Here is a 72,089-nt window from a genome sequence, read left to right as displayed (position 1 = left end):
TTACTGATTTCATGCCTCAGCTTGCCAGAACAAATTCACCTCTGGTGAGATCCAAAGCCCTTTATCTAGTAGTCAGCTGTTTAGGGAATACAAGCACCTAGTGTTGCAGGACTGTTTCATTAGGTACCCACAGCATGGATCTAGTTTTGGCAGGCAATGCCAGGCCTGTCATGCCACATCTTTTGCAAAATGCTGATTTCAAACTAAACCTCTGATTATTTAGTGTGTATTTCTGTGTCCATTCTTCTTTGAGAGTACTGAGTACTTGGGGACAACCAAGCAAACTTGTGACAATAGGGTTGAGTATCATTTCGCCTAAGCTCACAAGCCACCATCACAAGCTACAGGAAGCAAATAATTTTTCCACTGATGTTAAAACCACAGTAAATTCAATAAAGAGGTAGATAAAAAAAGCTTAAGCATATTTACCCAATATTATTGTATTGTTCTGTTCAGGGCAGAATGGCCTAAAACTCTGGATAACTGATAAACCACAATATTTAGGGCGCATTCAGTGGCTCCTGAGACACACCAAGGCCTCCCGAACAAGCCATAAGATCAGAGGGGAAACCATAGCTGCAGTTCTTAATATTTTCCTTGAAAGGGACATCCTGTCTACAGCTTTCAGCACAAAATGGCCAGCATAAATCTGGGGGTTCCCACCTGTCTTTAAAGGAGTACATTTTCACATACTTTACATCTATGTTAAGAAAGGGTGAATGTCTTGTGGGTGTTTTGGGCTCCTCATTTCAACAAAGACTGGCGAGGGTCCAACAAAGAGCTACAAGGATGATTAAGTGACTTGAATATCTCTTCTGTGAAGAAAGACTGAGAGAACTGGGATTGGTTAGTCTGGAGAAGAGAAGTCTCAGAGGGGATCTTATGAATGTCTATAAATATATGAGGGGTGGGTGTCAAGAAGAAGGGGACAAGTTTTTTTCAGTGGCACCTGGTAATAGGACAAGGAATAATGGATACAAGCTAGAACACATGAAATTCCACCTCAACATGGCAGGCACTGGAACAGGCAGCCCAGAGAGGCTGTGGAATCTCATTCTCTGGAGATTTTAAAAACTGACCTGGATTTTTTTCCTGTGTGGCCTGTCCTACTTGACCCTGCTTTGGCAGGGGTTTTGGACCCAATGATCTCTGGAGTTCCCTTCCCACTCCTAAGATTCTATGATTCTATAATGCAAAATATTATTCTTCTTTCTTTACTATACTTTGTTAGTAAGATTGTTTTATTGCTAGGAAATATTTAGTGAAAGCATTTGAAATTATTGTAATTAAGCTCATTGATTAAGAAGTATCCAAATCATACGGTAATTTAAATGGAAAGTCTGTTCTATGGACGAAATATTCACTGTTTTCTAAAACTTACCTAAATCCCAAAAGGGACAACTATGATTTGAACTATGCAGAGGTCTGTTACTGAGTAACCACATTAAACCATCATCTCTTCTGTGTACTAGCATTCATCAATCACAATCATTGTGTCACCACCAATCACCCTGCAAAAGGAATCATCCTGCTATTGTAACTGCAGATGATCAATATCTTCTGCTTTGAAGACAATTCTCATTGCAGCAATGCCTTTCATGCCTAACAGCAGGAGACTATTAGTATTACTGTATTTCTTAGAGAAAAAGGGAAAGGGAAAGGGATAGGGAAAGGAAAAGGAAAAGGAAAAGGAAAAGGAAAAGGAAAAGGAAAAGGAAAAGGAAAAGGAAAAGGAAAAGGAAAAGGAAAAGGAAAAGGAAAAGGAAAAGGAAAAGGAAAAGAGGAAAAGGATAAAAGAAAAAGGAAAAGGAATGGGAAAAGGAAAAGGAAAAGGAAAAGGAAAAGAAAAGGAAAAGGAAAAGGAAAAGGAAAAGGAAAGGAAAAGGAAAAGGAAAAGGAAAAGGAAAAGGAAAAGGAAAAGGAAAAGGAAAAGGAAAAGGAAAAGGAAAAGGAAAAGGAAAAGGAAAAGGAAAAAAGGAAAATGAAAAGGAAAAGGAAAAGGAAAAGGAAAAGGAAAAGGAAAAGGAAAAGGAAAAGGAAAAGGAAAAGGAAAAGAAAAGGAAAAGGAAAAGGAAAAGGAAAAGGAAAAAAGAGAAGTAAGAAAAAGAAAAAAGATAAAAAGAAAAAGAGAAAGAGAAAGAAAGAGAAAAAGAAAAAGAAAGAGAAAAAGAAAAAGAGAAAAAAGAAAGAGAAAGAGACAAAGAAAAAGAACAAGAACAAGAAAAAGAATGAGAAAAAGAAAAACAACAAGAAAAAGAACAAGGAAAAGGAAAAGGAAAAGGAAAAGGAAAAGGAAAAGGAAAAGGAAAAGGAAAAGGAAAAGGAAAAGGAAAAGGAAAAGGAAAAGGAAAAGGAAAAGGAAAAGGCAGAAAAAGAGGATTAGCACTATGAGATTGAAATAATTTATAGAAATGGAAGTGTAGAGAAGCTGCAGTTCTGAAAATCTGCAGCAAATGAAAAGTGCCCAAACTCTCCCTCCAAGAAATGAGATGGAGGCAATTCATCATTCCATTAGACAATTCACTTGATATATCTCCACTTACTTCCAAGATATAAGTGGATACAAAGCTCAGGGTAACTGTGAGATCTGAAGACAACTCTGGTTGACTTCAGTGGGAATTGCATTTTTGTATCTAAGGGGAGAAATCAGCTGCTCATATTTAAAATGCAGAATCTCAACATACTTAACGTTGCTCAGCATTTGCTTAAGAAACAGCATGTTTAGGAAAGAAACAGGGTTGTTCAGTTTGGCTTAAGGAACAGGATGCTGCAGCTTACATGGGGTATGTCCCAACAGTTTCAAAACCTAGGTGTTCATGTCAACAAGGATTTGTAAGCGCTGTGATGCAATTCAGATAGAAGGCTGAATTTCAGACCAGGAAGTGTTCCTGAATTTATGCCAGTTTAATTCCAGACAGATTTCTGAAAGAAATAACAAAGCATATTGAGAGAGTTAATGGATAAGGACTTGCTGCTTATTTGTTTTTATCTGGAGCAGTTTCCTAGGCTGACTTTCATGCCTTCATGCCCCTGTGTAAGGAAAGTCAACGCATACATAGTAATGAGCATCCTTCAGAGCCAAGGGATTTCATCTCACTCTGGAGACAGCTCTGTGTTGACTAGCAGAATTGTATTGAAATCAGTTGAGGAATGGTGAACTCATATCTCCCTCAGTTCAAAATACTGTCCCCCTTTGTCTTCAGGACAGGGAGGGGAGCAGAGAAGCAGAAGCACTGCAGACCCCTCTCAGGGTTTTACTAGGCCATGCATTTTTTGGCTTTGGAGGGATGGCAGGATGACTGCAGGTCACGCACAGAAGTGTGTGTAGGGGAGCAGTGCACAGCATCAGGGCGATCAGAACTTTTGACTGCATGCATTTGTGCATTTTATTCTCAGCAAATGCCAAGTCCATGGGCACCAGGAAAGCATCACTAGCTTTTATTTCCTGCTGAAATGTTTTTCTCACCATAATGTACAGTCAGTAGAATGACTCATTCATGTCAGTCTGGCTAGTGTCTGCTGGGCATTAACCGAAGCAAGTGTACCCTGTTTCATTTCAGACTTGCCAAGCAACTTTCTTTCATGCTACATTTTTTTTGCAAGAAAATCCAAACAGTGTTTTATAAGGAAAGCCTGTCTGTCCCATTTTAGCCTCTTGCATTTAGTCTCTTGACTCTCTTTAGCTCACTGCTGTCTCACAGAATCTTCTTTGGGCAGTAGTAGCATAGTTAAAAGCTCAAAGATTTATGACTTCAATTGTTTAGCTCACTGGCAATAATGCATCATGACAGAAGCAATTGTTGAAACAGGCAGCTATGATACCATTCTTTTATGAAAAACTGTAGTGGAGATAAGGAAGGCAAAAGAAGTCTCATGTGAATGTTATTATCCTCTGGAAATTATCCCAAAAAGATTTGCAGTTTCTCTATAGACTATGGCTAGAGTTCATTGATCCACAGACTATCATTCTGCATAGCAGATTAAAAACAGATGGACGCAGATCTGCTATTGGCTACAAAGCTCGAAAGAAAAGAGGAAGTACAGTGGGGACTGACCACAAATGAAAGCATGGAAGGGATTCTTCTTTCCACCTCCCCTCCTCTTTTTTTCCTCTTTCTTCTTCTATTCTTTAATTCCCTGTTTGGTTCCTCTGTAGTTATTATACGAAGCCCATTGTAGTTAAAACCCAAATAATATCAACATAGAGAAGGTATGCAAAGTACACTGAAGTAGATCAAAATTATACAAAGAATCCTAAAAATACACTGCAAAGTCTTTTATGTGGGGCCTTTGTTGGGTCCTTGTGCCTGAGCAGTGCATTGTCAGTGAAAAGAGTCTTTGTATAAATTGACTTGGACTGATGGTAATCCATTTGCTTTAGTGGCTTGGGTCAAGTGAAGAGTAGATATAAATTAAGTGCCCTCATAAAAGTGATAAATATATACTACAAGGTAAGACAAGACAGGGGATGAACTGTCATGACAAAATCCTTGTTTTCATTTAAGAGACTTGTTAATGCAGTAAGTACTGCCTGGCCTTATGCACAAATGCAACCTCACAGACCAAGATTTTCAGTCTTCTTTTTTACACAGCTTTTAAATTGCATTCCATTGTGAGTGATATTTTCCCTTGTCTCTACTGTGAATTAACTGACATGGTGAGCTGGTACTCCAGAATGTCTCAGGGAATAAAAATTCCAGAAAATTCCATTCCATGCTCATTGAAGCTTTTTATTTCAGCAATCCAATATGCTTTTATTTTACCCTAAACTGCACCATTCTAACAGCACAGAAGCCCCTCCACTTCAGATTGTAAATTCTGAGTTTCTAGGTACCATGTAAAGTATGTTATTTGGATTTTGTATTATAGTACCTCTCCTATGAGGCACCTCTCCTGTGAGGACAGACTGAAGGAGTTGGGGCTGTTCAGTCTGGAGAAGAGAAGGCTCCCAGGTGACCTCATTGTGGCCTTCCAGGATCTGAAGGGGGCTACAGGAAGGCTGGGGAGGGACTGCTCAGGATCTCAGGTAGTGATAGGACCAGGGGGAATGGAATGAAGCTGGAGGTGGGGAGATTCAGGCTGGAGGTGAGGAGGAAGTTCTTCCCCATGAGAGTGGTGAAGCCCTGGAATGGGTTGTCCAGGGAGGTGGTTGAGGCCCCATCCCTGGAGGTGTTTAAGCCCAGGCTGGCTGAGGCTGTGGCCAGGCTGATCTAGTGTGGGGTGTCCCTGCCCATGGCAGGGGGATTGGAACTAGATGATCCTTGTGGTCCCTTCCAACCCTGACTGATACTATGATACTATGAATATAATATTCAATGCATTTGGATAGGGCAGAAAGCTAACTCAATTAAAGAAGGAATAAAACTTGGGCTTACTTTTCTCATGATACATTTTCTCAAATTAATAGATCAAGTTCTGAAAATAATGAAACTGCATATTTATCAGCAACTTGTTCCAGAAAACTGCTCTCAGGCAGTGTTAATCTTAGCTAGCAAATCTCAAGACTAGTTAGTAAAATTCCCATACAGTTTGTTACTCAGTCTTAGTTCAGCTCCAACACCAGCACAGTTTGCAGCAGAAATCGACTTACTAGTAAAAAAACGTAATGTAATCAATAGTATTAGTGACAGTTTTATAATAATGCATTATTTGTATAGTCAATGTTATTGTTAACAGGATCCAGGGTAAATCACAGAATGGTTTCATTGGGAAAATATCTGTAAGATCATTAAGTCCAACCGTTCTTTAACTCTGCCAAGTCTGGGGCTAAACCATGTCCCTCAGTGCCACATCTCTGCCTCTCTGAAACACCTCCAGGGGTGGGGATTCCACCACCTCCCTGGGCAGCCTGTGCCAGTGGTTGAGAGTCCTTGCAGTAAAGAATTTTCTTCTAATGTCCAACCAAAACCTCTCCTCAGCCTCCTTTTCTCCAGACTAAACAACCCCGCATCTCTCAGCTGCTCCTCACCTCACCTGTTCTCCAGCCCTCTCACATAATTTGTTGTCCTTCACTGGACCTGCTCCTGGACAAATGACCAAAGTATTCAAGTGGCATTGTTGCTCTCCTCAGATTAACACCATTTTTATTTTTTATTTCATTCTTGGGAATAGTGTCCAAGCATAGCTGCATATGTTTCATAGAGTCATTGAATGGCTTGGGTTGGAAGGGACCTCCAAAGGTCATCCAGTCCAACACTCTCTGCAGTCAGCAGGTGCATCCCCAAGTAGATCAGGTTGCCCAGAGCCCTGTTGAGTCTCACCTTGAATATCTTCAGGGATGGGGCCTCAGCCACTTCCTTTGGCAACCTGTTCCAGTGTTCCACCACGCTCATGGTAAAGAACTTACTATCAATGAAGCAGAGCATTTGTGCAGGGCTGTTGTTCAAACAAATAGATGTGAAATATTGACCAAACCTCACATTTTCTCAATATCGTCTATCCAAAGATAGACAAAGATAGATAAATGGGGACACAGTCTCAAGCTGTGCCAGGGGAAGTTTAGGCTAGAGGTGAGGAGAAAGTTCTTCACTGAGAGAGTTGTTAGTCATTGGAATGGTCTGCTCAGGGAGGTGGTGGAGTCACCATCCCTGGAGGTGTTCAAGAGGAGATTGAACATGGCACTTGGTGCCATGGTCTAGTCAGGTCTGTGGTGACAGGTTGGACTTGATGATCCTTGAGGTCTCTTCCAACCTTGGCGATACTGTGATACTGTGAAATTATCTGAGTTTCCTCTTTGTCATAGTTCAAGATGAATAAACAAATAAAGAAATAAAACCTCAGCTCTGGTAATTTTCATAGAGCAACATTAAAGTATCCAAAGGTGTCACCCCTTCACAATTTGCCTGTATGGTCATCTGCTGGAATGGGTAACAACCTGGAAAGGTCACAGTGTAGAACTTTTGGTCAACACAGTTCCATCTTCTGCATTAAAATCTGGAGCTCGTAAGCAGCTAAACCATCAGATGCAGCTCAGACTAAGCCCTTGGAAGGATGCTAAGGATGCTCAGCCAAACAGCCACTGAGGCTTTTGACTCCCATCAATTAAACTTGATTTTCCCTAAAAGATTATAATTTAATCTGCATCATTTTTATTCACTACCAGCATGGAAGGATTTAATTCCCATTTCCATCAGGCTAGAGCAATAACTTTCTGTCAAAATGTTTTCCCACATGTTTTGGGATTGCCATGAAAGTTTTGCTGAGAGAATTCAGGAATTTTCATCCTTTTCATTAACAATAGGAAAAAAACCATCTAATTTTGTTTTCTTTTACTGGAGGACAAAACCCTACTTCACTTTCCTCTTTTACACATCAAATCAATGTAACATGTGGAATGTGAGGCTATTTTTCATCAAGACATTCTCTTTCCTCTTCCCAATCTACACTAAAAGAATTAAAATATAGACTACTTCTTTCTCTTCTTTTTTTCAGAATAAAATTTAAGAATTAATCAGCTCTGGCATACTTATCCTCTATTTAACCACCTCTGGTTTGCAGTGTGGCTGGGTAATGTCTGAATTCACCTTCCAGGCAGAGCAGAGAGTATCTCAGGCACATCAGCTTTTCTGAAGGGGTCAATCCACGAATCCAGCACATCTTTGATGAGATATTTTGATGACCAATGAACTATTCCTTAGCATCTCAGGGATCCTCTGCCTTTTCTGCCACTGCAAGGACCAACTCCCCTCAAACTGGAAGCTGGCCAACGTTGTTCCCATCCACAAGCAGGGCCGGTTGGATGAGCCAGAGAATTATAGGCCTGCCAGCCTGACCTCAGTGCCAGGCAAGATCATGGAACAGATCATCCTGAGTGCAATCACACAGCACTTACAGGATGGCCAAGGGATCAGGCCCAGCCAGCACGGATTTAGGAGGGGCAGGTCCTGCCTGACCAACCTGACCTCCTTCTATGATCAAGTAACTGCCTGGTGGATGTGGGGCAGGCTGTGGATGGAGTCTGCCTGGACTGCAGCAAGGCCTTTGACACCATCCCCCACAGCAAACTGCTGGCTAAGCTGTCAGCTTGTGGCTTGGACAGCAGCACTCTGAGCTGGGTTAGGAACTGGCTGGAGGCTGAGCCCAGAGAGTGGTGGTGAATGGTGCCACAGCCAGCTGGCAGCCAGGCACCAGTGGTGTGCCCCAGGGATCAGTGCTGGGCCCTGTGCTCTTTAACATCTTTATTGATGATCTGGATGAGGGCATTGAGTCCATCATCAGTAAATTTGCAGATGACACCAAGCTGGGGGCAGGAGTTGATCTGCTGGAGGGTAGAGAGGCTCTGCAGAGGGACCTCGACAGGCTGGACAGATGGGCAGAGGCCAAGGGCAGGAGATTTAACACATCCAAGTGCCAGGTTCTGCACATTGGCCACAACAACCCCATGCAGTGCTACAGGCTGGGGTCAGAGTGGCTGAGAGCAGCCAGTCAGAGAGGGACCTGGGGGTACTGGTTGATGGTAGGCTGAACATGAGCCTGCAGTGTGCCCAGGAGGCCAAGAGGGCCAATGGCATCCTGGCCTGCATCAGGAACAGTGTGGCCACCAGGAACAGGGAGGTCATTCTGCCCCTGTACACTGCACTTGGTTAGGCCACACCTCGAGTCCTGTGTCCAGTTCTGGGTCCCTCAGTTTAGGAAAGATGTTGACTTGCTGGAAGATGTCCAGAGAAGGGCAACGAAGTTGGTGAGGGGTTTGGAACACAGCCCTGTGAGGAGAGGCTGAGGGAGCTGGGGTTGCTTAGGCTGGAGGAGACTCAGGGGTGACCTTATTGCTCTCTACAACTACCTGAAGGGAGGTTGTAGACAGGCAGAGGTTGGTCTCTTCTCCCAGGCAACCAGCACCAGAACAAGAGGACACAGTCTCAGGCTGCACCAGGGGAGGTTTGGGTTGGATGTTAGGAAGAAGTTCTACACAGAGAGAGTGATTGCCCATTGGAATGGGCTGCCTGGGGAGGTGGTGGAGTCACCATCATTGGAGGTGTTCAGGAGGAGACTTGATGGGGTGCTTGGTGCCATGGTTTAGTTGATTAGGTGGTGCTGGATGATAGGTTGGACAGGATGATCTTGAAGGTCTCTTCCAATCTGGTCTATTCTATTATATTCTATTCTAACCCCACACTGGAGAAGAGCTCCTCCCCTGCCACTATTCCAGATGTGAGTCCACAAAACAAATTATTATTAGAATTATGCCAATTCCAAAAAGTGTTCCCTCTGTTGCCAACCATTCCCTAATTTCTCTCCCTTGTGGCTGAATTTTGATGTAAGCTATCCTAACTAAACTTTTTAAGAGCCCCTAGCAGACAGTATCTTTAATAGAGATATTAGTTTTGATATTCTAATCCAACATGTACTTTAGGGTTTGGGATACAAAAGGAGCCTACAAGACTGCCTCTTTTCTGGAGTATTTCTTAGCACAAGTGTATGTCAAGGTTGCTACTCAGAGGGCAGTATGTCAAGGTGTCATAACGTAGGCTCCTCCAGAAAGAGAGGAGTGCTTGGATACTTCGGAATGGTGGGCACTTGGAAGCGAGACAGGAAGTTTGCACAGAGAATGGTAATTCTGATGCATTCATTCTATTAAAAAAATAATAGAATTCCTTTTTTCATCCTCATAAACTAAAAGAAAGAGGTCTGCAAGTCTATCCATGCAAGCAAGAGGTCACCCACATTGCCTGGGCAGAGTTTGGAACATGGAGATTAACAATCACAGGATCACAGAAACACAGAATACATCTGGTTGGAAGAGACCTCCAAGATTATCCAGTCCAATCCTTGACCCAGCATTGAAGGGTTGACACTAAACCATGGCCCTAAGCATCAGCTCCACAGGCTGCTTAAACACCTCTAGGGATGGAAAGTCCAGCAGGTGCCCGGGGCAGACCATTCCAATGTTTGAGAACCCATTTGGTGAAGAAATATTTCCTAATATCCAATCTGAACCTCCCCTGGTGCAGCTTGGAACCATGTCCTCTGGTCCTGTCACTTGTCACCAAGGAGAAGATGCTGCCCACTCCTTGATGCATCCTCCCTTCAGGTAGTTGTGTAGAGCAACAAGGTCTCCCCTCAGCCTCCTCTTCTCCAGACTAAACGACCCCAACTCCCTTCTCATAGCCCAGGTGCTCCAGGCCCTTCACCAGCCTTGCTGCCCTTCTCTGGACAGGCTCCAACACCTCAATGTCCTTCCTGCAGTGAGGGGCCCAGAAACTGAACACAGCTCTCGAGTTGAAGGTGGAGGAGCTGAACAACAATGGAAGTCTTTCACTGAAGCAAATGTCAGCCAAATTCTCAATGCCTCTTTGATTAGCAAAACTGACTTTAGAGTGCTTCCTCAAGGTCCCATTTCCCTAGTTTTCTAAACTGGGGTTATTAACTCTTTGCATATTGCCTCTGTCACTGGTGCAAGAAGCAGCACTCTCACTGCCTGGCTGTGCTGCCTACAAGATGCAAAAAAAGTTCACAACTCTCAACAGCAGAAGCAAATTCTTTGTTATACATTCTCCTGTGCCATAACTTTCTCTTGTCTTCCTGCAAAGGAAAAACTGATCTTGTATCATGTCTAGCATAGTATTTTGGGGAGGGTTGTTTTTTCCTCCCTATTTCTATTTCTATAAGGGAAGGGAAGGGAAGGGAAGGGAAGGGAAGGGAAGGGAAGGGAAGGGAAGGGAAGGGAAGGGAAGGGAAGGGAAGGGAAGGGAAGGGAAGGGAAGGGAAGGGAAGGGAAGGGAAGGGAAGGGAAGGGAAGGGGAGGGGAGGGAAGGGGAGGGGAGAGGAGAGGAGAGGAGAGGAGAGGAGAGGAGAGGAGAGGAGAGGAGAGGAGAGGAGAGGAGAGGAGAGGAGAGGAGAGGAGAGGAGAGGAGAGGAGAGGAGAGGAGAGGAGAGGAGAGGAGAGGAGAGGAGAGGAGAGGAGAGGAGAGGAGAGGAGAGGAGGAGAGGAGAGGAGAGGAGAGGAGAGGAGAGGAGAGGAGAGGAGAGGAGAGGAGAGGAGAGGAGAGGAGAGGAGAGGAGAGGAGAGGAGAGGAGAGGAGAGAGAGGAGAGGAGAGGAGAGGAGAGGAGAGGAGAGGAGAGGAGAGGAGAGGAGAGGAGAGGAGAGGAGAGGAGAGGAGAGGAGAGGAGAGGAGAGGAGAGGAGAGGAGAGGAGAGGAGAGGAGAGGAGAGGAGAGGAGAGGAGAGGGAGAGGAGAGGAGAGGAGAGGAGAGGAGAGGAGAGGAGAGGAGAGGAGAGGAGAGGAGAGGAGAGGAGAGGAGAGGAGAGGAGAGGAGAGGAGAGGAGAGGAGAGGAGAGGAGAGGAGAGGAGAGGAGAGGAGAGGAGAGGAGAGGAGAGAGGAGAGGAGAATAGACCAGGTTGGAAGAGACCTTCAAGATCATTGTGTCCAACCTATAATCCAACACCACCCAATCAACTAAACCATGCAACCAAGAAAGCCTCTTTCATTGTCCAGACTCAAATCCTGAAGTGTATCTTCTGTGAGCAATGAATGTGAACAATGAACCAAAAACACCCTGCTGATAATATCTCTGCTGCATTCCCATACTTTTAAGGACAGCCATTATTTTTCTGTAATTTGCAACATCTTACATCCTGCAAAGCCAGGCCCCTGTTCAGCCAAGAGTGGCAAGGAAGGTTAACTTCCTTGTCTCCAGAGGTAGCTGCTGTCATTGATTACACTGTGGTATAAAGAAGGAAATGAGGAAGCCAGCTTAATTTGGGGGTTTTTGAATTCCCATCATAGAGTAGGGTCAAAGGGAAATGAATGCCTGATGAAAACAAGTGGAGACATTGGAATAATTATTCACAAAGACCAGAATGAAAAACTACAAAGGAAGTTGTGTGGTTTTGTGTGCTGTAGGTGATGAGGTCTAGGGAGGAGTGACATGGATTCAGACTACCTATTTTGATCTATAATACAGACACAGATGCTTAGAACCATATCTGCCTTCCAATAAAATTGATGGCAGAATTAATCTCCCTAGCCAGAGTCAGTAAATCACAGCTACATATACAGTTAATGGCCATGGCACCCTGTGAAATAGAAACTGACTGAGAAGGACTCCCCTGTCAGACTGCCCAGGGAGCTGCATAACCTTTGCTTCACTGCTCTGTTAAACATCTGTTGGGCACAAAAAGTCCATTTTGAGCACTACAGTAGCTGGCCAGAGGGTGTCTTGTTAGCACTAATCACTTGTGTGAGCAACTTCAAGGAAAAGTATTTGCACTGCAAAGTCTATCAGCAGAAACCAGTGCAAGGTAATCCACTGCAGCCTCTGCATGTAGATATAGGCCTGGATAGGGTTAATGAATTAATTCTTTCTGAAACTGAGACCAATGCTGGCAAAGCAGAGAGAGGTGTGTTCTGATGTGGGTTTTTTTTCCCTTTCTCTGTATTTCTGTAGCAGGCAGGCTGGCTGGGGACTGACCCGCAGTGACCATTGAATTGACACTTAAGCAATTACCCTCTTTGAGAGAACATAAAAAACCTCAACCTGGTGAATTTATCACATTTTTGTCTTTGCTGTATTGTAGGAGTAGCCAGGTGACAACACAAATTGAATAAAGAAAGAGTTCTCTGAAAGGGCTATAGAGGATAAAAGTATTTGAATAGTAGGGCATTTCTTTAAAGGCTTTTAGAAGAAGCTCTCTTTTGGCTTTAGGTTTATTTTGAAGCATAACATGACTGGTTTGGTTTATTTTGAAGCATAACACGGGCTGGTTTGCCCTTCTACCTTTCTACTGTCATTGGTTTTATCTGAAAATATTTTTCATCAGATAGGAGTGTCCCTGTACAACAGGGAAAGGAAACATTTTCACTCGCTCAATAAAAATCCAAAGGTTTCGCTGTGGAATGAGAAAGGGTCTGGTGACATTTTCTAGCAGCCAGCAAATCAGGCTGTCATGCATAGGGAAAAAGCCACTAAAATATCCCCAGCTAAAATATCACAAAATTATGTAGAGCTCGGTGCTGGGGAGCCATCTGCCATGTGAAAGCTCCACTCATCTCTCCAGGCGCTCAGCGCAGGCAGGTTTGCAGGACTGGACGCATAACTTGTCCCTTTTGGAAACTGTAGGTGTCGAAAAGAAGCCTTCCCCAAGAACACTTGAGTGGCAGGGACGGCCTGGGGAAAAAAAGGCTGTGAATCCAACTGGGCAAAAAAATCCCCAAACACCACACACCCTCCAAAGGAGCTTGTGTGCTGGCTGAAAATGCACAACTACAGGTATGGAAACGAGCTGCCCATGACAGTTCTGATGCTGCCATGTGCATGCATGGAAATCTGCCTGCTGACAGGGAGTTTTCATTTCTGAAACTGTGCAGATAGGGCTCCTGCTCTGACTGATCAGCTCTTTCAAACTTGAATAAATTCATAGAATCATAGAATTGTTAGGGTTGGAAGGGACCTCAAGGATCAGCCAGTTCCATCCCCCCGTGCCACAGGCAGGGACACCTCACACTACAGCAGGTTGCTTACAGCCACAGCCAACCTGGCTGCAAAAACCTCCAGGGATGAGGCTTCCACCACCTCCCTGGGCAACCTGTGCCAGTGTCTCACCACCCTCATGGGGAAGAATTTCTTCCTAACATCCAGTCTGACTCTACCCATTTCTAGTTCTGCTCCGTTCACCCCTGACACCCTAAAAAGTCCCTCCCCAGCTTTCTTGTAGCCCCCTTCAGATGCTGGAAGGCCACAGTAAGGTTTTCTTGGAGCCATCTCTTCTCCAGGCTGGACAGCCCCAACTCATCTCAGTCTGTCCTCAGGGGAGAGGTGCTCCAGCCCTCTGATCATCCTTGTGGCCCTTCCCTGGACACTTTCCAGCCCATATGGGAGAATTTTTGACATACACCACACATATATGGTGAGATGTGTGTGTGTATGCATTATTTTAGCATTGCCTTGTATTTTATGAGCAAATACCTGTTACGGATGGTTTGGTGGGGCTTACCTTGAGACAGGGAGACGAACGAACAGCCTTTCAGTGTCCTTCTCCCAGCTCTGTTTCTGGAAGCACTGAACCTCAATATGAAGGAGCAAATCTGCAGCGAGGCAGGAGGGGATGTGTTTTACAAATTGCAGCTTGATGAGCTCTTCAACAACATTATACACCCATGCAGGGAGTCACTGTCATACAAACACTAAATGAAAAATCTTGTACGGCACTAGTGCAAGCAAAGCCTTTGAGATTATATATATATTTATATATATATATATATATATATATATATATATATGGAGAGAGAGAGAGAGCAGATAAACTTCCATTAATTTTCAGCATGGGCCAGACGGCGTATTTGAATTTACAGACGTGCCAAATGGTAATTTTGGCTTCAAATCTTTGAGCTGTGGCTGATCTATTATGGGTGATAACAGCATATGCTACGCTCTGAGTCAGTTTCTGTTATGTCATGAGAAGCACCACTGCTAGTAGTGGAAAGTATTTTTAAATTACCAAATGAGCCTCACACCAGAGAAAATAGGTAGGTTCCAAAGGTAGATTGGGTCTTTCCGATGGATGTCAAATTCAATACCTAGCACATAACTGCATGGAAGCAAATCTTACATGACAAACCAACACGGCGTGGAGCTTGTTCAGATTTTTTTTTTTCCCTTTCACAGTGTCAAAGGGTTGCATATCTTGACAACTTCCTTTAGCTGGTTATGCCTAGGAGAATTAATGGAGACATTTGGCCTTTCTGGGTCTGTGTCCAAACTTGTATGTCCCGGGGCAGCGAGGAGCTGCTTGAGACGGCGCAGAGCGGTGGGGGACGGCAGAGGAACGGGAGCATCTGAGCGCAATCTGATGGAGCAGATGTTGCATCCCAGCACTCCACAGCTGCCTCAAGGCTTTGTCTGGTGTCAGCCCTTTTCTAAATGAGTTTTCATAATGAATTTATCTCTTAATTGACACATAAAAATCTATGTTAATACAACACTGAGGACCTATCTTAAATTAACAAAAGCCAGGAAACTAGAGGGGGGAAAAAAAGAAAAACAGACCCAAAACCCAAACAAAACAACAAAACAAAAAGCCTAAGCTTGACTGCCACCAAAATGTACCTGCTGTTTTCCATGGGGAAGAAGCCACTGATGCAGACAGATTTCAGATGACACAGAACTAAACATCACTCTTTCCTTTTGCTGGTGCTTGCTAAAGGAAACAGTATTTCTGTGGAAAGATCCTTTTGGACAGCTGCCTGGGCAGAGGCAACACCTCCAATGCCTGGTAAAGGTTTTGGTCGTTACTCCTGTCTTTGGTGGGATACTGTGGTATTAGAATATTTTATTGGCCTTTACCTGGTGCCCAGACTTGTGGCTCTGGTGGCACCAGAGCTGTCCCATTACTGACCAGGCCAAGCAGTGAGGCATTTCTCTAACTCCCTGAAGAAATATAAAGATGCTCCCCATCAGTCGTTGAGGGTTTCCCCCATTTAGTGAGCAGAAAGCTTAACAAAGAATAGTGGTGGCATGAGCTGGGGCATCTCCTTCAATGCAGTAGCCCAGCTTTTACCATAAAAGGTGAGAAATCCAGAAACAACTTCCTTCTCAGCCTGGTTAAGATTAAAATCAACCATTTCACCTTCAGGAGCATAACCTTTTCACCAGTAAGGACACCTTTCACCAAAGCTACATCGGGAAGAGTTTAAACTGGAAATGAGCAGCCTGGGAAAAGCAGAGACTCTATTTCAGAGCCTGGGGAAGTCATAGGAGTAGGAAACTCCTGGACACCAAACACTCTTACCAGGTCAATTCAGGTCAATTTATATATTTAATGTTAAACCATGGCTACAAAGACCAGATCCCAGCAACTTCATCTTACATCACTGGCTCTGTTGTCTCTGCCCTTGGCTCTGATGAGCTTTGTTGCCCTCTTTTGTGCACAGCAGGATAACAACCATAAGAAGAAGAAATTATAGAAAACTTAAGGCACCTTCCTGAGGGAGGAACAGAAAATGTGTGGCTGAAAATATCCAGCCAGAAACAGTGGCTGTCTGGACATCTAAGCTCTCAGGAGGTTGTTTGAACCATGATGGCTTGTAAAAGGGCACAGAAAGCCAAAGTCCTTCTCCAGTTGTGTTTTGAAAAAGGAAAGCCTGACCTCTTTTTAATTTGTTAGCACAAAAGTCCTTCATGAAGTTGGGACTGGCAAATAGAAGCTGTTAAACCATAGTTTCCATAACCAGGCTGTGTTTTACATTTGACCAATATTCACATAAGATTGTCCAGATCCCACTTGCCTGCATTCTTGTTTCCATATTGGCTGATGGCCAAAAGTTGAGACCACAGTATCAGCTGCATCAGCCTCTTCTGCCTGTCTGGAGAGGGCAGAGTTGCCACACATGTTTGTGTACAAAGGCTGATGAAGGACAGGGTGGCAGCCAGTGCACAAGGCAGAAGGGCAGGCTTACATTGGCCAAAGTTGTTGTGGTCCCCCAGGTACACAGACTCAGAGTGGCTGAAGATGGAAGGTGCCTCTGTTTGTCCAATCTTCATGCCCAAACTAAGGTTGCTCAGGGCCATGTTCTGTTGGGATAGTCTCCAAAGATGGAGACTCCACAGCCACTCTGAGTAACTTGCTCCAGTGTCTGAACACCCTCACAATCAAGGGATGTTTTCATAGATATTGCTGTACTTATGTTTTCCTATTGCTTCTTGCCCTGTTCCTGGGCACTGCTGGGAAGGGTCTGATGCCATCCTCTTTACAGAATCACAGTATCACCAAGGTTGGAAGAGACCTCAAAGATCATTGAGTGCAACCTGTCACCATAGACCCCGTGACTAAACCATGGCCCCAAGTGCCATGTCCAATCCCCTCTTGAACACTTCCAGGGATGGGGACTCCACCACCTCCCTGGGCAGCACATTCCAATGACAAATGACTCTCTCAGGGAAGAACTTTCTCCTCACCTCCAGCCTAAATTTCCCCTGGTGCAGCTTGAGACTGTGTCCTCTCACTCTGGTGCTGGTTGCTTGAGAGAAGAGACCAACTCCCTCCTGGCTACAACCTCCCTTCAGGGAGTTGTAGAGAGCAATGAGGTCTCCCTGAGCCTCCTCTTCTCCAGGCTAAACAACCCCAGCTCCCTCAGCCTCTTCTCACAGGGCTGTGCTCAAGGCCTCTCCCCAGCCTTGTTGCCCTTCTCTGGACACGTTCAAGTGTTTTGATGTCCTTCCTAAACTGAGAGGCCCAGAACCGGACACAGGACTCAAGGTGTGGCCTAACAGTACAGGGGCACAATGACCTCCCTGCTCCTGCTGGCCATACTATTCCTAATGCAGGCCAGGATGCCATTGGCCCTCTTGGCCACCTGGGCACACTGCTGGCTCATGTTTAGGCAGCTGTCAATCAGCACCCTCAGGTCCCTCTCTGTTTGGGAGCTCTCAGCCACTCTGACCCCAGCCTGTAGCTCTGCATGGGGTTGCTGTGGCCAAAGTGCAGCACCTGGCACTTGGATTTGTTGAATGCCATCCTGTTGGCCTCTGCCCATCTGTCCAGTTGGTTGAGGTCCCTCTGCAGAGCCCTTCCACCTCAATCCCCTCATCCAGATCATCAATGAAGATATTAAAGAGGATGGGGCCCAGCACTGCTCCCTGGGGCACACCACTGGTGCCTGGCTGCCAGCTGGCTGTGGCACCATTCACCACCACTCTCTGGGCTCAGCCTCCAGCCAGTTCCTAACCCAGCTCAGAGTGCTGCTGTCCAAGACAGGGGCTGACAGTTTGGCCAGGAATTTGCTGTGGGGGACAGTGTCAAAGGCCTTGCTGAAGTCCAGGTAGACTACATCCACAGCCCTCCCCACATCCACCAGACGGGTCACCTGATCATAGAAGGAGATCAGGTTGGAGAGGCAGGACCTGCCCTTCCTAAATCCATGTTGGCTGGGCCTGAGTCCTTGGCCATCCTTCAGGTGTGCAGTTATTGCCACCAATATAATCTGCTCCATAATTTTCCTTGGCACTGAGGTCAGGCTACCCCATCAGGTATTTATACATACAGACAGGATCCCCATGAGCCTTGTGCTTTCCAGGCTGAGCAGCCCCAGCTCCATCAGCCTCTCCTCTTATATCAGGCTGCATGGTTTCTGCTGGACTCACTTCAATCATAGAAACATAGAATCATAATCAACCAGGCTGGGAGAGACCTCCAAGATCATCCAGTCCAACCTATCTCCCAGCCCTATCAAATCAACCAGACCATGGCACTGAGTGCCTCAACCAGGCTTTTCTTGAAGGTCTCCAGGGATGGCGACTCCACCACTTCCCTGGGCTCTCCTGGCCACCTGGGCACACTGTTGGCTCATATTCAGCCTACTATCTACCAGCACCCCCCTGGTCCCTTTCTGCCTGGCTGCTCTCAGCCACTCTGTCCCCAGGCTATAGTGCTTCTTGGGGTTGTTGTAGCCCAAGTGTGACCACCCCTTCTACTGGGAAGCCTAGACCTGTGCACAACAGGTTTTGGTGGTCAGACCACACCTTGGTGCACACAATCCAGGCAGGCAGGATGTTGCCTTTCTAAGATAAGGACCATGCAGAAGACGAATTCAGCAGCTGTTCAAACCCACATGGATGTCTCTCTCCTGATAAACAGTGCAATAATGCCTCTGGCTACACTAATGTCTGGTTGCCCTGTGCTAAGTGGGTCTCAATAGTCCCCTGTGTAGTGTCTGCACATGTCTAGGGGTACCCTTGTGCGGGTCTGAGGGTGCACCAAGGGTAATAAAGGTGCACTGCCTGCTTTGGCACTCACCTGCACGGGCAGAGTGGTGGCACACAGCACAGCACAGGGAGCCATATGCTCATGAAACTGTCAATATTGTTCATAGCTAACTGACTGTTATTCTAAAACTATTATCCTAGCCTCAAATTAAACTTCTGACTGAAAGTATTCCCTCTTTACCTTCCTCTCTTTTGCTTAACACACTTCTAGTTCTACCTTACATTTTCTTGGATGTGTGCCATGAAGGGAGCTGCCAGTACCCCTGCTGCTCCTGATGGAGGATCTGAGTGGTGACATTCATGGTGAAGTGATTGAAGTGCTTTGAGCGCAATGTTTGCGACGACTGTCCATAATATGGAGGTGATAATGCTCAAGAGACACCTGCTCCTGCTTATGGCCCACCTGTCTCTGAAAAGGTGTAGTCTATGAGGTTGAAAAGAGGCAGATGTGAGCTGTGCATACATGTGCTTCATGCTCAGAGGGATGAAACACCTAGAAATGCTGCATTTTGGCTGAGGAAAGTTTTACTCTAGCAAAAAAAATACATCAAAACCAAAAACCCCCAAACCAACCCAAACTGTTCTTTTATTGCTATGAAGTCATTGAAATGCTGTTAAAACCACATTAGCAAGGATCAGTGGCAGTGTGGAGAAACAACCCTTGCGTGAGGCTGGCTGCACTTCTGAAGAAAATTACCTCCTGTGCTGATCACCAACAGCAATTGATTCAAATCTTTGTCATCTGCTCCTGCTTCATCCAGCATCTCCATGCACCTTCACATCCCAGCTGCACCCTGTGCTCTTCAGCTTTGTCATCCGTGCATGATATCACCTGGTCTCATTCCACTGAGATTTCTTCCCCCCACATACCCTCTTCCCACACCCTAATGCCCACCCCAGTGCCCTTTTGGTTCCATGCACCACAGCCTCAGCCCATCAGCATCTTAGCCTTGGCCTCCAGCTCCACATCTACACTCTCTCATGTAGTTTGGTCAGTACTGCACCCACCTGAGACTATGCCGTCTGTAGAGGAGACTATCACCCGGTAAGGCAGGAGAGAGAATGGAGAGAAGCAGCTACCTCCTCATCTGCAGAGCATCACAGACCTCTACAGGTCACCATCTGTGTTTCATGGGATGGGAAAGTGAAGAGAGCAGGCATACTGGAGATGTGTCTAATGGGGTCAGCTGTGGAGCTAGGCTAGCATTGAATCTGCGGAAGGATCATTTTCACCAGGAGAGGTTTAGGCTGATGTCAGGAAAAAATTCTTCCCAGAAAGAGAGATTGTCCATTGGAATGTCCTGCCCAGGGAGGTGGTGGAGTCCCCATCACTGGAGGTGTTTGGGAACAGACTGGATGAGGCACTTGGTGCCATGGTTTAGTTGATCAGATGGTGCTGAGTGATAGGTTGGACTCGATGATCTCAAAGGTCTTTTCCAGCCTGGTTAATTCTTTTCTATTCTATTCTCAGCTGTAACTGGCAGGTTTAAACACCATTTTACTGCTGAAAATAAAATGGAAATGATCACAAATTGCAGGCTGCAAATGTAATATTTCAAAACCTGTTTCAGATAGGAAGCACTCCAGGCGGGGGGGTGGGGGGGTGGGAAGGGAAGTTCATGTTTTTGGTTTTATCAGTTAGGATTGCTCTCATTCTTTCAGAATACATCTTCCTTTATGGAGGTACTCTGAATTAAGAGTTTGGCTACAACAGATAGAAGTGAAGTTCCAGAGATTTAAAAACATACACAGAGAGAGCAAAGAGAAAAAGGAAATTGAAACTCAATGTTGTGAGTGCTTGAAGTTATTAGTCCATGATGAGGTGTAAACTAACCCCATTGGTGTATCAACTAATTATTCCCGTACTGTGACTACTAAATGCTCTTGGACAGGACATATAATTATGTTATTTTAATATATTCTTCAGAAATACTTTACCCTTAGAGATAAAAACACGGCAGGTCCACAGAAGCAAAATGGAAAATCACTTATAGATGTTGCATCAAAATAATGACCACTGATACCACAGAGAAGTTGGATCCCATGGCAGCTGTGATGTTCAGTGTCTGATCCATGATGTATAGAAAGTCCTCCTCAAAACTGCAGGACTAGCAGAACACTCCCTTTGTCATAGGGAGCATGCAGGATGAATGTGGTCTGCCAATCACTTAATTCTCAAGGTTGAATTAGCAAATACCACCTGCTCTGTCCTGTTTGTGTACAATATAGGAGGGGAAAAAAAGACCTGGCTCTCATCCCCCACAGCTCACAGGCAGATTTAGAGTCTGGCCCAGCAGTTTTACAGATGGAAAATGCTGCATGAGGAACATGTGTGCATGAAAGTCAGTCTGGAATAAGACAGGTAATCACAAGTGGAAGTGCATGCACTACTTCAAAGTGGAGATGTACAACTGCTCTTTGGGTAATACTACTTTTCATTTAAAAGAAATATCTCACCATCCATGGAAAGCCACAAATTAATTGTTTCTATAACCACAAGAGACCGCTCAGCCTTCAAACATTCGAAATATCAAAGTCCTGCCCCAAGCACTCGTGAGTTGAAAGACCATTCTTTGAGATTAGAAAGCATGGTTACAAGGTCACACAGCGAATGCAAGTCAGTGATGGAACAGGTCATTTCCAGTCCTCTCTAAGTCACATAGTTTTCCTGTCAGTTTGCTGGTTCAATCACCCCAGGAGCTGCAAGTGGTACAACCCCAAAGCCTTCCAAGGGATGTTATGTGTCACTCTGTGACACTCCAGTGCTTTGCCTGTGGACTAACACAGACCTCATTTCCTGAACTGCCAAGCAGTAAGTACGTTAGACTACACTACCTGGGTCTACAAATAACAACCTAAGCTGGAGAAGGGAAGGCTCCAAAGAGAACTTATTGTGGCCTTCCAGTATCTGAAGGGGGCCTACAAGAAAGCTGGGGAGGGACTTTTGAGGGTGTCAGGGAGTGATAGGGGGGAATGGAACAAAACTAGAAATGGGTAGATTCAGATTGGATGTTAGGAAGAAGTTCTTCCCCATGAGGGTGGTGAGAGACTGGCACAGATTGCCCAGGGAGGTGGTGGAAGCCTCATCCCTGGAGGTTCTTGCAGCCAGGCTGGATGTGGCTGTGAGCAGCCTGGTGTGGTGTGAGGTGTCCCTGCCCATGGTAGGGGGGTTGGAACTGGCTGATCCTTGAGGTCCCTTCCAACCCTGACAATTCTATGAGTCTATGATTCTATGATTCATATTTGCTGCTGACTTTTTTATAAAGTTTGTGATTGGGTCAACAAGGAAAAAAATGTGCAAAAAGTATCAAAAACCTACAAATATTAATTGAAGGAACAACTAAGGGATCAAATAATTGTGTCTCTCAGAGGGAATACAACACTGTTTACAATTAGTGGGGTATGCTTTGTGGAATTGAAATGGATGCACAGGGAGCAACTTCATTTAGCATTGTAGAGATTTTAAGAATTAGCATTGTAGAGGTTTTGAGAATTCCCAAGATTGGGCTGCATTTTTAATCTGTGACAACATCACAGTTAAGTACAATAGGGATACACAGGCATTGTCATCACCACGCCAGTCAGAGCAACAATGGACTTTCACAACAACATGAGCAGCGCTATGAGCCACTCCCTCAGTTCTTAATTCTTAACCACTTGAATGTACCCAGCACAAAAGATTCTTTACTGGAAAACACATTAGAAAATAAAAATTATAAATAATCAAACAACCATTTCTCTGCTTTCACATCTCAGGCTTTCCAGAAATGCCAGGGAGCCAGAAGTTTCTTATTAGGGAAGGAGCTGCTCCTCAAGTTCGTGGTGAGAGTCGGTCTTGGACTTCTGCACACCCCTTCTGGGAATGAAAAGAATGATGTTGCTCAGCCATCTCACTTCAAAATAGTTTCCTTGTTATTGTTTGAGTGTAATTGAGAATCATAGCTCTAGAAAATAGACTTTGCCATTAAGAATACCATTAAGAATATTGAGCTGTATAACATCTAGGAGTTTATGGCACTGCAAAGTGTTTATACTTTTGCAAGCCACTATAAAACCCAAAGCGTAGAAATAAGGCTGGAAGGTGCAAAGATGAATGTGTGCCTCAGGAAGGCACAAGAACTAAGTATTTTATTCTTACTGGCTGTAATTTACCTCTGTGTGGAAAACAAGATCAAGACCTGCAGTGTTGTAAGGAGACACAGAATTTGTGCAGGGTGAGTTTGGCTCACTTCACCCTTCTGAATCTGATGAATAAATATCATTATTGCATGTCCCTTTCAACTGGACTATTCTATTCTCTTCTGTTCCAGTGAAGCTAACTGGGCTATTTTGGGTTAAGCTCCTATCTGTTTATACAGTAATTCTTCCTGAGACCCAGAGGGAAGACAGAGGACAGTCTGTACAAAGACACATTGAGGAGAGGGTGGAAATTGATACTAAACTCCTCCATTTAATCTAGAAGGTTTATGATGTCTCCATAGAACTGGAAGCAATTGTTTCCCAGTTGACTCTGCAAGTGAAGCAAAACCACCATTCATCAGAGCTTTGCAGAAAGCAGCTCAGGTATGATGCTAAGCAGCTTTCAGTATTCAGTATTCAGTATTCCTAAGGTTGGAAGGGACCTCAAAGATCATCAAGTCCAACCTGTCACCCCAGACCTCATGACTAGAGTAGGGAAGACACTACTGCCCACTGCAGGCTTTGAACTCAAGACTTTCCTATTAAGGGTCTGATGCACTACCAACTGAGCCACTTGAAGGACCCATAGTGTACATGCACTTCATCCGGGCTGCTGGTTTAACCTCTGGCTTATCACCCCCAGACCCAGCCTGGGGGGACTGGTTTCAACCCCTTCCCCCTTCGAAACTAGTTTAAAGCCCTATCTATGAGACCTGCCAATTCCCTCCCCAGAATCTTTTTCCCTTTGAGGGATAGGCCATTCTCGTACACTCTGATCTTACCCCTCCTCTGGAGCCAGAAACAACCCTAAGTCCACAAAGGACTTAGGAAGAGTATTCTTTACATACTTTCACAGTCATGCCACTCCTCTACAAGCATTTGTTTCTGGCGACTGATGAGTCAAGTCCCAAGAAGAGAATTAGGAACAACCCTTCAGTCTCTTCCAGCTTATGCTTCACTTCCCCGCAAAGAATCAGCTCACACATTAAGGAAATGCAGGCTCCAAGGAAAGGTCAGAAAAGGACCAACTCTCATTTGTTCCCAGAGGGTCTAGGTGTTGCCAGTCCTCCATCCCTGCCTAAAGCAGCTCCCAGCCCCCCAGCAGTGACCTGCTCAAAGCATCCACACTTGCCCAGGTCAACCCTGCCCTTATGTAGCAGTCCTGACATCAGTATGGTTTCTAACACTCATTGGCTGGTTGAGCTGCTTGTCTTGCCTTTGGCCCCACCCAGCTCCTTGCTAGGGGAAAAAAACAACAACAAAGCAAAACCTTAATCCTATCCTAGCTGAATCCAGGACAATCATAAAGAATATTGAGCTGTAAAGCATCAAGGAATTTATGGCACTGAAAATTGTTCATACTTTGGCACACCACCATACAATCAAAAGTGTAGAAATGGCATTAATGCTGGTAGAGCAAATGCTGTCACAAATTACCATGCTTGGAAAATGAAGCAGTTACCTTGAAGGCCAAATTTTTAAATATGTCATTTTCATCACATTTTGGGGGGGGTCAGAGGGTTTGCCCATCATCTCCTCTCCACTGTGGCAAGCCCCAGACAGTAGATGAAAAACAGCATCAGTGGCTGTGAGGTGCACAGCCTTGCAGAGGCAGTGCACAATGAGCAACAGCATCAGTGGCTGTGAGGTGCACAGTCTGCAGAGGCAGCGCACAATGAGCAACAGCATCAGTGGCTGTGAGGTGCACAGTCTGCAGAGGCAGCGCACAATGAGCAACAGCATCAGTGGCTGTGAGGTGCACAGTCTGCAGAGGCAGTGCACAATGAGCAACAGCATCAGTGGCTGTGAGGTGCACAGTCTGCAGAGGCAGCGCACAATGAGCAACAGCATCAGTGGCTATGAGGTGCACAGCCTGCAGAGGCAGTGCACAATGAGCAACAGCATCAGTGGCTGTGAGGTGCACAGCCTGCAGAGGCAGTGCACAATGAGCAACAGCATCAGTGGCTGTGAGGTGCACAGCCTGCAGAGGCAGTGCACAATGAGCAACAGCATCAGTGGCTGTGAGGTGCACAGTCTGCAGAGGCAGTGCACAACTGTGAATAGAATAGAATAGAATAGAATAGAATAGAATAGAATAGAATAGAATAGAATAGAATAGAATAGAATAGAATAGAATAGAATAGAATAGACCAGGTTGGAAGAGACCTTCAAGATCATTGTGTCCAACCCATCAACCAATCCAACCCACCTAATCAACTAAACCATGGCACCAAGCACCCCATCAAGTCTCCTCCTGAACACCTCCAAAGATGGTGACTCCACCACCTCCCCAGGCAGCCCATTCCAATGGGCAATCACTCTCTCTGTGTAGAACTTTGATAGAGGCATCACTGGAAAATTTGGCCCAAGACTCCTGTGTCTTTTACAGAAACAAAAAAGACCATTAGAGATCATACTCCCCTAAGAAGTACTGTGAAATCAAACTTCTGAATGCAATGCACTTTCTCCTCTTTCATTATTAAGATTTAATACATTCTGAGGTTGGGGAAGGCAACATATCTTATTACAGATGGGTTAGTACAGAATGCAACCAAAAAAAAAGAAAAGAGAGAGAGAGAAGCTGCTAAGTATGGAAATAATGAGGGCATTCTCCTCCTGCTACATGTAAATGATCTCATATTCCAATTTATTTCCCTATAAATTTATCGCTGCATATGCTAATACACAGAACTGAAACAAGAGGAAAATATTTAAATGCATTATAAAGCATATGGAAACACACAGATTATGGGATCTTCACCCAAAATCCATCTCAGTGATGAAAGTACCACTCAGCACTCATGCTGGAACTGCACTCCTTCGTTTATTTATGAGACGCTACTTTCTGGAGACAAAGAGAGTGTGTTCCAAAAATAGGAGTGCCATCTTTGCAAGGCACACCATAGGTTTTATTTTTGCAACTAGTAAATGTCAAGCAGTGCTCACACTCATTAATGTTTTCATTCAGCAGCACAGATACCTTTCCTTATTACATTATATATTTATGACACACAGAGCTGTCAAATAAATTATGTCAAAGCAGCTGAAGCCAGACCTTGTGACACTTGAATGGTGGAATCAGGGCTAATAACCTTTAGAATGGAAGCCATATGATGAGAATTAGGAACATTTCATTTGCATAAATATAATGTTAACAGTCTTTGCTTTATTACATATTTTAAGCCTAATTTATAACTGTCACTGTGTTCATTTCGTACCATCAGTTTGCATTCCTTTTCACTTTTTGCTCTCTGTCCTTATTGCTTGCTTTGTTTTGGAATGTGTGAAACACAAATTGTGGAAGAAGCTTACAACCAGGTCCTCATTTTAATACATTCCAATTCACACATCCTCAAGTTTGTGGACAACCCTTCCATTCCCCTGTGCCATCTAAGGCTTAGAATTAATTCCTAAGAAACAGCTAAAAATTCCTAAACACCTCAAGCTAATGTAACATCTCTGAAACTCCCAGTGAAACTCTCAGGCCACCTCTTGAAAACAATTTGCTATCAACATTTTTCAGGATAGACCAAAAAGGGCAGAATTGAAGAACTGATTTTTCTGAGCTAGATGAACTCATACCTTTTGAATTCAGGAGTGTAAAATCTGGGCATCGAAGCACACACATAGGGATCAAAGTGAACAGCTAGCTTTCCAGGATTGCTTACTACTCAAAACAATAAACTTGTTGGGTTCATTAGCTGAAACATGTTGATAAATGAGAGGCTTGGTCGAAGCTCTCTGCTAGAAGGTGCAACCTCTCGATCCTCTAGAAATCAGTAAGAGCTGAGGGAGCTTTGCACTCTGCAGGCCTCTGCCCTTGTTGCTAACACTGCACAAACTTGTGTGTGCCAGCACCCTTAATAAAACCCTCCCTGGTTCTGAGAACTCCCTGAGGATGCTCAGGTACATAAGGCTGAAAGGTACAAGGATGAACACCTGTAGAGGAGGGCACAGTAACTAAACCCCTTATTCTTGCTGGCTGTAGCTCACCTCTGTCTGGAGAGCAAGATCAGGGCCTGCAATGCTGGGAGTAGAAACTCTGCAGGGTGAGTTTGGCTCACTTCACCCTTCTGAATCCAAAGAGTATACATAGTCTGTTCTATTAGATTACACAGCAGTTGAATTAGGTGATCACCACAGTTTCAACTATTCTATTCCATTCCATTCCAGCTGATCAGAATATTTTGGGTTAAGCTCCTATCTGTTTACACAGTAGTTCTTCCTGAGACCCAGAGGGAAGCCAGAGGACAGTCTATACAAAAAAAAGCACTGAGGAAAGGATTGCAATTTATACTAAAGTCAATCCACAAGGCTTAAGATGGTTCCTTAGATCTTCACCAAAGAACTGAGCAGTTGTTTGTCAGTTGACTTTACAAGTGCATCAGTAGTGAAAGGATTCTGCTTCTAGGTCTGTGGTAAAAGAGAAATGAACCTCCCTCACCCATTAACCACGGTTCTGTAAAGCAGTTGTGGTCTGACAGAGCTTAAACTCCCTCCAGGTGTTTGAGAAGCAATTGAAGGAGAGCTATTTTCGTGGGTGTCTTGAGTGCTCTGCTCTGCTGAGAAGCAGCTACCCTAAGTGGTGCCACTTGCCAGAATGAGGATCTAATTAACCATACATATTGTGAGGAACAGAAGAAAATGAGGTTCATTATCTATGGTAAAATCCATTACAAGAATATTACACGTATCCCAAAGCCCAGTGTTGGAAGGCTAGGAAATTTAGGTTTATTATTGAATGTTCAAAGGAAAGAAATGTATTTTATCCCTGGCTTTGCCCTGAGAGACAACCAAGCAGCAATCACAGCGTTAAGACATTTTGAATCTGAAATCCTCTGCTGATCAAACAGTCTGTAAAAGGACACTGTATCACAGTGGTCACAAGCTTAAAGAAGGTCTTTGAGCTTATGTGAGATAGATTTCCATCCAAAAACCAGCTAATTTCATGTGGAAAAGTTCTTCCTTTTGAAAGCATTTGAAAATGCTTTCAAAAGGGCCAATGGCATCCCGGCCTGCATCAGGAATAGTGTGGCCAGCAGGAGCAGGGAAGTCATTGTGCCCCTGGACTCTGCATTGGTTAGGCCACACCTTGAGTCCTGTGTCCAGTTCTGGGCCCCTCACTTTAAGAAGGACATTGAGAAGCTAGAAGGTGTCCAGGGAAGGCCAACAAGGCTGGGGAGAGGCCTTGAGCACAGCCCTGTGAGGAGAGGCTGAGGGAGCTGGGGTTGTCTAGCCTGGAGAAGAGGAGGCTCAGGGGTGACCTCATTGCCCTGTAAGACTACCTGAAAGGTGGTTGTAGCCAGGAAGGGGTTGGTCTCTTCTCCCTTCTTCACCAAGAGAGTCATTCGTCATTGGAATGTGCTGCCCAGGGAGGTGGTGGAGTCACCATCCCTGGAGGTGTTCAAGAGGGGATTGGATGTGGCACTTGGTGCCATGGTCTAGTCATGAGGTCTGTGGTGATAGGTTGGACTTGGTGATCTTTGAGGTCTCTTCCAACCTTGGTGATACTGTGATACTGTGAAAATGGAAACCACGTCATCACAGAATTAGGGGTTGGAAGGGACCTCCAGAGATCATCCAGTCCAACTTCCCTGCCAAAGCAGAATCACCTAGGGCAGGCCACACAGGAGCACATCCAGGAGGGTTCTGTAAGTCTCCAGAGGAGGAGATTCCACAACCACTCTGGGGAGACTGCTCCAGGGCTCTTATAAAGTACCTCTTTTGCTCCACGTCCATGGTCATTCAGAGGAAACCCAGAAGTCCCCTGGTAGCTGCTGTCTTTGCTGATGCCCTTATTTGAAACACTTTCATTAATCAACTTATCTGTGTATTTTCAGAAAGAAAACATTCAGCTGTCATAGAATAAATACCAAACACAGTAGAAAAGATACCATTTGCTCATTTATTCAATTTGCAGTTAAGTGGAGAGTCCATTCAGCTGTGACATGAAATGGATGCTTCTACAATTAAAGTACATGGCAAATAGTTTCTAGAGCATTAATAAATTACTAAAACCGTTTGAGGAAATTATTAATCAAATGTTATAGCCTGCTTTCAGTCTGGGGATGTAATGAGTCATTTGCAATCAACTACAGCATCTGAAATGTGCTTGGGACAACAGACAGAACTTATTTCTGCTGTGTAGAACAAGCTTCTCAGTTACTAATCACTCCTTTGTGTAGGAACTATGAAAGCAGTCTCAGAAGAACACATACAACACTTCTGGTCATCCATGGGACAAAGTGGACAATAACTCCAAGAGACACCTATAACTGAAAGGGTAAAGCCCCCATGACTCTCTCACACTGTCTCCTAGTAGTGTGGAATCACCAAGACCAGAAGAAAAGCCTTCTCCCCCTAGTATCAAGGGGGCCATTATGTCTGTGCTATCGAAGTTTACCTTTTAGCTTCCATAATGTTTTTAAAGTCAGTGAGGGAAAATTCTGCTTCCTCATCCTTTCTCATGGTTTGATTGGTCGTTGTTGAACTCATACTTTACTGCTAGTGTTCATGAATGGCACCAAGGCAAGAGGTAAGAAGTCACATGTGTCGCCACCGAACGCCTTACTGATAGAATAAAACAATCTGATTGCTCTCAACCCATAATTACAGGCCAAATACTCAAACTGAATTCCTCCACCCCATTTGAGTGCTTGCTCACAGTACTGCACCTGGGGACTGGGGCTGAAATGTGGCACAGAGCTTCTGTGTCTCTCTACTGTCATTTCTGTCACTGTTTTGGCAGGGGGGGTTGGTCTCGATCAGCTCTGCATGTCCCTTCCAGCCTCTAACCTTCTGTGATTCTGTGATCCTTAGCTTCCACACCTGACTATTTCACCACCAAAAAAAAGTAAATAATAAAATAAGAGAGTGCCACAGCTCAAACTGGAAAAGCAGACTACTCTGTGCTGGAAACAAGAACAAGTTTTGTAGAAATATTACCAGTTGTTCTTTTTTCTTCAATCTGAGCTAAAGAATACCTGCGGCTTGGGTAACATAGGAGACCATAATAATGACTCACAGCAACTAGTAGAGCAGCAGACAACCTGGTGCACTTAGCATAACATCTGCCTTCTCTGCTTTCACTGGCCTTTGTCAGGCATTAAAAAGCATACAAAGCCAAGTACAAGAAATGGCAGAATGCATTAGCTGTGATATGATGCAACTGGCTGCCCTGAAGAGAAGAAAGGAGAAGTAAAGGCATTAGAATCAAGGTATGCACTGGTATGTGGCTTCCTGCATCACCTATAACATGCTGGCTTTAAGAATTCATAATGTCTCACTATTCCATGCACAAAACTACTGATGCATGCTACAACTAATGTTACAAAGGGCGATAGCTAGAAGAATACACTTCACTGGTAAACACAGCTAGTACCTCAGGTCTGCTTCCTAATAATGTGGCTCTAAATGCATACAAAAATATCATATAAACCCACTATAGAACCATTGCATGAGCACTCTGGCTGATGGCAGCTGAAAGATTACTTGATTCTGAATGGCAGGTCTGTCATTACTGAATGCAGTAAATATACATGGCATACAAAAGAAACCATGGTGCAGCTCATTCTCATGGAGTAGATGAAACTAGCCATATTCCATGGGTTGATATCAAACTTCACTCTGCTCACTGAACTTGCTGTAATTCTAAAATGGGAGAGACAGGAAAAAAAAAAGGTTATAATGTTTTCCTAGAATATAATGTAAAATCAGCAGATGAAGCAGTGCTGGCTTGAAAATGCAACCATTATAAAGACCAACAAATCCAAAAAGAAAGTGATTCATGATGAGGATGAACTGCATAAAGCAACAGATGAGTTTCTTATCAACTCAGCAAGATAAAAATGAGAAATACACAACATTTTCCTTGGGGGATGTAGATAAGAGCAGCAAAGATGGAAAAAAAAGAACCACAAAACCCTCTTGCCTCTGCCTTTCCACCAGTGAAAGAAAATTTCCTCCTGTAGAGGGAAGTGGAAATGTAAATTGGAACAAATCTCTCTCCATAAATGTCCAACTCCTTCTTATCCTATCCTATCCTTTCCTACCCTACCCCACCTTACCCTGTCCTATCCTATCCTATCCTACCCCACCTTACTCTGTTGTGTCCTGTCCTATCCTATCCTATCCTATCCTATCCTATCCTATCCTATCCTATCCTATCCTATCCTATCCTATCCTATCCTATCCTATGTCCTACCCTACCCTATCCTATCCTGTCCTATCCTATCCCACCCTACCCTGGCCTGTCCTATCCTATCCCATCCCCCCCTCTACTGCTATTTTTCCTCCATGTAAACACTCAAAATGCCTACTGAGCTCAGCATCTTAAAATGGCACAGAAGAAGTACATAGACTGTAAGTGACAGAGCAGTGCTGCTATTGCCATAACCTGCCTTTTTACTTCTGCTCAGCTTATCTTCAGGGGTTAAGCACAAGGAAAGCATAATACCAAAATCACATACAATATATACGCTGAAGAAGCATCAGCAGCATACATACATTCTTCATAATACTTATAACTTCATAACACTTATAATTGGAGGCTTTGTGCAAGCCTTCCAGATTGATCTGCTAAGCCATCATTCAGAGTAATGATTTGTCTTCCAGCTATTAGTCAGGAGGTGTTAGGCATTAGATAATAGGTTGGACTTGATTATCTTGGACTTGATTATCTTGGACTTGATGAGGAATTGGCAGGGCTCATTGATAGGGCTTTAGACTAGATTTGAAGGGGGAAGGGGTTAATAGTCTCCTGCTGGCCTGTGACAAACAGAGGGGCAGCTCACCAGAGGCAGAGGGATGGAGAGCTGGTAAGGGCTCTCAACTTGCTGCCCTGAGGCAAGCCACGAATGATGCACCAGGACACTCTGTGGAACCAAGGGGAATTGGCACAAGGGGAGGACAGGGCCAGCCCAGCTGAAGTGCCTCTGTGCAAATGCACACAGCTTGGGCAACAAACAGGATGAGTTAAGGGCCACTGTGCTGCTGGGATGCCATGACTTAGTGGCTGTTACTGACACTTGGTGGGATGAATCCCATGACTGGAATGTAGGGATAGATGGGTATAAGCTCTTTAGGAAGGATAGGCAGGGAAGGAGAGGAGGAGGTGTTGCCCTCTATGTCAATAACCAGCTGGAATCAGTGGAGCTCCACCTGGGGAGGGATGATGAGCTGGGTGAGAGTGTATGGGTTACAATTAAAGGCAGGACAGGGGAAGGAGATATTACTGTGGGGGTCTCCTACAGGCCACCTGACCAGCAGATCCAAGCAGATGAGGCCCTCCACAGGCAAATAGAAGCAGCTTCCAGGTCACAAGCCCTGGTCCTCATGGGGGATTTCAACCCCCCTGACATCTGCTGGAGGGACAACACAGCAAGGCACCAGCAATCCAGGATGTTCCTGGACTGCATAGAAGACAACTTCCTCCTCCAAATGGTAGAGGAACCAACAAGAAAAGGTGCTATGCTGGACCTTGTTCTCACCTACAGGGAAGGGCTGGTAAGCAATGTGAGGCTCAGAGACAGCCTTGGCTGCAGTGACCATGAAGCAGTTGCATTGAATCTCCTCAGGGCAATCAGGAGGAAGTATTCCAAGCTCACGACCCCAGACTTTGGGCGTGCAGACTTTGATGGCTTCAGGGATCTGCTAGCCAAAGTGTCCTGGGACAGAGCCCTGGAGGGAAGAGGGACCCAGGACAGCTGGTCAGTATGCAAGGACCACCTCCTCTGTGTCCAGGAGCTCTGTATACCAACAAAGAGAAAAGCAGGTAAGAATGCTAGGAGGCCTGCCTGGATGGGCAAGGAGCTACTGGACACACTAGCACTTAAAAGGAAACTCTACAGGCAGTGGAGGGAAGGAGAGCTGGAACAGGGGGGTATAAGGAAGCTGCCCGAGCAGCAAGAGACCTGGTTAGGAAAGCCAAAGCAGAGATTGAATTGACTCTAGCCAGGGAGGTTAAAGGGAACACTAAGAACTTCTACAGGCATATGAATGGGAAGAAGAAGCCTAGGGAAGGTGTGGGCCCCCTCAGAAAGGAAACTGGTGACATGGTCACAAGTGATGAGGAAAAGGCTGAGGTACTCAATAACTTCTTTACCTCAGTCTTCACTGCAAGGGCCTCCAGCCACACTCCTGGAGCCATGGAAGACAATGCCAGGGATGGGGAGGAAGAACTGCTCATGGTAAGTGCAGATCAGGTTGGTGATCACCTGAAGAACCTGAAAGTGTTCAAGTCCATGGGACCCGACGGGATACACCCACGGGTGCTGAGAGAACTGGCAGAGGACGTTGCTAAACCCCTCTCTATTATATTTCAAAAGTCCTGGCAGTCTGGGGCAGTCCCCACAGACTGGAACAGGGGAAGCATCACCCCCATTTGCAAAAAGGGTAAGAAGGAGGAACCAGGGAACTCCAGGCCAGTCAGTCTCACCTCTGTGCCCAGAAAGATCACGGAGCAGATCCTCCTGGAGTCACTACTCACTCAAAAGAATAATGAAGAGGTGATTGGGAACAGTCAGCATGGCTTCACCAAGGGCAAACCCTGCCTGACCAACCTGGTGGCCTTCTCTGAACAGGTGACAACATCAATAGCTGAGGGAAGAGCAGCTGATGTCATTTACCTGGGCCTGAGCAAAGCCTTCGACACTGTCCCGCACCACATCCTGGTCTCCAGGCTGGTGACACATGGGTGTGATGGGTGACCACCAGATGGATAAGGAACTGGCTTGATGGCTGCACCCAAAGCGTGGCTGTCCATGGCTCCATGTCCCAGTGGAGGCCAGGGACAAGCAGAGTCCCTCAGGGATCAGTCCTGGGACCAGGCTTGTTCAACATCTTTGTGGGTGACATGGACAGTGGCACTGAGTGCACCCTCAGCAGGTTTGCTGATGACACCAAGCTGTGTGGTGCAGCAGACAGCTGGAGGGAAGGGATCCATCCAGAGGGAGCTGGACAGGCTGGAGAGGTGGGCACAAGCCAACCTCATGAAGTTCAACAAGACCAAGGGCAGGGTCCTGCAGCTGGGTGGAGGCAATCCCAGGCACAAATGCAGGCTGGGCAGGGACTGGCTGGAAAGCAGCCCTGAGGAGAGAGACTTGGGGGTGCTGGTGGAGGAGAAGCTCAACAGGAGCTCTCAGTGTGCACTTACAGCCCACAAAGCCAATCAGATCCTGGGCTACATCAGGAGAAGTGTGGCCAGCAGGGCAAGGGAGGTGATTCTCCCCCTCTGCTCAGCTCTGGGGAGACCCCACCTGGAGTCCTGCCTCCAGCTCTGGAGCCCCTATTGCAAGAGGGATGTGGAGGTGCTGGAAGGTGTCCAGAGAAGGGCCAGGAGGATGAGCAGAGGGCTGGAGCACCTCTCCTGTGAGGACAGACTGAAGGAGTTGGGGCTGTTCAGTCTGGAGAAGGGGAGGCTCCCAGGTGACCTAATTGTGGCCTTCCAGGATCTGCAGGGGGCTACAGAAAGGCTGGGGAGGGACTGCTCAGGATCTCAGGTAGTGATAGGACTAAGGGGAATGGAATGAAGCTGGAGGTGGGGAGATTCAGGCTGGAGGTGAGGAGGAAGTTCTTCCCCATGAGAGTGGTGAAGCCCTGGAATGGGTTGTCCAGGGAGGTGGTTGGGGCCCTGTCCCTGGAGGTGTTTAAGCCCAGGCTGGATGAGGCTGTGGCCAGGCTGATCTAGTGTGGGGTGTCCCTGCCCATGGCAGGGGGGTTGGAACTAGATGATCCTCGTGGTCCCTTCCAACCCTGACTGATACTATGATACTATGGTTATACTATCTCTGAAGTCTTTTCCAATCTGGCTGATTCTGTGATTCCATGGTGGAAACATGGGATCAGTTCCCATAAAAGCAGCTTTCCAAACTCTAAGTCCCCCTTTTCACTTTGAACATTTGTCTTGGTCTCTGTATGTCCCATTTCCAGAAATGCTAGGACATAACTGTCTTGCCAAACAATGTTAGGAAGGTTAATGAATGCCTATAAAGAATGCAGATATTTTATAATGCAACAGTCACCCCAGTTCATCTAATCAGACCCAAACAAAACACACAATTAACCCTCTCCATTATTATTGTCTGGCATTTACCCTTTCAGTAAGTTATTTTTTGCAGGGCAATGAAATACAAAAACTGTTGGAAAGCTGTGAGAGCATGTTTGACTCATCAGTGCACTGACCAACTGTGCCAAACCATTTTATCTGGATAAATCAAAGGAAAGTGATTTTGTCCATAGGCAATTCTAATTGAGTAAAGTATAAATAGGAAAACAAACAAACAAATAAACCCCACCCCACAACCCAAAACCAGAGACCGTGATGAGCTCAATACCTCTTGGAGAAGGGTCTGAGCCAAGCTCTGGTGGTGTTTGGAATCATAAATACCACCATGAGAAAGCACAGTACTTATAATGCATACTCAGTTACATCACACTGGGATTAGAATGCAAAAGGCTCACAGTTCATGAGGGAAGCTCAGGTCTGTAGCCTCTTAAAAAGGAATGCAAACATTACAGAGTGAGGAAATGCATGCTCAAGCCTCCATTTCTGAGCCAAGCCTTCTTTCTCCCTCTAGTTTCCACCTTCTACAATTCCTCTCCTCAGTTTCCACCAGTGAGCCATCACAGCACACTACAGTGCAGGGCAGGGTAAAGCTCATTAGCTCAAAACAAACTGGCTAAGGACCCAGAAGAGTTTGGTCACTGTGCTGTGTGAAGGAGCTTTAAGCCCCCCAGGCTGAGGAGCAGAGCAGTGTAGCTTCAGCACTGCAGAACTGGGTACCAGTTAGTTTGCCTCACCAAGAGACTGTGTTAGGTGTCTCTATATGACACTATGCTTTCCAGTGGAGAATGCACCCATAGTAATGCACCGCAACACAGCACCTCTGGGTTTAGCATGGGAGACCAAGAAGCTGCTGTGAAAGGAGGAAACTGACAGGGGGAAAAGTGCTGGCAGGGAAGGCTTGATAGCTGCGCTCCAGAGGCTGAAGACTACTTGTAGACAATAGACAGATAAAATATTTCAACACAAAAGGTTCACCATGTAAATAAGATTTCCCCAGACTTCAACAAATTGCTGTGAGCACCCAGGAAGCTCTCCAGCCTTCACCTACCCCTGCTGTAAGCCTCACTCTGTGAATCCGAATGGCATCGATTGCTGAAGAAATAGATTCAAAGAAGACAGGATTGTCAGATTCCAGATTCCCACCATACTGCATTGCTTTGATCAAGGAAGCTGCAATCGAACAAACACATGAGCACTGATAAGGTAATGGGGACGTAGAAACCATCCCACTACAAATGCTGCTGGCAGCGGATACTTGCCTTTGCAGTGTGCTAGCAGCACATCGATGTGTCTGCTTTTACAGTCCGTGTAAACCTACAGGTGTGAAAATGAAATCCAAAAGCACTGGTTAAAACACCTACAGAGAGTAAAGCAGGCTAACGAGGCTACTCAGAGCAGGAAGAGGGGAAGCTGCTGTTGAAGCCAGCAGCCACCAGAGAGAGCCCTTCCATAATGCAAACACCACAACCCACACTAACTTCCTACCCCCTCAAAGTATTCCACGACTCTGCTAAGAACTACATCTGAATTGGATTTAAAATCTTGCATTTTTAGATGTTGTTTGGGTTTTTTTTTCCCCAATTATCCTTTTTCTGCAAGTTTTCCCATATCACAGTATCATCAAGGTTGGAAGAGACCTCAAAGATCACCAAGTCCAACCTGTCACCACAGGCCTCATGACTAGACCATGGCACCAAGTGCCACATCCAATCCCCTCTTGAACACTTCCAGAGATGGTGACTCCACCACCTCCCTGGGCAGCACATTCCAATGGCAAATGACTCTCTCAGTGAAGAACTTTCTCCTCATCTCCAGCCTAAACTTCCCCTGGTTCAGCTTGAGACTGTGTCCTCTTGTTCTGGTGCTGGTTGCTAGAGAGAAGAGACCAACCCCTTCCTGGCTACAACCACCCTTCAGGTAGTTGTAGAGGGCAATGAGGTCTCCCCTGAGCCTCCTCTTCTCCAGGCTAAGCAACCCCAGCTCCCTCAGCCTCTCCTCACAGGGCTGTGCTCAAGGCCTCTCCCCAGCCTTGTTGCCCTTCTCTGAACACCTTCAAGTGTCTCAATGTCCTTCCTAAACTGAGGGGCCCAGAACTGGACACAGGACTCAAGGTATGGCCTAACCAGTGCAGAGTCCAGGGGCACAATGACTTCCCTGCTCCTGCTGGCCAAACATCTCCTCTCCATGTGTTTAGCGACAAGTTCACAAAGACAGGAATCAAACCTAGGAAACTTTAAGACTACCAGCAGCCTTTCAGAAAAGCACCACAACCATCATGCCACATTCTGCAGTAAATTGCTCTTTATTCTTTCTTTGCAACTGTTTGCCTTCACAGAGACTAAATATTCAATAAGCTAGAAAGGTTTGGGGGTTTGGTTTGGTTTTTGGTTTGTTGGTTGGTTGAGTTTATTGGCTTGTTTGGCTTGGGTTTTTTGTTGTTTGTTGGTTTTGTTTGGGTTGGTTTGTTTGATTTTTTTCTTAATAAATATATTCTTACTACATTTGAACTTACATTTGAACCCAAAATCTCTGCTTGATTTTTTCTCATTTTATATATAAACACAGGCAGAAAGAGACCTGGGCATACTGGTTCACAGCAGCCTAAACATGAGCCAGCAGTGTGCCCAGGGGACCAAGAAGGCCAATGGCATCCTGGCCTGCATCAGGAATAGTGTGGCCAGCAGGAGCAGGGAAGTCATTGTGCCCTGTACTCAGCACTGGTTAGGCCACACCGTGAGTCCTGCGTCCAGTTCTGGGCCCCTCAGTTTAAGAAGGACATTGAGAGACTTGAATGTGTCCAGAGAAGGGCAACAAGGCTGGGGAGAGGCCTTGAGCACAGCCCTGTGAGGAGAGGCTGAGGGAGCTGGGGTTGCTTAGCCTGGAGAAGAGGAGGCTCAGGGGAGACCTCACTGTCCTCTACAACTACCTGGAAGGTGGTTGTAGCCAGGAAGGGCTTGGTCTCTTCTCCCAGGCAACCAGCACTACAACAAGAGGACACAGTCTCAACATGTGCCAGGGGAGGCTTAGGCTGGGTTAGGAAGAAATTCTTCCCAGAAAGAGAGATTGGCCGTTGGAATGTGCTGTCCAGGGAGGTGGTGGAGTCACCACCACTGGAGGTGTTTAGAAGGAGACTGGATGAGGCACTTGGTGCCATGGTTTAGTTGATTAGATGGTGTTGGGTGATGGGTTGGACTTGATGATCTCAAAGGTCTCTTCCAACCTGGTTAATTCTGTATTTATTCTGCACAGTGCAGTTTAGTACCAAATCTCCATTCGTCTTTTCCTCAAGCAATATGTTTATCCACTCGCATAAGTGAGCTGATGAGTAGCCTGCTCCAGTAACTCATATCTATAATTATATTTCTCTGCACAGAATTTGTTTGGGATGATGAATACCTCAAGCAGCACTGAGACTCCAGTGTAGTCAAAGAGATGCAGTCCACTGCAGTCTAGTATCAGAATACGTGGCTCGCTGGGACAGGATCGCAGAGCCTCACCTACATATTTGAGAAATGAACAACTTCAGCTAAAGGGAGTTCCATCGAGAAATGCACAGGAGACTAATGATAGTTTAACAAATGAGGCCCAAACTCTCACAATTAAAATGTCATAATTATGTACTGGGGTATTAGTCAAGCAAATGGCACATTTTGCATGCACAAATGAAGGAGGTTCAAAGCAATGGGATGAAGTAGCGACCGGCACAACATTATTAGTGAGATGGTTTAGAGAGGAATAGTGTCTCAAGAATTACAGCATTCCTTCAAATTCCCACTTCTAATTGAGTCAGGATAATATCTTGGCTTGTTTGGAAAGGTTTACATGGGATACACAGAGTATTCATCTCTTTTTGAAGTTCTGACATGGCATTCCTTTCTGCTGTGCCTATGGTTGTGGCTTAACCAACCTCCTCCCATAAGGAGAACGAATCTGGCAGTGGAATGATTAATTTTCCTAAGGTTTTAGAGTGCTGGGTTTTGTTTGGTTATTTTTTTTATAGACTGTCATGTGTCAATGATGGGGAGAAAAGAAATCATTAGTAAGATATGTGAAGGTCATATACTCATTCTACTGCCTCAGGCCATCAAAACTAAGCATAGTCTGTAGTAAATGCACCCTGAGCCAGCACATAGATAAATGATTCCTGGCCTTCATCAAGGGAAAAGCAGAAAATAATGCACATCTTATGTACATTGCTCTGGGAGCAAATGTTAGTTATCATAACTCACAACACTGAAGTAATTTTAAAGAAAATGAAGCAAAGGAATTCTGAATGTGAAGATGGGTTAAGCTAAATGATTTTGATAGAGCAGAGATAAAGATTTTAAACTCTTGAGGTGTTTTAGAATTTATCCAAGGGGCAGATTTATAATGGTGCTAAGGAAATACGACATTCTAAATCCATCTGCAGTGAAGTCATCTGCGTAAAGTATCTCCTGCAAAAGGTTGCCACAGATCTCCCATAGGACTGTGTGTGCTCTAGTTTGATTCAAGTGTTATGCCATGTGGGAAGAGTGGAGTTATCCAGTTTAATCCTGAATTGAAAGCAAACCCTCAGGTTTGGGGGCTTTTTTTCCCCTTTATTCTGCATGTTAATGATATATGGTACAAGTGGTAGCCATCACGTCACTGACAATTCAGCTGATATTTTCTGAGCTTTTCTCCTAAGTGGCTTTAAAGATTTAACATGGCTTTAGTCTTATCCTACATTAACTTTTGCATACTAGCATTCAAGTCCCACTGTGAATACAAAACACCTACACCAGAGCTTAGCAAAGCAGCCTCTTAGGTCTTTGTTTGAAGACCAATCCAGGCAGTAACATGGGAAGCAGTTCCCACTACTGCACACTTGTCCCAGTATGCACAAAGAAATAAGCAGAGACTCCTGCAGAAAAGGTGTTTTCATGGGTTCCCTGCTTTTGATGTCTTAAAAAGTCAGTCAAGAACTGAATTAAAACAGGAAACATTAGGCCAAGACTAGCAGAGTTGGACTCTGGATGGAAGAGACTGGATGGGGTGCTTGGTGCCATGGTTTAGTTGATTAGGTAGTGTTGGATGATAGGTTGGACTTGATGATCTCAAAGGTTTCCAACCTGGTTAATTCTATTCTAGTCTGGCCTAGTCTAGTCTAGTCTACTGTTTAGCACCCCTGCCTCTCTGAATGGTTGCTCTAACTGAAAATATTAATTTCCAGACAACTTAATTCACCTAGAAATAAAGAAAAAAAAATGTGGAGCCATTTGCACATCTTGGTTCTTATATCAGCAGTTCTCATATCACTTATATCATTTATAGACAATCAACTCACCATGGCAACTTCCATTGGAAAATGAACAGAGTAATGTGTTGTGCTCACACTGAAATCAAAGCAACAAGTTATTAAAATACCAAGGAAAAATAGGCTAATATATAACCACCAAGAAAAAAAGTCAGTGCAATATGTAAGAATGCAATTTCTCAAAGTGAACCTCTTCTCTCCCAAATCATGCAACACTCTGATGGATATATATCTGCTGAGTGTGTTTGTCTGTATTCTTCTAAAGTTACACCAAACTGATATTTCTTTTCTTACTGTTTGGATGACTTCAACCTCTGTCGAGTCTGGATGCACTAGAAAACATCTGATGAAAATAATGCTTTTGGGGAAGCAAGGACTGATTAAGAAGTGGTCAAAAGATAGGGAAAATTACCTTGCAAAGACAAATTCCAGCCAGTGACTTTGGTAAGATTAACTTTTGATTCATTTTGTAGTTACTTCAACCTCATCTGCTACACAAATAATTGAGTGACGACATTTTTGACATGAGTGTTTTAATTCCCTGTATCTGAAGGTTTGTTGTAATAATGATTTCAATATGAATGTGAAGTTCTCGGTAGAAATATGAGTTAAAACCAGAAATAATTCACAGAAACAAAATTCAAAGTGTGAATTCTTTTTCTCTCATTACCCCATGCTACAGAAATAATTTTACTCCCCAGAAAAAAGTAATTATGCCACAGTATTTCAGGCATCTGTCCTGCCAAGGACCTTACAGAAGAGGCAAACAATAAAATCTGCCTCCTAGAACACTTATTAATTAACTTATTAAACTTCTTAAATTAACTCATAAATTAATTCCATGCAAATCCTAAGTAATTTCTCTCTGTTTAGGCATTTCTTGTCTTACTAATCCACATCAGTTAGCCTAGCAGAACCAAGAGAAAAAAAAAGCAGCAAAATTTCTGAGCTGAATTTCTGAGCAACGAGCAGAGGCCACCACCAGAGTAGGCACAGGTAGAGTAGAGTAGAGTAGAGTAGAGTAGAGTAGAGTAGAGTAGAGTAGAGTAGAATAGAGTAGAGTAGAGTAGAGTAGAGTAGAGTAGAGTAGAGTAGAATAGAATAGAATAGAATAGAATAGAATAGAATAGAATAGAATAGAATAGAATAGAATAGAATAGAATAGAAGAATAAGCCAGGTTGGAAGAGACCTTCAAGATCATTGTGTCCAACCTATCATCCAACACCACCTATTCAACTAACCCATGGCACCAAGCACCCTGTCAAGTCTCTTCCTGAACACTTCCAGCGATGGTGACTCCACCACCTCCCCGGGCAGCCCATTCCAATGGGCAATCACTCTCTCTGTGTAAAACTCCTTCCTAACATCCAGCCTAAACCTCCCCTGGCACAGCCTGAGACTATGTCCTCTTGTTCTGGTGATGGTTGCCTGGGAGAAGAGACCAACCTCTGCCTGTCTACAGCCTCCCTTCAGGTAGATGTAGACAGCAATAAGGTCAACCCTGAGTCTCCTCTTCTCCAGGCTAAGCAACCCCAGCTCCCTCAGCCTCTCCTCACAGGGCTGTGTTCCAAGCCCCTCACCAACTTTGTTGCCCTTCTCTGGACATGCTCCAGCAAGTCAACCTCCTTCTTAAACTAAAGGGCCCAGAACTGGACATAGTACTCAAAGTGTGGTGTAACCAGTGTGGTGTACAGGGGCAGAATGACCTCCCTGCTCCTGCTGGCCACACTGTTCCTGATGCAGGCCAGGATGCCATTGGCCCTCTTGGCTGCCTGGGCACACTGCAGGCTCATGTTCAGCCTACCATCGACCAGTACCCCAGGTCCCTCTCTGCCTGGCTGCTCTCCAGCCACTCTGACCCCAGCCTGTGGCACTTCATGGGGTTGTTGTGGCCAATGTGCAGAACCTGGCACTTGGATGTGTTCAATCTCATGCCGTTGGTAGCACAGGAGCCAGCAGAGGTAGCAGACACACTTTGCTGGGCAGTGTTTTAACAACCCTTCAAAGAAACAGCTGCAATTTCTACAGCCCACTTTGCCAAACTGGATGAAAATATGTCCACACTAAACATTGTATGGTACTGAAGTGTCTTCATTGCATTCATGACAGAAAAAAACAACATTGTTTTAATCCCTTTTAGGAAGTGTTGTAGGAGGTGGCCATAGTTATGTGCAGAGAAACTTAAATACTATACTTATGGAGATTTTCCTCAAACCTGAGTTATACAGCATTTATGTACTGTTTATTTTTCCAGTAAAATCAGAAAAAGAAAAAGAAGCACTGCCTTCAGCCAGTTTGTGCCTTCTTCCTGGTTCTCCTGGAATTGTTTAGAGTTGCAAACAAAAATGAACTCCCCAATGTTTATAGTTAGAAACAGAAATGAAGTGTCCAGCTCTTGTGGACTCAGGGCCAGAAGAAAAACAATAATAATGAAAATCCACATTTTATTCAACTATCGATTAAAAATCACAACCTTGCAGCAGCTGACATTATGCTAGCTCCAGCAGAAATTGAGAAGAGTTTTGTATCAATGCTTTACTGTCTTTTACAGGAACATATACAGAACTAATAGAGATATTAGCAGCCAGGCAGAGAGGGACCTGGGGGTGCTGGTCGATGGTAGGCTGAACATGAGCCTGCAGTGTGCCCAGGCAGCCAAGAAGGCCAATGGCATCCTGGCCTGCATCAGGAACAGTGTGGCCAGCAGGAGCAGGGAGGTCATTCTGCCCCTGTACACTGCACTGGTTAGGCCACACCTTGAGTCCTGTGTCCAGTTCTGGGCCCCTCAGTTTAGGAAGGAGGTTGACTTGCTGGAACGAGTCCAGAGAAGGACAACGAAGCTGGGGAGGGGCTTGGAACACAGCCCTGTGAGGAGAGGCTGAGGGAGCTGGGGCTGCTTAGCCTGGAGAAGAGGAGACTCAGGGGTGACCTTATTGCTCTCTACAACTACCTGAAGGGAGGTTGTAGACAGGCGGATGTTGGTCTCTTCTCCCAGGCAACCAGCACCAGAACAAGAGGACACAGTCTCAAGCTGTGCCAGGGGAGAGTGAGGCTGGATGTTAGGAAGAAGTTCTACACAGAGAGATTGATTGCCCTTTGGAATGGGCTGCCTGGGGAGGTGGTGGAGTCACCATCACTGGAGGTGTTCAGAAGGAGACTTGATAGGCTGCTTAGTTGCATGGTTTAGTTGATTAGGTGGTGTTGGATGATAGGTTGGACGCGATGATCTTGAAGTTCTCTTCCAACCTGATGTATTCTATTCTATTAAGTAATTTTGAATCTAATTAAGATGAGGATTAACTTTATTCCAGACTAAATTAATCACTTACAATATTGCCTTTTTATACCTGTCTCAGACTCTGACTGCATTCTCCAAGAGATGGTCTGTCACCAGGATTACTGAGGCATATAGCACATCCTACCTTGTTCATGTCTTCACAGGGCTGGCTGCTCCTGCTATCCTTTTGGATTATCTTTATCAGGTCAGTGTGAAATTTCCTGGCATTCAGAAAGACTAATGGGTTGTTGACTGAAATTATCTTTATCTGTTTTAATGATTCCTGTGGAGTGAAAATAACACAATGCTGAAAAGGTTGTCTGGGGCTTGGAGACTAAAACCCAAACTCATTTCTTTAAAAATCCTGAAAACACCTGAAAATCAACCTTGTGGCAATGGGTTACAAGTGAAAACCAAGAATTCACAAGGTAATACAGGCTCAAAAAGCCTCTCTTCTTCCTAACAAATGTCAGAGATATGCAACCAGGTCACAAGCAAACACAAGTAAGTGAAGCTGACGCAGACACTACAGCGTGGGATTGTGTTGAAGAGATGCACTTTTTCCCAACAGACCTTCAAGCAAACCAGGAATGGAAATCTTCACCACAAAACACACAAACTACCTCCTTATTGTAAACTGCTATTCAGACTTCTGGGAACCAGATGATGTCCCAGACACCACCACAGTGACCATCATACAGACGAAAGAAACATTTCAAACATCCCAAACTGAGGCAATGCAGCCCAGATTATGTATGGGGACTTTTTGCAATTTACCTATGAATGTGATTGTGGTAAACAGCACATCACCAACATACCTTGGGCAGACTAGAGGAAAGCCTAACTAGCAGTTAAAATGGCTGGGATTGCATGAACTGAAGCTCTAACATAGGGGCAATTAATGCTTAAATGAACAAACACTTTGACATTCAGCATCACTAAGGTTGGAAGAGACCTCAAAGATCATTGAGTCCAACCTGTCACCACAGACCTCATGAGTAGAGTAGGGAGGACACTACTCCCACAGCTTCCCATAAAAAAAGGTACTACACACAGCTTGGTGTGGAGACAAGTGGGCACTTCTGTGCCATACCACAACTGGCAAACTGGAAGATGAAAACTAAGAAAAGGAAGACTGATGTGCAAGGATCAAAGTCTATGATGATCAACAAGTTAATAAGCTTCCAAAAATATGAGGTGTAAAACTTGAAAGGCTCAAATAGTAAGGGCCAAAGCAAGCAGATGACAGAGTTATAATCTTCTGTCCAGGAGGAGCAAGGACAGCTGTGCCAAACTGGTTTCACTTATTCCTGACTCTAGTTTGGTTCTATCTCCTTTCTTAATAAGATCTACTCTGAGACAAATGGAGTTCCTCTTTGGTGTGTCCTTGTTAAGAAAAGAAGAAACTTTTCTCAGGTGGCCTATTCCCACTGTCACTTAGAATGACAGCAGCAATTGTCCCTTGCACTCTGCACAGCACTGTCTGTGCTCGCATGATAGTTCAGCATGGAGAGTGCCTGTGATGAAATGTGTTTCACAGAAGCTTCTAAATACCCTCTTGATTTTTTCTACATTAAAATGTCTTTTCTCCTATTGATGAAATAACTCCTATAAATCCACAGACCTTAACGGCAGGGTAGATCATTAAGCTTGCCTATTTCCATATTTAAAAGTCCTGTTATTTATGTCTAAGCTGTTTTTTACCAGGGGAACTTGGATCAGTCTAACATTCATACATTAAAAATTACCCTAAATGCCTGCTGCAACCCAGTGACTCCAAATCCAATTAAAGGCATTTTTCAAAACCTACAAAATATTTTCCTTCTTTGTTTTGTGTAATGAGCTCTTGAGCAATCTGCTTTCCTAACAAAATGTTATTTTCCCCACTGTCTGCAGACACTAGTTTGTTATTCCTTGGTTACTGGTATTAATCTTACCGATTGAAGAAAGAGAAAAGCAGCAGAACAATTAGCTGGGGAAAGGAAAAAATATGCATAGAGATTTGCATGAACTGATAGGGGGGGGAAAATAAGAAGAAAGATCAAATGTTGGTTATCTATCCATGACAGAGTTACCCCAGCATTTTTCTGAAGAATAAGAAGTGATATAATAATTGGCAGCTGGGCCAGCCTCAACTGCAGTATTTTGAAGTCACATTTCAGAGTCCTCCCCATTCTCATGTGCTGTTCGCAGCAGCAAAGCTGCCCCTTTGCCAAAGCAGCAAAATGCCCCTGAGCCAACTTCTGATTTTCAGCTCAAGATAGCTCTGATGGAAAACATTTGCCAGAAAAAATCAATTCTTCAGAGGAGAGCATCTTAATGGTGTGGTAATAACTGCTGAGTACATTGCCATTTGGTACATAAGACCCTTCACAAGCACTAGGAAAGGAAAGGGGACATGGTAGAAACCAGAAGAGTGGAGAAGGCAGGCTGTTCTGGTGCTAGGAATATGTGCTGAAAGGACACGTGGTTCTGCATCTCTCTTGGCTGTTGACTGGTAGGGAGTTCACCTCTCTGCATCATTACCCTTCTCTTCTTACCACAGACTTCACAGCAAGCAACTTCCATGATAACTGCAATAAAAATAACTGAAAGAACTTAAAATCTCTGACTGGCAGGTTTAAATTGGCAAGAAGTCAGATTTTTAAAGCATAGTCATTGGGAGAGACTCTTCCATCCATTTCTCAGGTGCAGGTGCCCTTGTTTGGGTACAGGGTGGTGTAATGTGTGAAGCAGTCTGAGAACATCATGTTGCTGTTCCTCCTCTCCCAGCCACACACCTCAATCACAAGGGGCTGGTGGCAGACAAGGGGTGAGAAAAGAGATTGTGGAGGATGGGGATATCAAAGGGTTCCAGGAAATGAGAAAATCTGCTATGAATATAGAGACAACTATTGCCTGCTCAGATGGCCCTTGCCCTTGCTGCCAAGAGATTCTCTTAGACTTAGGAAAGCTTTAGGAAGAACAATCACTGAACTAGAAGTCCCAAATAAACTAACATTGACAGATCTCAGAGGACATGCCTAATTTAATTTTGCAGATCAGCAGCAGAACCAGGAACAGTTTCCAGTTGCTGATGGCCAGACTAGTTTTGTATTTACTACATCAAACTGGCTTTGGATTTCAAATGGTCGTATCATAAAAACATTCCTTCAACGCACTGATTACAGTCCAGTAATTAACTACAGAATATAAACAAACCTGAAATGGTGTAGCACACACACAAAAAGATAATTTAACTTACACAGTTGTCCTCTGTTTTGTATTTATATTCCACTTCCTTGACATCCTTCAGATTTAGTGTCTTTGCTCTGTAAACAATAGACAGAGACAATCTGTAAGGCAAGTCATTATTAGTCTGGGACAGGAGCAGGGAGATACACACCACAAAACTGCAGCAGAGGAATCTGAAGTTGCAATGAGGCATTGTGTATGTTTATTCAGGCCTACAGAGCTTATTTTTCATGATAATGATCCAGTTAAAGAGTAAAAATCACATTTAAAAATCACAATATCACCTTGACAATACGAATTATGGAATTTTCTGGTAAATCAAATCTTAATTTTGTGTTTCACTTATGGTTTGTATCTGGTCAGAGAGCTATTCTCAAGTCAAGTAGCTAATATATAATCTGCAACTTCAAAAAAGAATCATAAAATGGTTTGGGTTGGAAAGGACCTTAAAGATCAACTAGTTCCAAGCCTCCTGCCATGGGCAGGGACACCTCCCACCAGCCCAGGTTGCTCAAGGCCTCAACCAGCCTGGCCTGCATGAAGACCTCCAGGGAGGGGGCATCCATGACCTCCCTGGGCAACCTGTTCCAGTGTCTCACCACCCTCACTGGAAAGGATTTCTTACTAATCTCCAGGCTAAATCTCCACTATTCCATCTTCGTTATGCAGTTCTATTTCATTAATGTATATTATCAGTGCAAATGTCAACCCTGTACAATACGGCATCTAGGATACAGCATCTAGCATTCCTGGACAACACAGCATCTAGGATACAGCATAGAATCATAGAATCAATAAGGTTGGAAAAGACCTCAAAGATCATCAAGTGCCACCTGTCACCCAACACCTCATGACTACTAAACCATGGCTCCAAGGGCCACATCCAGTCCCCTCTTGAACACCTCCAGGGACGGTGACTCCACCACCTCCCTGGGCAGCACATTCCAATGGCTAACAACTCTCTCTATGAAGAACTTTCTCCTCACCTCGAGCCTAAACTTCCCCTGGTGTAGCTTCAGACTGTGTCCTCTTGTTCTAGTGCTGGTTGCCTGGGAGAAGAGACCAACCCCTTCCTGGCTACAACCTCCCTTCAGGGAGTTGTAGACAGCAATGAGGTCTCCCCTGAGCCTCCTCTTCTCCAGGTTAAACAACCCCAGCTCCCTCAGCCTCTCCTCATAGGGCTTGTGCTCGAGGCCTCTCCCCAGCCTTGTTGCCCTTCTTTGGACATGTTTCAAGTGTCTCAATGTCCTTCTTAAATTGAGAGGCCCCAGAACACAGTACTCAAGGTGTGGCCTAACCAGTGCTGAGTACAGGGGCAGAATGACTTCCCCGCTCCTGCTGGTCACACTATTCTTGATGCAGGTCAGGATGCCATTGGCCTTCTTGCCCACCTGGGCACACTGCTCTAGCATTCCTGTACAACACGGCATCTGGGATACAGCATCTACCATTGCTGTACAACACAGCATCTAGGATTTTATAAAGGTGGTCAGTTACTAAGGCTTGCCAGATATACCTTATCCTTAAGGAGAAAAGAACTATCTAATGGAAAAAAAAAACCTAAATAAAACTTCTCTTTATGCTGATCTGATGCTACATTCACTTAATGAATCACACAGATGTGTAATGCCAAAGGATGAAGTATTTTAGGGATCTTAAGCCTACAGTAAATGTACAGTTGAGTCTTTTCCTTTTCTATTGTCTTACCTTGGAATCTTCTGCAACCTGAGGCTTCACTGTTGGATTTAGGGTGCTGCATATCTATGTGAAGCAGTATGCCAGAAAGAACACATGAGGATGTGCCACTAGAACATTTCAGTAAATTGTTTCTCACCTGGGAAAGCGGAAAGTGAGGATGACCACAGTGCAGACAACTCCATACAGCAGGCCCACATTAGCAGCAAAGCATATTGTGATCACATAGGTGCTGACCCATATGCTCTTTAATGGGGGGGAGAAAACAGAAGAGGTGATTTTTGTGCATTTGTTTTGTAACAATGTACACCTTATGAATCAGAAATATAGGTTTAGAAATTAAGATCCTTTCTCAGAGGTGAACATTTGGATCTTTGAATGAGCAAATATTGAGAACTTAATTAGCAGTCAAAATAAGGCTGCCCCATAGTCACAGAATCACAGAGTGTCTCTGGCTGGAAGAGACCTCAAAGATCATCCAGGCCAGCCTTTGACCCAGCACTGAAGGGTCAACACAAAACCATGTCCCTTAAGCACCACAGGCTGCTTAAACACCCCCAGGGATGGCGACTCCAGCACTGCCCTGGGCAGACCATTCCAAGGTTTGAGAACCCTTTCAAGGAAGAAATATTTCCTAATATCTGGTCTGAACCTCCCCTGGTACAGCTTGGAACCATTTCCTCTGGTCCTGTCTCTTGTCATCAAGAAGAAGCTGCCCCCTCCTCACTCTAACCTTCCTTCAGGGAGCTGTAGAGAGCGATGAGGTCTGCCTTCAGCCTTCTCTTCTCCAGCCTGAACACCCCCAGCTCCCTCAGCTGCTCCTCCTCATAGGCCATGTGCTCCAGGCTTTTCATTGCCCTTCTCTGGACATGCTCCAGCACCTCAATGTCCTTTCAATAGTGAGGGGCCCATGACACACGACATGACACTACTCGTCCCACTGCTCAGAGAGGCTTCTTTCAGTCCCTTAGAGTAACACATTACAGTTGCACCAGCAGCATAGTGCAGAATGACCTCAGATGGTTTGTAACACTATTTTTCACAAGTTGTTGCCACCTTCTTCTCTGCACACATTCAAAATCCTCCTTTCCTAAATGTCATACACAGAGAGCTCTTCTCTCACTAGTTGCATAAGTGGGAATGATAATTTACAAGGAGGTTAATTAAAAACAGCACTCATCAGAGCACAGGTGACCCAGCCAACTCTAAACCAAATAAAAATTACTGAGGAATGAACTTCTTCACATGGAAATGGTGAGATTTCAGATCTTTCAATATTTCATTAATAAAACTTTAGAATAGTCTTAAACACAGTTAAAAACAATATAAAGAAACAGAAGTCACATTGAAAAGTAATTTAACATATTTTTAAAGCCCAAAGATTTAAATATTTCAATGTTTTTTCATCTTTATTTTCTAAATAGAAAAACAAATCTTATATTTTCATAGTACAGCAATGTGCATGGTTGAGAGAGATAGAATCATAGAATGGCTTGGAAGGGTCCTCCAAAGGTCATCTAGTCCAACTTCCCTGCAGCAAGCAGTATCACAGTATCACCAAGGTTGGAGGAGACCTCAAAGATCCAACCTGTCACCACAGACCTCATGACTAGACCATGGCACCAAGTGCCACATCCAATCCCCTCTTGAACACCTCCAAGGATGGTGACTCCACCACCTCCCTGGGCAGCACATTCCAATGACAAATGACTCTCTCAGTGAAGAACTTTCTCCTCACCTCAAACCTAAACTTCCCCTGGCACAGCTTGAGACTGTGTCCCCTTGTTCTGGTGCTGGTTGCTAGAGAGAAGACACCAACTCGCTCCTGGCTACAACCACCCTTCAGGTAGTTGTAGAGGGCGATGAGGTCTCCCCTTAGCCTCCTCTTCTCCAGGCTAAACAATCCCAGCTCCCTCAGCCTCTCCTCACAGGGCTGTGCTCAAGGCCTCTCCCCAGCCTCCTTGCCCTTCTCTGGACATGTTCAAGAGTCTCAATGTCCTTTTAAAACTGAGGGGCCCAGTACTGGACACAGGACTCAAGGTGTGGCCTAACCAGTGCAGAGTACAGGGGCAGAACGACTTCCCTGCTCCTGCTGGCCACACATCCTCCATTAGATCAGGATACCCAGAATTAAAAAGTGTAAAGTACAGCTTACTTGATTTCTTACAGCAACCCAAAGTCAGCACATACTCCTTTCCTTGAGGGAGCCTTAAGGAAAGACTGCCACCTGATCTTTAAACTGAAAGTATTAAAGAAGAATGGAAGTGTTTTCAGTCCTCTGGACATACTGATCTCCGCCAGTGCCCGTGTCAACAATTGCAGTTCTCCTTGTCAGTGTTCACAGAGGAACGGATCACATTACACTGGCGCAATCGGTGTCAAAATTATCCTTTCTGGTGCTTTTACTTAGCTCAGAAAAGCCAGAGACAATAGACTACTTTCAGCCCAACCACAGGAACTTTGCTTGGGCAGATTTCAGAGCTGTTATTTTATGAATTATAAAAATGTAACTCATACCCTACTCATTTGTGCTTCACAGAGGGCAGGGTGTTACAGGCCTCTGCCTTTTCCTTCCCTATCTTCATAATTCTAAACCACTGTAAAAAGGTTTTGCAGTCTCTTCAACACCACAGCAGGTAAAGAGGCAGTTCATTCTTTGAACTAGTGCTCAAGCTCCAGTTACCTTTTTCAATGGCATTTTACACAAATTGTTGTGTATATATTTGCAAAGAATACCTTTACAGGCAACAAATATTGAGTCCTGATTAACCGATGAGAAAGTAATTCTAAGATTTGCAAATCCAATATATATTTATAGCAGCAGCTTGCTGGACATGAAAAGGCTAATGGAAGTGCTACAAACCTGACATTCAGGCAGGATCAAGCCCATCCTGATAAGGCTGAACCCTTGGCAACACCTGAGACCAAGAAGTCTACCTCAGCTGCAGACATGAGCCTCACCACATCCAACTAAAGTGCTGCTGCAAGACCTGCAAAACTTTTCTCTCAGAAGAAAACAGGAAGCGTGGACAGCCCAACACAAATTCTACATAGGAAGAATCGAAGCCAAAAATGTTGAAGTACTGCTGAGGCCTGAGAAAGCTGGCTGTTTGCCTCTTTAGCAGCCTAGCATCTTATATCTTAACCGTAACCAGAGACTGCCATTACTCTAGAACCTGAGGCAGATCGATCGTATTCTCCTTTGTCAGTCACCCTTTCCGTGTGCTGTATTGGCCTGAGTCAGTACTTTTGTAGGTAGGGGAGCATCAAACTTGTAGAAAGGGTTTCTGCTGATCTGACAGGCAGACTTTTTCAATCCATGGCTTGTCAGAAGGTTCAGCAAAGAATTGATAAAAATATCAAAGATTTCTTGGCAGCTTACTGCAGGATGGCTCTTAACATACTCCAGGACGGACAGAAATTAATCATTCTTCCACTCTTAGCAGTAACTTGTTGTAAGTTATTCTCACAAGTCAAAACAAAATCCACCCTCAAAGTAGGCTTCCACTGTGTTAATTTAAAAAAAGAAATAAAAAATCTAAAGGTGCAGGAAATAAAGAAGCAGAAACTGGATTTATGTTGAATCCTGTACACATCAGAAAACATTGGAAGCACTAAGAGATACAGAAACTCTGTGTATAGAGCAGCTGCTTCCATCTGTGGACAGTGCATTTCCTTCTAGACCTTTTAATTTCGTAGAGCCTACACATCCACTCTTGAGGGACACTTGAAATGGAAACTTGCTAGGAAAAAAAACATGCAAGTAGGGAGAGTATTCTCTGAGGCAATGGCTGAACAATGCAGACTGAGGTGCTGTGATACTAGATGTTTCTGTACCACTTTGAAACCAGATTACAAACCTCCTTTTTCATTGGAAACTGAAGAGATGATCAGCTGCTGTCTGAAGTGATTGAGAGCATTTCACTTGGCATTAGCTGTCCACAGCACAGATGTCTGCAGCTGGACATGCCATCTAGATTCCCCCCATAATCATGGACATCTGGTTATGAGAGTGAAGGGAATTTAGGATGTGGTCTGTCTAACTCCTACCTGATGATGGTGATGCCTACTTGAGGAAGAGATGAGTCATCCCCTAACATGACTCAACTGACCTGTATAAAGAGACTATAAAAAATTAGGCTTGCGAGAAGGATATGGACCTGGAAACTGAGATACACCTACAGACCAATTCCAGATCAAATTCCCTGGTAGTATGCCCCAAAAAATGAGGCAAAAAAATTCAAAACAAATGGTTTTCTGGTTAATGTAGAAAACAGATAACACAGGAATCAACACCTTGGAAACAGCCAAAAGATGTAAACAGCAGAGAGAAGACAAACACTCTTATGCGTAGAACATTTGTATGCATAGAAGTTCTGTAATGGAGCAGAGAAATTACTAATATGAAACTGTTCAAATAATCCAAGGAGGTGTAAGGATTGGCAGAAGACCTTCACTGAAGCAAGAGACCTTTGTGGCTGATATGAATGCTGTGAAAGGCAGGTAGAGGGCTCTTCAGAGGGACCTTGCCAGGCTGGACAAATGGGCAGAGTCCAAGGGCATGAGATTGAACACATGTAAGTGCCAGGTTCTACACATTGGCCACAACAACCCCATGCAGTGCTACAGGCTGGGGTCAGAGTGGCTGGAGAGCAGCCAGGCAGAAAGGGACCTGGGAGTGCTGGTTGACAGCAGCTGACCATGAGCCAGCAGTGTGCCCAGGTGGCCAAAGCATCCTGGCCTGCATCAGGAATAGTGTGGCCAGCAGGAGCAGGGAAGTCATTCTGCCCTGTACTCTGCACTGATCAGGCCACACCTTGAGTCTTCTGTCCAGTTCTGGGCCCCTCAATTCAAGAGAGAAGTTGAGGTACAGGAATGTGTCCAGAGAAAGGCAACAAAGCTGGGGAGGGGTCTGGAGCACAGCCCTGTGAGGAGAGGCTGAGGGAACTGGGGTTGTTTAGCCTGGAGAAGAGGAGGCTGAGGGAAGATCTTCTTGCTCTTTACAACTACCTGAAGGGAGCTTGTAGCCAGGTAAGGGTTGGTCTCTTCTCCCAGGCACCCAGCACCAGAACAAGAGGACACCGTCTCAACATGTGCCATGGGAGGCTTAGGCTGGGTTAGGAAGAAATTCTTCCCAGCAAGAGAGATTGGCCTTTGGAATGTGCTGCCCAGGGAGGTGGTGGAGTCACCATCACTGGAGGTGTTTAAGAAGAGACTGAATGAGGCAATTGGTGCCAAGGTTCAGTTGATTAGATGGTGTTGGGTGATGGGTTGGACTTGATGATCTCGAAGGTCTTTTCCAACCTGGTTAATTCTATTCTATTCTATTCTATTCTATTCTATTCTATTCTATTCTATTCTATTCTATTCTATTCTATTCTATTCTACTCTACTCTACTCTACTCTACTCTACTCTACTCTACTCTATTCTAAATGGCTCTTTGGAATAAGGGCTGTGGTGTTCTAGCTAGAAAGAAATTGAATGTGAATTGAGAGGAAGGATGTAAACCCAGGTCATTCCTGATGACTGATAAAGTGAAAGGAAGTCAGAACAAATACATGTGCAATAATACGCAGCTGATAGTACTTGGTGTTAGCTGCTTGGGTCTGTCACCCTAGCAGCTCCTTTGAACTCAGCTGCTCTCAATATTAAATCAGGAAGGAAAAGCAATCCATGGGTGAAAGGAGAGATTTCATGTTATCACAGAATATCCTGAGATGGCAGGGACTCATGAGAACCACCACCCAACTCCTGAGCTCTGCTTTTCAAGCTGTAATTTTTACATTTATGGATTTAAAGATTATGTTTTCTAAAGAACTGATCAACAAACAAGTATTACCCATCCTATTTGTGTTCAATGAGAAGCTTAAGGAAGTGTGAAGGAACAAGGTAAAAAAGCCCATAATATTCCATTTCCATGGACTTTTCTTTGCCAGATCTCTAACAAACCTGGCTTCTGTGCTCCATGACACACGCCCTTCAAAGAATCAGTTCCAGAAGTGACAGCTGCTAATTTTTTCCAAATATTTTGTTAGAGTTTCTGTCTTCAGAACACTTTGGATAACCTGGGTAATAGAACTGATTCATTTCCAAGGTACTGACAGTTTTCTGAGGTGAATTTTTCGGGCCAAAGCCAACACCAGTGTAGTTGCTCAAACAGCTGAGCTTCATGGGTCTCTTCAGACCAGGCAGGAATGTAAAATCAACCTCTATGGCCTTCCTTTACACTATATTTAAAGTAAAATGATTTACCCTGTCATGTTGAGGACTGATGGTACAACTACTGGAAGATAAATCATTGTTCGAGCATGTTTGGCCAAAAAAAATTACCCCTCCCCCTCTCTATAAGCTCCTAGGAATAATTGCCGATGTCAGAGGTGCAGTAACTGACCAGGCACCCACCTCTTTTCTGCCAGAATCCTAAAAGCAAAAGATCAGTCAGGTTAGACTATCTGTGGAGATGCAGCAAGTCTAGTGAGATTCCAGAATATCCTGCTGAACAACTTAACTATTTATCATCTCCATGTGCTAATAGGAAGCTGTATCTCTCTCCCTTAAGTACTGATTTTCTTAAATGCACTCCCCAGAATAATCCTTGATCCACATCATCCACCATCTGTGTCCCTGGCACTATGGGTTAAGCTGAAGAAAAATGCAGTAACAAGTGGTAGAAAACCTTTTCTGGTTTTTACTGCCTGAGGAACATAAGGTTTAATGAAAGATACAGTTTTGTATGGTGGATGACACAACACCAGTAACTCTCTTCTGTGAGGAAATGTGAAAAATCCCACATTGCCAAACCTGGTTTGATTTCCCCAGCTCTGCTTCCCATGCTGGAATCCAGTACTGTATTAAAAAACCCCAGCTAAATGTTTTATTTAGTCTAGACTTACCATTGCTGCCGTGGAATACTGTCACTGGTGAGTTCAGCAAAGTCCAATATGAGATCCAGTAAGCTCTATCTCCCTCCACAGAGAAGAGAGATATGGCCAAAACACCCTTCTGAATATTTGTTCATTGAAACTGCTTAAACAGAAACTCCAAATTCCATGTGTTTGTCTAAGTGGTCAGAGGTTTTGGTTCCACTAACTGGGCAGCACATTAAAAAACTCCCTTGGAAGATTAGGAAGGATGCTAACTTGTTGGAAGGTGTCCAGAGAAGGGCAACAAAGTTGGTGAGGGGTTTGGAACACAAGCCCTATGAGGAGAGGCTGAGGGAGCTGGGGTTGTTTAGCCTGGAGAAGAGGAGGCTCAGGGGAGACCTTATTGCTCTCTACAACTACCTGGAGAGAGGCTGTAGACAGGTGGATGTTGGTCTCTTCTCCCAGGCAACCAGCACCAGAACAAGAGTTCACAGTCTCAAGCTGCACCAGGGGAGGTTTAGGCTGGAGGTTAGGAAGAAATTCTACACAGAGCACAGAGAGAGTGATTGCCCATTGGAATGTGCTGCCCAGGGAGGTGCTGGAGTCACCATCATTGGAGGTGCTTAGGAGGAGACTTGACAGGGTGCTTGGTTGCATTGTTTAATTGATTAGATGGTGTTGGATGATAGGTTGGACTTGATGATCTTGAAGGTCTCTTCCAACCTGGTTTATTCTATTCTATTCTTATTCTATTGTAAGAGAAATCTAGGAGTGTTACTAAGCATGGACTCATCTTTAACACCTGAAGAGAAATGGGTGTCAGGCTGTTTAGTCTTTGCATTAAACTAGATGTTCATACTAGGTCTTTTCCCATTTGTCTGCTTTTTCTGCTCTGTTCCTCCTGCAGAATCTTTCATTGCTACCAAACAATATTCACTTGGCAAAATTTTAAAGGAGCTCAAGCCATTTACCTGCAGCACACTAGGGCATACATCTTTTTGCATCTCTAGGCTTTCCAGGTCTCTTTGTCCCCTACAGTCATTCCACATCCCCACAGGAGAAAGAAACCAGAGCCTCTTCCATAACACTACACTAGCAAGAGCATGCTACCCAGCTAGAGAAGGCAGCCAAAATCAGACACACATCTGCTCAGATTAACCTGCTCTGGCTGCAGACATGATTTCACCATTAAATTAGGTTTGATTCTTTGCAATTTGCTAAAATTCCATTTTAAAAATACAATTGACACTACAGATGGTGTTATTTTGAGTGTACTGATTGATGAGATGCTCAACATAAGCCAGCAGTGCATTTAGGCAGCTGATGGCCAGCAGGGCTAGAGAGGGCATTCTGCCCTTTTACTCTGCTCTTGTGAGACCTCACCTCCAATACTGCCTCCAGTTCTGGTGTCCCCAGAGTAAGAAGGACACAAAGCTGATGGAGTGAGTCCAGAGGAGGGCCACAAAGATGATCCAAAGGCTGGAGCACCTCTGCTGTGAGGATAGGCTGAAGGAGCTGGGGGGGTTGAGCCTGGAGAAGAGGAGTCTCTGGGGGTGAAGGGATCCTACAGGAAGGCTGGAGAGCAACTTTTCATAAGGGTTTTGAGACATAGGACAAGGGGAATGGGTTTGAGCTGAGGGACAGTAGGTTCAGACTGGATCTCAGGAAGAAGTTCTTCACTATGAGGGTGCTGGGACCCTGAAATAGATTGCCCAAGATGGTTCTGGCTGTCCCCTTCCTGGGGGTGTTCAAGGCCAGGTTGGATGAGACCTTGAGCAGCTGAGTCTAGTTGAGAGGGATTCCTGCTCATAGTAAAGAGTTTGGAGCAAATGATCTCTGAGGTCCACTTCAGCTTAAGCCATTCTATGATGCACAACCCTAATGATAACATTTTGCACAGGACTATAAATGTTTGTTTAGCAGGTATTTGTTCGAGAGTCTCAGGAAAACCTCCTCAGAGTAAGTTTCACTTACCCAGTCTATTTTATCCACGTTCCAATACTTTTTTAAGTCACGGAACTGCATCAGCATCCCCTTCAAGCCCACAACAATAATGCTTGCAAGCACACACTGAAAAGAAATCAAAAACAAGTTGCAGAACTGGCAGTGTACAAAAATGTTTTCTTCAGTTTAGCAGTCAATCTTGTAATTAAGTTAGCAACATCTGAAGTCAGTGTCTCAAAAATGGATAAGCACAGGTGGGTTTGTAACACAAACATGACAGTATTGAAACAGTTTGGTTTGGTTTTTCTGAAGGCAATTTATAGGCCACCTAATTGTGAAGAAAATGATAAAATCTTCAGGACTTCTCAGACCAGCTACATTCTGCTACTATCCTGGGGACTCAGCAGCAAATCAGCACTCAAGTTCTGCACATTGAAGCATTTTAGGTCCCATTCTTCACCACCTAGAGCACAAAATACATCAACATTGAGCAAACAAAACAATGTATCACAGTATCACCAAGGCTGGAAGAGACCTCAAAGATCATCAAGTCCAACCTGTCACCACAGACCTCATGACTAGACCATGGCACCAAATGCCATGTCCAGTCCCCTCTTGAACACCTCCAGGGATGGTGACTCCACCACCTCCCTGGGCAGCACATTCCAATGACAAATGCCTCTCTCAGGGAAGAACTTTCTCCTCACCTCCAGCCTAAACTTCCCCTGGTTCAGCTTGAGACTGTGTCCTCTTGTTCTGGTGCTGGGTGCCTGGGAGAAGAGACCAACCCCTTCCTGGCTACAACCTCCCTTCAGGTAGTTGTAGAGGGCAATGAGGTCTCCCCTAAGCCTCCTCTTCTCCAGGCTAAACAACCCCAGCTCCCTCAGCCTCTTCTCACAGAGCTGTGTTCAAGGCCTCTCCCCAGCCTTGTTGCCCTTCTCTGGACACATTCAAGTGTCTCAATGTCCTTCTTAAACTGAGGGGCCCAGAACTGGACACAGGACTCAAGGTGCGGCCTAACCAGTGCAGTGTACAGGGGCACAATGACTTCCCTGCTCCTGCTGGCCACACTGTTCCTAATGCAGGCCAGGATGCCATTGGCCTTCTTGGTCCCCTGGGCACACTGCTGGCTCATGTTTAGGCGGCTGTCAATCTGTACCCCCAGGTCCCTCTCTGTTTGGCAGCTCTCTAGCCATTCCGACCCCGGCCAAAGTGCAACACCTGGCACTTGGATTTGTTGAATGCCATCCTGTTGGACACTGCCCATCTGTCCAGTCAGTTGAGGTCCCTCTACAGAGCCCTTCTGTACTCTAACAGATCAACATCTGCTCCCAACTTGGTGTCATCTGCAAATTTACTGATGACTGACTCAATCCCCTCATCCAGATCATCAATGAAGATATTAAAGAGGATGGGGCACACCACTGGTGCCTGGCTGCCAGCTGGCTGTGGCACCATTCACCACCACTCTCTGGCCTCAGCCTCTAGCCAGTTCCTAAGCCAGCTCAGAGTGCTGCTGTCCAAGCCAGGGGCTGACAGCTTGGCCAGCAGTTTGCTGTGGCGGACGGTGTCAGAATGTCTTATTCTCCAAATCATAAGCAGGAAGGAGATAAGCGAAAAAAATAAAAAAAATAAAAATCATATGGAGCCAAAGAAGATGCAGTACAAAGCAATGCACTTGCCTAGGTAGGGGGGTGTCATAGTTTGGGCTGGGTGCCCTCTGCTACAGGGGTGATTCCTGTGTCCAGAAGTCCAGCCCAGTGGGTGGACACAGGAAGTTAGGTTATTTCCTACCATGATCCCTTGCACCACTATAAATTTCACGGCAGGGTCTGGCACTTCCTCTTTCCTTCCTCTCCACCACCCGGTAACTGGGGGAGAGATCTCCCGGCCATGGGGCTGGTTAGGCCCAAGGCCACAGGGGGATGGGCAGTCTCAGATCTGGCCAGCTGAGACTAGCCTAGCAGTGGTGGGGGGAAGGAGGAGCCCTGGGGGTTTTGGGTGCACCCTCAGGTGGGGATGGGATCTCTCTGGGTCTGTTTTGGGGTTCTTCTTGCCACTGTGTTTCTAATTCTCTGCACACATTCACTGTTTTTTCTATTTCAACTTTCCATCACTTTTGCAATCTGTTTGTCTGAGTCGTCATTTCTGCACGTGGTGGGGAGGGGGTTTGCCCCAACCCATTACAGGGGGGGATTAACAAAAGTATAGCAGAGAAGAAATAAAACATCAAGAAAGCAACATATGAAAATGGTTTTATCTAAAATACGGGGAGAAAAAACCAGACAAAAATGTACATGCAATCTATATTAAAAAAATTAGGGAGAAATGCAGTACAGAAAGAAAAGGACATATTGTGTACCCCTCCTCCAGTGTCCTTCCTTTGTATGGTGAAAAGGATCTGTGCTTGAAGAGTGAGCACCTTCACGTGACACTATGTAAACTACAGCACAAAGTAAATTTCAGTAACAGTTAGGTTAAAATTTCTTGTGCAAACATGGCAGAATTATAGATGACTTTGGAGCTTTGTTTTGCAGCTTTGGCGTGCCTATAGCTAAAATGAACTATTAATTTGTAATACCACGTTGCTTTATGGATTCTTAGTGTAGATGTATGCCAAGACTGAGATATAAGAACATTTCATAACCTTTCTGTCGTCGAGCTTTGATCGCTACCTGCAATCATCTGAAAATCAAAGTCATACACCGTCATGCATGACTAGAGGAAAATTATGGATCTTCATTGATTTCTAGCACACTTTTGTCAATTTACAAATCCACATCAATCTGGATGTATATTTTTCACAAACTATGTGCCCAAAGTAAGTAGAAGAGAAATGCTTTCTTACCTACTTATGTGATAGCCTGCATATGAAACTATATATGTGTGGAAAAGATTTCTTGTGCTCCTACCACCCTTTCTCCCACTGGAATTAAGCAGAGTTACTTTAAAGATGGCACTGTCTTTCCCTGGAAGAAATCAGGTCATTTGAAAATGTCTGAGATAACCTTTAAGAAAGAATGTCAAGTACCATACCATAGGCAGCCAGTACAGCAGAGGTCCAATTGCATAGATGACCACAAGGATTAGCACACAAGAGATAAGGCAAGCCACCTAAAACAATAAACATGAAAACCAGATCATTAAGTCTAAAAAACACCCACCAAAACCAAACACCAAAAACCCCAAGCATTAAAATAAATTACAGAATGACTGAAGCTGAAAGGGATCTCTGGAGATCATCTAGTCCAACCTAACACAATCAGGGTCAAGTGTGGCAAGTTCAGGGAATCATAGAATCATGCAGGTTGGAAGGGATCTCTAAAGCTCATCCAGTCCAACCCCCTTTGCAGTCAGCAGGGACATCCCCAATTAGATCAGGCTGCCCAGAGCCCTGTCAAGCCTCTCCTTGAATATCTCCAGGGCTGGGGCCTCAACCACCTCCCTGGGCAACTTGTTCCTGTGCTCAACCACCCTTACTGTAAAGAAATTTTTCCTAACATCCAATCTAAATCTGCTCTCATTTCAAGCCATTGCCCTTAATGATGTCACCACAGGCCTTTGTAAACAGCTCTTCTGCAGCCTTCTTGTCGCTCCTTTCAGGTACTGGAAGGCAGTGATTAGGTGTCCCTGGAGCTTTCTCTTTGCCAGGCTGAACACCCCCAGCTCCCTCAGTCTGTCCTTCTAGCAAAGCTGCTCCAACCCCCTGATCATTTTCATGCCTCCTCTGGACCCGCTCCATCAGGTCCATGCCCTTCCTGTATCGAGGGCTCCAAATGCTGCTCAGGGCCACACTCAGTCAAATTCTGTGTATCTCCAAGGATAGAGACTCCACAACCTCTCTGGACATTCTCTGCCAATGTTTAATCACCCTGAGTGAATTATATATTTTAAAACTTTAAATTGAATTTCCTGTGTTTCATTGTGGCCCCATTGTGTCTTATCCTTCCATTGGACACCACTGAGAAGAGCCTGGCTCCTTCTTCTTCACTGTTCCTCATCAGATATTTAGGCACTGTTAAGAGAGTTCATGTCTTTTCACATGTAGGCTATTAGCCATGAGCTCTTCTTTGTCACTGACTGCTAATTTTGGCAGCTGTTCACATCATCAGAATTATCATTGCTCAAAAGTTTCATGGCAGTGGTCACTACAAGTTGTGGCAACAGAGCTACGGTTCAGGCCTGCTGATTTTTGGTTTGGTTTTGGGGTGGGTTTTTTTTTGGTTGGTTGGTTGGTTTTTGTGGGGTTTTTGTTTGGGGTTTTTTTGTGGGTTTTTGGTTTGGTTTGGTTTTTGGTTTGGTTTGGGTTTTGGTTTGATTTTTGGATTTGGGGTTTTTTTGCCTTACAATCTGTGGATAGGCCAATTTCCCAAATATTGTAGGAAAAGTCAAGGAAAAGAATTTGAAGATGTTAGCTATTAATGTATCTCTGGATTGCAGATGCACATCAGTTCTTCCCCAGAAGGGTGGTGAGACACTGGCACAGGTTGCCCATGGAGGTGGTGGAAGCCTCATCCCTGGAAGTTTTTGCAGCCAGGCTGGATGTGGCTGTGAGCAACCTGCTGTAGTGTGAGGTGTCCCTGCCCATGGCAGGGGGGCTGGAACTGGAGGATCCTTGAGGTCCCTTCCAAGTCTGACAGTTCTGTGGCTCTATGATTTCAGTTTGAATCTCTGGTCATTACCTTCAGTCAACTATAGGGAAAACAGAGTAAAAGATCTTCAAGAGAGAATTGGACATGGCACTTGGTGCCATGGTCTAGTCATGAGGTCTGTGGTGACAGGTTGGACTCGATGATCTTTGAGGTCTCTTCCAACCTTGGTGATTCTGTGATTCTGTGATGTCAGCATCTGTGCTAAACCTTGCTGACAGCACAGATACAGACCACAGCATCACTTCCACACTTGGTTATTAGAAGGAAGGGGTGTATGCAGTATCTCATGCCAGAAGTTTCACAGCAACCATCAGATCTGTCACAGGACTGACAGAAAGTTACATCTGTGTCATCATTTTTGCACAAGATTTCTAACTTCTTTGACTGGGATCAACACTAAAAGGAAACTGTTGTGTTAGGCCAGAAAGCACCACTGGCTTTGGGTTAGTATCAGTGGCCTTTAGAAACCATATATTAAAAATTAGGATTGATGCATGTGACATGCATGCAGACAAATATATGGTCTAAGTATTCTGTGGTATGGAAAACCATAGTAAAATTGCAGTCTCCTCCTTCACTCTGGCTGCTCACAAACTAGAGTACTGCTGGCCTCATTAAGATACAATCCAGATTTGCAGAAGGTTTTTGATGATAAGTAGACAGATGATCACTTTATTTTTATATTGATGATATGTTTCTTTACTAAAATAATTAGGCTTCATTTTAAGAGACAAGTTGTTAAAAACAAAACCAGACAAGTTGTTAAAACACTAGAAAATTAAAGCCATGGTGTGCTTAAAAATACCATCAAGAAGGATAGACAGAGTGTTTACAGGAAAAGGAACACAAAGTCTGCTGCTAAAGTCACAGAGAACTTTTCCCTCTTTCTGCCTTCCCCAAAAGACTTTTTTAACAAGTGTTGGTTCTGTCTGAGGGATTCAGCCCCTCACTTCTTTTTTTCTCTCAGGAGAAGATAGCCCTATGGAATAAAAGACACTGAATCCCAGGTATAGCTATTGGAGGAAAATGGGCTCTTCTGAGCCCCTGAAAAGATCTTTGCATGTCTTGCATGGTGTATGCCAAAGTATACTGACCCTTCTTTTTGCCTGTGATCTGACCATCATTTACTTGTGATATTCCTATCTCTTCATTCTGCCTACATAGCCCCAAAAGTAGAGGATTACGTGGAAACATGAAGGCAAGAAAGAATGTTAAGTTTATTAATGCACTCTCTCTGCCATACTCTGAAAGCAATGGGCAAACCCAAGATGTTTGGTGTTTTTACCATGAACTTCCTGCTTTGAGATCAAAGTGTGGTGGTTTCTTTTCTCATTTCACATATTGAATATTCTGTAAGGGCCTTTGCCTGTGTGTACCAGAGCCAAAGTGCTCAGATAACCTACATACCTTCAGGTTATAGGTCTTCAGGCTACCTTGAAGCTCCCTTGTAAAAGCCCTGCTGCAGCACAACTGCAAGTTGTACAATCAATATGTGAAGAGGTAAGAGAAGAGGCTGTCTGTGAGGATGAGGGCACATGGCATGACATTGAATATGTCACAGTGATATGAAGTTGCTAATAGCAAAGCCACAGCTAAACTATTTGCATATAAATGCTTTTAAAGATTATTATTGGATAAATCACTCATGATTAATCAAGCTCAGAATGCTGTGTAGGCTAATTAACAAGTAATTAACATCTAGAGTTTTGAAATAAAGGCCTGTATAATTTTTCAGCATTGTGGTGTCTGCATGGGAAGAAATTGCAAAACATGGTCAGGGTGAAACAGTACCCACAAGACTGTACTTAGCCCTGTCAGCTGGACTTCTGCTGCCCTTTTCATTGCAATGAATTCCTTTACACAGGCATGAGCACAAAGACAATAGCGATGAATTCCAAAGGACATAACACTTACATCACTTACATGGCAGGATGCCACTGATGGACCCTTGAGTTTCAGAGGAAGGAGGGAGAGGCAGTGCTTATGGGGCTGCCCCAGGTCTGGTGGCTCATGCAGTGCCATAACAGTCAAAGGTCACAGATGAACAGTTTGTTACCTCTCTCATTCACAAGCAACAATTTGGACAGTAAGCAGCCCCACAAGGTCACAATTTTCATTTTCATCCATTGCAGATCCCTCTTTTCTTAGCTACTGCAGTAAGAGTTTGTGGGTTTGATTTCCAGCAGAAGGAAATAGCCAAAAACCAAAGAAAAATCCTCAATAATCTGAGTGTCATCTTTGTGGGCTCAGAGTATAGTGGGAGACAGGACAAGAACACGTTGGCACAATATAGAAGCTGGGGAGATTGCTTTGTGAGTGTTTGGTTTGTGGTTTTGGTGGTGGTGGTGGTTTGGTTGGGGGCTTTTAGGTTTTTGTTTTTAACAAGTAGCTTTTAAGGCTGCTGTCCCTTTCTTTTGAATACCTAAGTCTGATTTTTTTAGCCCAAGCTTCACTTTAGCCTGTACAGTTAAATCCATTCAACACCATTAGAGGGCACTTTGGCTACACTGCTGACAGGTTCTCATGGAACTGAGGCTTTGCGTGTAGTTTCCCTCCGTGTGAAAACACACCTCCCAAGTTCCTTATTACCACAGGCTTTAGAGAGTGAACGAAACAGGTAAAAATGTATAAATGGAACCATTAACTTTTCTAGTAAGACGTTATTGGTCAGACGCAACTCCATGCAGATGGATAAAAATGACAGGACAGAGTCACTGCCAAGGAGAGAGGTTCCGGTGAGCATTATCACAGCCTTCATTCTCCTACCTGCTCCCCTGTAGCCCATTACCTGTGTTCTGGCACCAGTACTGTATAGAAGTGTTGTCCTTCCCATCGCTGCAGCACTTGGTATGCAAAAGAAAAATGAAGGAATCACATTGCTGAGGCCATGAGCCAAAAATTCCTGCAAAGTAGTTAAACAGAATAGAGGGGTTTTTCTTGTTGTTCTGTCATGTTAATGCTTCTTGCCAACAAAGGAGTCCTCTAGGTAAATATTAGCAATGACAAAGGATGGCCATATTTTTGAAGGGGGAAGAAAACAACCCAAACACATATCCATGATAAAAGATCTCTAAGCATAATATATCTTCTCACAATTCAGAACTAATTTGCATGATAGAGCTGCTGAACCAGATTCATTAAAAGCAGGAGGCACATTTTGTTCACAGCATAAATGACATTGCTAAGTTTTGAAGATAAAGTTCAGCCAAAATATTTACATTTTGATCCACATCTGCTTTTTAACAAGCCGGAGTCTGAAGTAGTGGGATCTGGATAGCATCCAGGTTGTTTCTGGCTTATGACTCTACTGGAAAAAAGACAGCCACTGATTCTTTTTCTTTGGGAGCGTGCTTTAGTGAAAGTGAAGAATGGTAGCAATGCTATCTGCAGGCTGCCTTTCATTACAGATGTACTTGGTGTCTATTCACAGTCAAAATGCAGATGTGTCTGAATGAAGATTTATAGAAGTGGAGAAGACACCTTCAGCCTAAGCTGAACAGTGAAGTGCCGCAACTTGGCTGCACAGCACCAGGCTTCTTCTCCAGATTCTAAGAAGCTCATTCATCTGCTAAGGACAATGTGCAGGAAGAGATCTCAGTGCTACTGAAAGTGATTAGGACACAAAGGGTGTTGTATGTAGCCAGGGCAACGCCTGATCATAAGTTTGCCTTCACAGCAAGGACAGCACCACTTTAGAGCTCCCCAGACAGACTCACACACCCACATGTCTCCATAGAGAGCCCTTTGCCTGTCCCTTGGATGTAGTACGGCTACACCACCCCACTGCTGTTGTAGCCTCTGTTGTTGTGGAGGTTTTGCTCTTGTACTCCATTATTTGATGCAGACATACACATAGTTTCCACCAGCTCAGTAATTAAGATGTGTAAGCTACAACATTTCCACAGCTGCAGGAAGGCACAGAGGTTGCAGTGCTCTATTTAGAGCCCTCAAGACAATGCAGAGTATCACCCTGAAGTCTGACCTGTATTAAGTTCAAAGCATTTTTCCTCTGCTCCTTAGAAAACACAGCTCTGAAGCATCTACAGAAATCCATGGCCTAGTGCATTAATTCTGGTGTTTAAAGGCCTGATGGATGAGAACATTCACATCATATTTCCTACTGATGTGAAAGGGCATGAACTGATGTAGCAAGACTGACCTGCCTAGACTGGGTGTTCAAAGAGACCATCAGCTGTAAAACCAACTGTGCTTCAGTCCATATTTATACCATGGGGTTTACTGACAGGTTGCAGGATGCCATGTGGAACTTATATATATTTCCAAAGAGGTGAGGGGATTTCAAGGTTTACTGACAGCAAGGAGAAAGAGCTAAAGAGCTTTACCTGGTTGTCATCCACAGTGTATTTGAATTTCTTAGCAGAGCCTTGGGCAAGGGCTAGAGATGCTACATAACCAACCAGTGCCACTCCAAAAGCTTCAGTGACTACTTCAGGCAGGACATTCATGGGTGGTACTTTTGGTGATGGCAACCTACATAAAATGAAGACAGTCCTTTGTGCACAGCTTTGATACACCTGCAGCTCATGGCAACAGACAAGAAACGATCTGAGCGCACACGGCTAATTTCTGTAACGCTTGGAAGGTGACATTTGTCAATATTTTAGATTAATGAGATCTTAGCCTGCAGGGAACTGCAGAGGAGAATTTGTGGAAGATGTAACAGCTTCAAACAGAGCATTTATTCCATCTAATGGAGGCCTTCTAATGAGGACCGCAATGAAATGCCTCAGCAAGAACTGAAGCACCCCTGATTGTCTCTGTGCTGCACAAAAAGTCTCCTTTCTCTCCAGAGCAAAAATCACACTACCTAAAATCCAAGCTGTGCTCTTAAGGTATCTATGTTCTCCACTAACAAAGCAGTTAGCTATTTTAGGCAAATGACTAAATTTAAATTCATTAAACTTGTTATTTACCTAAATTGATTACCTTTAGCTAAATGCCTAAAAATGCATAGGGATGATCCAGGCTCTCCTTCTGTTTTTCAATAGTACAGAATCTTTTCATGAGATGTTAAACAGGAAGTAAGCACCTGATTAAATCTGCAGGAATACAACTTAACTATTCATAACACCTATTACAAGGGCACTCTTAGCCCTGTTTTAATCTGATACAAAGTACATAAACCCCATTTTTTATCTCAGCAGCTTCTCTTATTTTATTTCTATCAGTGCAAGCTGCCGTGCATGCACTCATGTTGTCTTGGGTTTGTAGTTATGAAATTTAGGGAAACTCTGCAGTTTCTAAAGAAGAAATTACCCAACAGCTATGCTATTCCTAACCAACCCTTAGAGTTTGAACAGTCTCTCTGATATCTGATTTCTCCTTCCAGCTAATTATACTGATTCTATTGTTTCCTTCTCTTCAAGGTCATGGAGAAAACAGAATCGCTATCTGTAGTCAGATGGCTACTTTCTAGATTAAGCATATCTGAATCCTTCACACTTCCTCAGAAACTACAATTTCTAAAACTCTATGTAAGAGAGTGAAGAAGAATCAGAAGCAGTAAACAACAAACCTTATGTGATGACATTTCTGCTAAAATATCCCAGGGCAACCCTCAAAAAGCAGGTTGTAGGGCGCTCTGTCAAAGAATCATAAAATCATAGATGCATGGGTTGGAAGGGACTTTGAAAGGCCATCTAGTCCAGCCCCCCTGCAGTGAGCAGGGACATCCTCCATTAGATCAGGTTGCCTAGAGTCCTGTGGAGCCTGACTTTGAATATCCTCAAGGATGGGGCCTCAGCTACCTCTTCCAATGTTCCACCACACTCATCATAAAGAACTTCCTCCTAACGTCCAACCTAAATCTGCTCTAATTTCAAACCATTGCCCTTCAGCCTATCACTACAGGCTTTTGTAAACTATCTCTCTCCAACCTATTTATAGGCCCCCTTCAGGTATTGGAAAGCCACTATTAAATCTCCCCAGAGGCTTCTCTTCCCCAGGCTGAACAACCCCAGCTCCCTCAGCCTGCCCTTGGAGGAGAGATGTTCCAGCCCCCTGATCGTTTTCAAGTCCCTCCTCTGGACTCCCTCCATCAGGTCCATCTGTCCTCCTGTCACACTCCTATCAGCCACCATCAGGTGCTTAGTAGCTATTTTTTATTCCATAAACTAATTAACAAGTTATGAAAATGTACACCAAAGTCTGTGTTTTTGTGTTGATCTCTATACAGATATACCTGGTTAACCTGGCACTGGTTTACAACAGTATTAGAGGAGGCTGGAAATTACTGTAGTAATTTTTGCCATTTCTTATTTCAGAGAAGTACTTTGACCTTTTCAGAGAGTGTTCTCAGAAGTGAACATATTTAAAAGCCACAAGCTAATAAAACCCACATTACCCTTCAGGAATATGTCCCACAACTTCTAGTCCATAGACGTATTCCATATCAGCATAGCAGCAAGCAATGGATGTAGCAATTATCTATTGATTCAACACAGAAAAAGATGTTATGCTTCTATGGCTTTTAGCTTCTCACATGGTCTCTGTTAATGTCATAGCTAAACACATGAAGGGTTCATGTATGTACACTTAGATCCAGTAAGACTGACAAATGTTATTATGAAAATCTCTGCTAATGTGGAAGATAGTTAAAAGAAACTAAGATCTGCGCACAATAATGAATCCAGAAAGGATAGCTGAAGAAGGACTGTGATGGAGTTTGCACATGTTATGTTAATGAAAGTCTCTGTAGAGCCTCAGGAACCTTGCCAATCAACATCCAAACAGCCTCCAGGCACCGCACTCCAGGAGCAGGTTAAAGTAATGCAGCCGATGTTCTCCGAGAACATCTAATGGCAGCACTGACCTCAGCACAAATCAGGTGAAGATTTAGCTGCCTCTTATTTCTATGTTCCAGCAGGTAAAAACCTTGCTGAAGAAGCAGACATTTTGGCCCTGAGGAGGTTTAAACTCATTTCCCATGATTTTTGTGAGGTGAACACACAAATACCAGTAGCCCAGGCACAGGTTCCAGTCCATGATCCTCATTTTGCTGGTACATTTTATCCAGGACTGTTTAAAAGCTACCACAGAAACAGATCTTAGAGCAGGGACTAGAGCCACACTACCTCCTTCTCCAACATTTTTCCCAAGAAAAAGTCTTTTGTAAATAACAAAGCAAAAGAAGAGTAATTGTAATGATCCACTCTGCAAAAAAAACAACAGCCCTTTGCTATTTAATTTCTACTTTAGAGATCTAGAGAAGAGGCAGAAACTGTCTGTCCTGCTACTGATTATTTGACTACTGTTTAGTCCTTGTAGTAGGGCTTTACAATGCAATAGCTAATTTCAATTCAGCCTAAGCCATGTGAAGGGAAAAGTGTGTGTCAAAGGACTGAAAGAAATAGCATATCCATTTAACTTAGATCTAAGCCACATCTACCCTGGAGCTACATCTAAGGCAGCATCTAAGCCACAACTACCCTGGAGCTACAACGTGCCAGTTCATTTCCATTTTCTGTCTCAGGCTTCTTATACTCTTAAGATTCTAGGCTTTGTCTTCTTGTGATTATGTAAAAAGTAGCAAACACAAGAAAATGTTATACAAATTGGGAACATATGTCACTTCTTTCCTCATTATTTAGCCAAACTGTTTCCTGTTCTGACATCTAACATGCAGCCCTGACAGTCAGCTCTCCATTTAACAAGTGTCAGGTGTTGGGAGAGTAACTATAGGCAACACAGTAAACTTCAGCAGATTATTTCCACCACCAAAAGTTTTGCAGGCACAAAGACTGGTCTCAGATTTTTGTACTTACCAAGAGCAAATCGATGGGAAGAACAACTTTAATGTTCCTCTGAAATTTCTCGTTGAGCTCTTTAACGAGCACAAGCACCACGATGCTCAGCAAGGAGAGGAGCAGGGCCTCCAGCTGAACGGACCGGAGATTCTCAAAGACGTAGGCATAAATCTACAGCAAATAACAATCACAGATTAAAAAAAGCCCACAAAAACCTCTTGGGTCATATGCTGTGGCATATCCTACACAGCTTCAGATGGTGGGGAACTTGAAGGCTCACTCAAAGATCCACATCGCAGATTGAACCTTTGAAGCATCAGAAATGTGGCAAACAGTTCACCACATCAGGTAGCCTGGGGTGAGGTGTGAGGGGTGGAGGTTTGGGTGGCTTTGGAGGGGATAAGGAGCACCCTGGGAGAGACAGGGACCATACTGGGGAAGGATTTGAGCTGGAGGAAGGATTCATCCCCCACACAAGAGGGTTAAAGACTCTTCATTGTGGTGCCACAGCTTTGATGCATACATTTTTCCTTCTCTGTGGGCACCCGGAGGGTGCTCCTCAATGCTCCTTCTGGAGCAGGCTGCCCAGAGAGCTTATGATCTCCATCTCTGAAGGTGTTTGAGACCCATCTAGACATGCTCCTGTGTGACCTGCCCTAAGTGTCAGTGCTTTGAATAGAATAGAATAAACCAGGTTGGAAGAGACGTTCAAGATCATCGCATCCAACCTATTATCCAACACCATCTAATCAACTAAACCATGGCACCAAGCACCCTATCAAGTCTCCTTCTGAGTACCTCCAATGATGGTGACTCCACCAGCTCCCCAGGCAGCCCATTCCAATGGGCAATCACACTCTCTGTGTAGAATTTCTTCCTAACTTCCAGCCTAAACCTCCCCTGGTGCAGCTTGAGACTGTGTCCTCTTGTTCTGGAACACAAGCCCTATGAGGAGAGACTGAGGGAGCCGGGGTTGCTTAGCCTGGGGAAGAGGAGGCTCAGGGGAGACCTTCTTGCTCTCTACAACTACCTGAAGGGTGGCTGTAGCCAGGTGGGGGTTGGTCTCTTCTCTCAGGCTACCAGCACCAGAACAAGAGGACAAGTCTCAAGCTGCGCCAGGGGAAGTTTAGGCTGGAGGTGAGGATAAAGTTCTTCACAGAAAGAGCAATTGCCCATTGGAATGTGCTGCCCAGGGAGGTGGTGGAGTCACCATCCCTGGAGGTGTTCAAGAGGGGATTGGACATGGCACTTGGTGCCATGATTTAGTAGTCATGAAGTCTTGGGTGACAGGTTGGACTTGATGACCTTTGAGGTATTTTCCAACCTTATTGATTCTATGATTCTATGTACAAGTTTACTGGAAGGCTTAGAAAGGGCAAAGAAAGTTGAGGGAAATTCTGTCCCAGTAAACAAATAATCAGACCCTATCAAAAGTTATTTTCAGGCTTCATGAAGAAGAGCAGCAGCCCATCGCCTGGAGGCACAGAGAGGCACGGGAATAGATGAACTACACATGCTTACTAAGGCTGCAGGCATTAAAAAATCCTAAAACCAAGACAAACAAGCTAGGCACAATCCTTTGAATTCTGTATTTATTTTCTGGGAACTATTGTGTAGCCTGAAATGTAAACCAGAGAGAGAGCAGAAGCTAAAACCTACGATACAGATTTGGACTGAACCACAAGTAACTTCTTCTTAAACCACAAGGTTAAGCATAGTAAAATGAAGCCACTGAGGCTTGAAATACTAATATATTATTTTTCTAAGTGTTTTCTCTAGCAACATCTAAGATCACTAAACTAAATGAAAAGTGGCACTTGCAGTTCTGTCAAAATAAAGATTAATAATTTTCCACCCCAGAGGACCTATTGTGAAATGCATGTATAATATTAACAAGGTTTGACAGTTTGGAGCTTAAACACATATATTTATCTTGGACAGGAAAAAGTCCTAGGAAAAAAATAAATCATCTTAGGCATGAGCCCTGTGCTAGCAGAAAGGTGGCCAATGTGGTGAGAAAATATTTTTTCACCACTTTGGTTCTGTCACTCCTTGAAAAGATTCTGTTCATTTTGGAGATACAATGTTTTAAAACAGCTTCCTGATTTTAACTCTTTCATCATTTCTAAGAATACATTTTCATAGTCTTTAAGGGGAACAACAGCCAAATGAACAACAATAAAACCCTCTCCAAAAAGGGTTGCAGGGGGGAAAATCGAGAGAGAGAGAGAAAATGCAATTTTCCTCATAAAGAAGAAATGCAACCCTAGGACTTTTGATTAAGGGTGCACTGCACAACCCAACACAAACATTTCTCAGAACTCCAGAAAACATTTTAAATCAGCTTTTTAAACAATATGATCTATATGTCATAAACCCGAGGAATGGCAATCAAGCCGCAGTTTTTAACCACATATTGCCTCACTGCCATGGGA

General features: G+C 44.4%; 1 protein-coding gene across 2 annotated transcripts; it reads right to left on the bottom strand.

The window, feature by feature from the left end:
• Window positions 1-28,827: 28,827 nt before the first annotated feature.
• SLC26A7 (solute carrier family 26 member 7) lies at window positions 28,828-68,335 on the bottom strand. 2 transcript variants are annotated; one of them, XM_068165875.1, is made up of 13 exons: window positions 68,253-68,335; window positions 66,232-66,379; window positions 64,677-64,790; window positions 60,273-60,350; window positions 57,267-57,362; window positions 48,568-48,674; window positions 46,744-46,810; window positions 43,645-43,782; window positions 40,252-40,300; window positions 38,340-38,440; window positions 36,203-36,257; window positions 35,992-36,113; window positions 28,828-30,529 (listed from the first exon to the last, which is right to left on the bottom strand). In XM_068165875.1, exons 1-13 carry the CDS (start codon window positions 68,297-68,299, stop codon window positions 30,494-30,496), a joined length of 1,158 nt encoding a protein of 385 aa, XP_068021976.1. In that variant the 5' UTR covers window positions 68,300-68,335; the 3' UTR covers window positions 28,828-30,493. The 2 variants fall into 2 exon arrangements, with proteins under 2 accessions (XP_068021976.1, XP_068021977.1); XM_068165876.1 differs by having other exon boundaries at window positions 36,010-36,113.
• Window positions 68,336-72,089: the final 3,754 nt, after the last annotated feature.

This window comes from Melanerpes formicivorus, unplaced genomic scaffold (assembly GCF_026170545.1).
Source record: "Melanerpes formicivorus ecotype bairdi unplaced genomic scaffold, bMelFor1.0.p_v2 SCAF_94, whole genome shotgun sequence".
NCBI lineage: Eukaryota > Metazoa > Chordata > Aves > Piciformes > Picidae > Melanerpes > Melanerpes formicivorus.
Note: the sequence above shows the minus strand (reverse complement) of the source record. Positions and strands in the feature narration are given on the sequence as shown.

Coding starts and splice junctions, on each gene's coding strand:
- SLC26A7 (XM_068165875.1), bottom strand. CDS start 68,299: ATGGAATACGTCTATGGACTAGAAGTTGTGGGACATATTCCTGAAGG. Junction 36,258..38,339: donor GAGTCTCAGTGCTGCTTGAG/GTATTCATCATC, acceptor TCACACCTGTAG/GTTTACACGGACTGTAAAAG. Junction 30,530..35,991: donor GAGTGAGGCTTACAGCAGGG/GTAGGTGAAGGC, acceptor CTCCCATTTTAG/AATTACAGCAAGTTCAGTGA.